At 35.9% G+C, this 72,089-nt stretch overlaps 2 protein-coding genes across 2 annotated transcripts; one reads left to right on the forward strand and one right to left on the reverse strand.

Annotated features, from left to right (window-relative positions):
- Positions 1-4,497: 4,497 nt before the first annotated feature.
- On the reverse strand, positions 4,498-14,713 carry LOC118344228. The gene is made up of 7 exons (XM_035684357.1): positions 11,843-14,713; positions 10,723-10,993; positions 10,541-10,637; positions 10,303-10,427; positions 10,139-10,217; positions 9,407-9,527; positions 4,498-4,563 (listed from the first exon to the last, which is right to left on the reverse strand). The coding sequence occupies exons 1-7, from the start codon at positions 14,711-14,713 to the stop codon at positions 4,498-4,500; spliced, it is 3,630 nt and encodes a 1,209-aa protein (XP_035540250.1).
- Positions 14,714-27,223: 12,510 nt separating this feature from the next.
- Positions 27,224-54,080, forward strand: LOC108988514 (myosin-1). Its single transcript, XM_018961788.2, has 24 exons — positions 27,224-27,602; positions 28,457-28,841; positions 31,755-31,856; positions 31,936-32,079; positions 32,185-32,335; positions 32,457-32,484; positions 35,724-35,889; positions 36,105-36,168; positions 36,295-36,308; positions 36,389-36,473; positions 36,867-36,970; positions 37,148-37,286; positions 39,571-39,689; positions 40,368-40,520; positions 40,627-40,716; positions 41,210-41,287; positions 47,489-47,647; positions 48,004-48,210; positions 49,725-49,930; positions 50,046-50,181; positions 50,599-50,728; positions 50,835-50,981; positions 52,610-52,677; positions 53,121-54,080. Exons 2-24 carry the CDS (start codon positions 28,461-28,463, stop codon positions 53,772-53,774), a joined length of 3,525 nt encoding a protein of 1,174 aa, XP_018817333.2. The 5' UTR covers positions 27,224-27,602; positions 28,457-28,460; the 3' UTR covers positions 53,775-54,080.
- Positions 54,081-72,089: the final 18,009 nt, after the last annotated feature.

Genomic DNA, 72,089 nt, shown 5'->3' on the forward strand with positions numbered 1-72,089 from the left:
TATAGTAATTAATTACTCTCAAACTATGTCCTATAGCACTAGTATTGGATTATTCAAATGTCAGTAAAATGTTAAATTTACCTCATTTTAGATAAAAATGTCTATATTGGATTAGGCAAATGGAAAATTATATGACTTTGAGCTACAGGAGCAATCACCCGGCAATCATGTTTGGATGTTTACTATACAAAGATCAAATGAATATTTTACTCGATAAAACATCCTGTCCAAACTGCCATTCAGTCTTTCGCTCGAAAATTTCTCTCTTTCCCAACCAAGCTTCTATCCCTCTTCTCTCCCTCCACCAAATCCCTCTATCTTGTTGAAATTTGTCTGATCTTCTCTCTTTTTCTCACCGTTCATTCCAACCACCAAATCCCTCTTCTTCCCATTTTCACTCTAATTTTAAACCAGAAATTTGTGTGATTATCCCTCTCACACATTCTCACTACAATCTATGTGATTTGCGTGATAATTTTACAAGCTGAACCATTTTAGGCTAACTCTCTCTCAGTTTGGTGGTCTGCCGCACGCCATAGTGTTCTCATCTTCATATTCACAAATCCGACATCAACAGAATTTGTCTACACAACGACCTTTATTTTCTGGTTTTTCCCCTAGAGTCCCTCCCCATCACAAGATTGTTGAAACTCGAAAACCCTTGGGTAAAATTTCGTGCTCCTTCTTTTTTATACTCACTATGTGCTGGTTTTGGGAAGTTTGGATTTGGATATTTTGATAGACTAGTGGTTGCCCAATGATTTCTAGTTTGTGCTTTGTGGTTTGTGGTTCATGCGTTGTGGTTGGGTCATGATTGGTGATTTTTCATACTCACAGTGTGCTTTTGGTTTGTGCTTCTTTGTTCTTCTGGTTGTGGTTTGTGCTTTAAAACTACCCACTTGACAATATTGGTTGTGGTTTAGTACTAGTTTGTGCCCACTATAGCTTCATGACCTTGTGGTTTAGACATGGTTTGCGCCCACTACTGTTTAAAACGATTACATATGCAGGTGGATTCACTTAAAAAAAGGAATCGTTCTAATTTCTAAGAGTCATGTGATGTGAAGCATGGTTGATATTATTTTGGAGATAGACATTCTAATTTTTAGTGTTATAGTTGCATTACCTTGCATGTGCTTGATATGGTATGGGTACATGTTGTGAACCCATGTTATTTTTAGGTGAATGTATTCAAAACTGGACAGAGGATAATTCTTTTGGGTGCTTTTGAGTAGTTAGACCCACTTATTTTGTTATTTAGGATTTACTGTATGGGTTAAGGCGGATCTATTTTATAAAAAGGCTGGCTACACCCATTACTTTTATTTATTAAAAAAAAAAAAGGGTTGGCTACACCTAATGAGTTCACTGTTTCCTTAATAATAGCACCCATCCATAGTATTGTTCTTTTGGTTCTCTTGGCATGTTCCATTTTTAATTGGTCTCACCCCTCATTCCCTACCTTTTATTCTTATATCTTAAGAATGTTGTGCTGAGTAAATGATCTACAATAGTGGCTGCTTCTTTTATGACATAGAACCTCATCAAAGCAGGACTTTTTGTTAGATACGCAATCCCCCCCCACCCAAAAGAAAAAAAAAAATTAGAACCATGAATCAAATTATGTAAGGGAATTCCTATTGTGAAATCAAACTCAAAATGTTTGAGTCTACAACCCATTTCAAGCTCCTTTTTTAATCACTAGGCTACACCCTGATGTGTCTAGTTGTGCCACAGTTAGTAATATATAATTTATCATTAGTGCCCTTGTTTCGCTTTGTATTTTTAAGTTTATATTATTGCTTGTTTGTCATAACTGACCAAGATTATTAATATTGATTGGATCCTACAAATTCAAGTTTTATGATGAACTTTAAATTATTGAAGGATGAAGTCTTCATTTGATGCGGATTCCTTCTCCACTACTCGCCTGCAAAGTGGTGGATAAGGAGAATGCAGCACCCCGTTCAATAGCATATATGATAATGTGGTGGTCCAACCATCACAAGCTAAAGGTGAACAAAGGTCACACACTAAAAAAATTTAATAAGTTGTCTTTCACCATAGAAGAGGATAATCTCCTTATTTCAGCTTGGCTAAACATTTGCATTGATGCTATATGGGGGATTGACAAAAAATCTACACAAATTTGGGAAGAATTTATGAATACTATAATGAGTATAAAAAACCAAACACTCCTAAACGTTCGATTGCTTCATTGACCAATCGATTGCAAACCATCCAAAAATGCACAAACAAGTTTTGTGTTGTTGTAGCACAAGTAGAGTCTTTGCATCCAAGTGGTATCACAGAGATGGAAAAGGTATTAAATTTGTTTCTCCTTTAGTTTTTTTTATATGTTTGGGCTTATTTACATACTAACTTTATCACTTTGTTCATTTAACATTGAGAATATAAAAATTATGTACAAAGAGGTTGATAAGACAAGTTTTACCATGGAGCACTATTGGTGTCTATTGATACACCAACCAAAATGGCCACAACATCAATCAACATTATCAATGAGAAGGAAACCACCTAGAAAATGTCCGGCCAGTACTAGATTAACTCCAGACGGAGACGATATGTTGGATGACAACGTCGAGATCACCCATGAGAGACATCCAGGCAAAAAGGCTGAGAAAGAAAAAGAAAGAAAGAGGAAGTCTAGAGAAGTATCAGATGCTGAATTTAACCATGCTTTAACTCGCATGACAAATGATAGAAATATATACATGGTGGAGAAAGAGAAACAGTAAGCAAGGCAAAGCGGGATAGAAGTGAACACATTGTACTTGAGAAGAAGAAGTTCGAAACTAAAATAATGCAATTAGATCTAGTTGGCATGAATGCAAAGCAGCAAGTTTATTTCCAACGTCTTTAGGATGAAATTTACAAAGCTTTAATGAATTAAGTTTGCAATCACATCACCATCTGAGAACCCATCCACACCTTTTGAATGTGTGTAAGTATTTGTTTAGCCTATTTTGATGTTATAATTAACAGTAGTATATGTTTAACATATACTTTGTCTAATTTTAGTGGTCGTCCAGCCACATGTGATGGAAATACATGTGGCTAGTCGGCAACTATGTGACCAGATGTGGTTACCCCACTTTTAATTTTGTGATTGGACATTGTCTTTATTTTTTGTGATGGGCAAATTTTTGTGATGGGTTGATTTTTGTGATGGTTATATTTTTGTGATTAGTTGAATTGTGGAATGTTGGTTGTATCATGAATGTTTGTAGACAGTTTTCAATTACTCGAGTTATGATGTATACTCCAAGTTTATCAATTTCTTCTCTTTATCCAAATTTCCTATTATATAACATTAATATTTTCTTGTGACTCTTAATTTAAAAAAAAATATTAATTAAAAAATATTAAAAAAATATTATTAAATTAATAATATTTTATTATTATTTTAACTAATAAAGACGGAGCCCATGCATTTCATATCCATGTATCATTACTCAAATTAAGGCATATTCCGACTATTTCACAAGTAGCAAATACCACCGGCGGCCGGAATGATGTTTAGTGATTGCCTTAAAAATAATTAGCATTAGGGTAATTAAAAATTTAGGATTTATATTTTAAGGTTTTAGATCTTTCCTTTAAAAGAATTAATTCGCTGTAGTTGAGCTTATTGTAAGTTTTTAAGATATTGAGGTGGCGTGTTAGGACTGAATTTTACACCTAATCCTTACATCAGCACTTTCCAAAATAAAAATATAAAGACAAGAACAACAATCAATTAAAATATTAAAATTTTCAGAAAACAAAGTTGCATTCAATATAAATTGGCACAGTTTGAATTTAGAAAGTATTTCATTTTATCTTATCTTATCATTATAATTTTTTTAAATTCTCACATAAAATATAATAAATAATTTAATTTTTTCAAATCTTAAAATAATAATAATATTAAAAAATAATATTCTAATAATATTTTTTCATCTTTAATCTAAAACCATCTCATCTCATTTTTTAATCCAAATCAGCTCAAAAAATTCTTCCATTGAAGAAAAAGAAATCTACAAGAGAAAATGAAGAAAATTATAAATGTTTAGTAGTTCAAATGGTGATTGTCAAAATTGATATATAGTTGGTAATAACTGCAGATGGTGGTGGACTTTGAGGGAGTTACCCTTTATTATTTTCTTCTTTCTTTCTTTCATTTTCTTTTGAGAGAGAGTGGTTCTCTCATTGGAAGTAATTGCAATCAAACCTTATAAATTTTACTTTAGAATATAATACTTAATCACAAACCCAATAAAAAAAATGGCCTTTTTATTATAAGTTCTGAAATAGAAAATAAAAAATGAAGTTGTGTGACTGAGGAATCAGGTAGTATTATGTGTAGAATTCAAGCCCGTCTTGGGCCTTGGCTGTATTATGTTTGCAACAACTACATGAGTAGATAGAAATAAAATTAGAGGCACACACATTCGGACCTTTCGTTTTCATGTCTAAAGAAGCTTTGGGCCCCTTTCAAGTCCATGTCTGTGCTGAATACAAGCCTACCCCAGCAAGACTTTCTTTCAATAATATTCCCATCTGCAAATATTTAAGAAGACCCTAAAAAAGGCGTTTCGAAACTCGCCTAAAGCTGAGGATCGAAGATAAAGAGATTGAACGCACAGGAGCTGTCCCCCCCCTCCTTTATATGTTGGATTGATGGTGGGTGGGTGGGGGGGGGATCGCAATCCAATAACCAAACAGCTTTACACTTAAACCAACTTTAGCAAGCTGGTCAGAATGAATGTATGTGCATGTTTCCGACATAGCTTTTCTCATTTCTCTTCTAAATATTAGCTACGTACATAGCCCACAATCCATGTAGTTTGTTCTAGATGATGCTTTTCTTCCAAAAAAAAAGGCATTGGAAAGATGTAGACTTCTCTCTGCAGCATTCCAGCCTTGAGTTGAGCCAATTTCTGATAAAAACGAAAGGGAGGGGATGAGAGTCTAAGCTGGACCTTTAATAATTGAAAGTGGTTACCGTATATGCCACCTTTTTTCCTTCATTCATCACTAAACTTTTATCTGTCATGGGTACACACATGGGTCAATACGTCATGCATGTTGGGCATTGTCTTTTCATTCTTCTTGAACATATCTTCTTCGATCGGCCAGAGATTCTGTGATCAAATTCAAGTGTAATTCAGCCTAAGTTGCTTTGTTGGGTTGTCAAAATCTAAGCATTGCCGTGCCATGCATGCACCTAATTCATTTATTGACAAGTTGGTTAATTATTATATAGAGAAAATTTGATCCTAAGGTCCTTGATTTTGTTCCTGTTGTCGGATCAAGACTTGAATTTTTCATTTTCATCAGATGATCATGATCAGGAGTACTTGATCACTTGTCAATTAATGCATGGGTCTGTTTATCGATTTTAGGAAATAATCTATCTATACTGTCTTTAACTTTACACTTCACTAGAATAACATGACTTTCACATATCTAAGAAAAGTTAAATAATAATAATAATAATAAAATTAAAATGAAAAAGAATCTTGAAAACTTAGTTCATGAAAGGAATTCATGGGTATCCTATCCCTCCCAGTACCTCTCACACGGTACTCCCTCCTTGAGGCTACCAAGTTTTAGATTTGTTTAGTAAGACCTAGTTTGATTACACAGATAAGATGAGATGAAAGTTAAAAATTAAATAAAATATTGTTAGAATATAATTTTTTAATATTATTTTTATTTTAATATTTAAAAAAATTGAATTATTTATTATATTTTATATAAGAATTTAAAAAAATTGTGATGATGAGATGATCATCTCATATACCAAACCAAACAAGGCCTAATATGGCTCGATATCTTAAATTTCTCGTCTCTAATTACACTGACGAATGTGGCATATTTTACATGATTTCTTACATCAATGATCAGTACTCAAGTGAAAATCAATTTAAATTAATTCGTCACTTCAAGGGAAATTAATCATGATTTTCTTTAATAAATGGTATGAGTTGGTTACTTTAATATATAGCACTGCTTATAAATCTATCAAAAACATCTTATGATCGTTTAGGTCAAGAAAAATTATATATACCACACCACCATCTCACTTTCATCTTATTATATAAGATGTGTCATATTTATTACTATTGGATGATCATTACTATTGAATGATTCTTTATTATCTAATGATGATAAATATCATGACACATCTTATATAATAGGATAAAAGTGAGATGATAGTTTAGTGCATAGCATTACTCGTAGGTCAAATATGAGTTAACCATAACCCGACTCATAGTTAATTAAGCGGATCAGATCTTCCAACCCTAACCTATTAATTAATTTTGTGTTGAGTTCTTATATATCGAGTTTATAGGGTATGAGAAAATTGGTCAGCTAGCTTTAATTATCAAGTACGAAAATTGCCTCAATTTATTGTTGTTATTAAGGTTGCCTTAATTTTGCAGTTGACCTTAATGTCATGGTGGAGCATGCAATTGTGTGAGAATTGAAAAAAATTGTAATAATAAGATGAGATGAAACCGTTTTTTTATCTAAACGGGTCTAGTCAACGTTGTTTAATGGCAATTAATCATTTTTTACAACCTTTAACAAAATTATTTTTTTTTTCTTCGATCCAATCATTTTTTTGCAAACATGATCAATAAAAAGTCATTTTCATCTAAATAAAATATAAAAATTGGAAAAAAAAATGTTAATGATAGTAATTGCCAAAAAGGGTTGTCAAATGGGGATATTGATGCCATCATGTATATATTATTTTGTTTAAAAGTTTAGATGCAGTATTGCCACCATATATATATATAATGGTCGCAACAACCAGTACTACTAGCTAATTAACATCTTTACCGCGCGCTACCGCCATAAACAGATCAGTCGAAACCACTCGTAGTACGTACTGCCATTCATGCGTGCCATAAACTTCATGCATGGGATGAAAAGGAACATGATGTCGTTACAACTATTATTTTATAGCGCATGGAAAATGATACACATAATACATCTATTTTCACAAGAACAATATTAGATACAGTCTCCATTTGAGGACTGCAATGCAAGCTTAAGTTATTTTTAGCTTTAAAACTTTTTAAAATTGATGTTTTCTCTCACAATTCTTTACATGACAATCGTGTTTTAAATCATGAAGATTATTTTTGTAAAATATCTTATAAAAGTAACGTCACTTTATAAAAATATTCTAATTTTAGAACATGATCATTATGTAGGTATCATTACTCATATATTCAAAAATGGTTGTGCAAATTAAGATTAAATGATTGTGAAAAAAAAATATATATATATATATATATATAATTGTGTAAAGGGTCGTGAAAATGATTGTATGGATATCATTTTAAAACTTGATTAGCCTTTTTGACGAAGTTTGGAAGATAATTAATTTAGTCCATGATCTAGGCTAAGAATGTTATGATTCTCACTTATAGCTAATAATAAATAATTATTAAACTAATTAAATATTAAGACTTGTATATGAAACTTAATTGGGTCCTGTGTTATATATGTCTCTTGAGGAAGATTTTTGTCTCTTAAAATTAACATATATAATAATGAAACCTGGGACCCGACTTATCTTAGACAGCAAGCTTGACTTAAAGCTGTCTGTTCCAATATATATCTTTGAGATATCCATCCAAGTTAATTTGGTGTACATGGTGTAGCTAGTTGATTCAATATGCCACCTCGGAAAATTTTAATTTAATTTTACTGTCATTACAAGAAAAATGCTTATATGTGATCAGTTATTTATAAAGAAAATTATCATTTTTTATTAAAATAAGTCTATTCTCATCGTAAATAATCGTTTTTCTTGTAATATGCATGGTAGAGGTATACATGATGTGCATGAGTATCATTTATATATGAAACCGATCGACCGATATATGATATTCTTGATGATCAATAAGGGTTATATTAGCAATTCAATTAGAAAAGTTCAAACATATAAAGTCATACGTACAGAAATGCCATTAATAGACACTCATGTGCTTCACATGATCGGTTCGATCAAATTGGCACATAATAGGGACCTACACATCATTCATCATGTGGTGGCATATATGCATAAATTAATATAAAGCTCATGCATGTGGGGTTTTTTTCTCTAAAAAAATAGGTTAATTTTCTAAGGAGGGCCCTCTCTCTCTCTCTTTCTCTCTCTCTCTCTCTCTCTCTCTCTATATATATATATATATATATATAGCTAGAGGTGTGGATGAGAAAAACAATAAGCATATTTTGGTGTACCATTAATGGTATTAATTCGGAGCTAGCTAGCTAGCTGTTGCTACATCAAATCCTCCTTTTAATTCATTTGATGCTTCGCAATAGTGCAATATCATGCATTAATATATATATATATATATATATATATATATATATATAAATGTTAGGTGATCACCGCATGCATCTAACCCAATCCATCCAAAGCTATATATTTCTAAATCCCCAACGGTACTTGGATCAAAGTTAATAGTTTTGACCCCAATTATCACTTTTCTTTTAAAAGTGCTTCCTTGCACGAGTAATTTCAAGGAGTTATAGTAATTTATTTGCTTAATCTTTTTAATAGGTTCGGTTAGGAATTCATAACTTTGTTAGCTAGGTAGGTAGATGCATGGGCTTCCTCCTTCCATTGAGAAATAAGCATTAATTACCATATCATGATCATATTTATCCTCACTCGTGTACTTTTGGTGGATAGCTGCATTTATAATATTGTCATGTTTTCATTTTAATAAAAACAAGGAACTATATACATATATATATATACTAGCAGTGTATTTACGTGCGATGCACGTTTGCCCTGTATTAGGTTATTCTAAAATATAAACATCTAATGTAGAATAAGAGAATTTAATGATAAGGTCTATGAAGATAACATAATTAATTGTTTAAGTAAAATATAATTGTTTAAAATCTCTAATAATAGATTTAGACAGACTATATGTTTAAGCAAGTCAGGAAAGTGAATATTACATAATTGTTTTTTTGGTTACTGAAAGTAGAGTTTAAAACGACTTAATATTACATAATTGTTTCTTTTGCTACTGAAAGTAAAGTATGAAACAACTAAATATTACATAATGGATTCAAAGTGGTGTGTTTTCTTCATTCACAGCATTGTTCTCCTCATTCACAGCATTTATGGAGAGAACGTTGAAGTTTTTGTGACGTTGTTTTTGGAGTTGATCTAAATCTGCACCCAATTGTATGATCCATTTTTTTGTGGAACATAATTTTGCAATATTTTGGATATACGGTAAATGTTCCTGTATGGTGAATAAATATAATGTAAAAGATATTTTTAATAATTTCCTATTTGAATATCTAAAATTAAATGTTTTTAAAATATAAATTGGAATATGAATAAGTTGGTTACCTCTCCTGTATGTTCCATTAGTTCGATTGCTGTGCAACCTAGAGCTTCTTCTGCGATTTTACCGAACATGACAGCTCCTAGTCGTGCATTACCATCGTCAACGTCGATGTAAGCTCGACAGCTATATAAACAAACTATATTTTTTAGTCTGAATGATTAAGCAATAATTTGAATATAATATAAAATTGATTAAAGAAACATTTACGACGTAAAATATGAATATAAGATGTATACCGTGGTTGTGCATTACTCATGTATTTGTAATGATAACATTGAAATTTTTCATTTTGTTCATATCCAGTCCCCTTTTTACACCCGATGCAGGACATGTAGAAGAATATTTGATGGAGATCGACCACACAAATAGTTGCTTTAATCCAAAATTTTGCTTTCTGCATTAATTTTGCAACAGATATATATTTTTAGTGGTTGTAAATAATATGTAACCTTAAGATAAGGTTAGAAATGTACCGTCATTGGTTGTAATGATTTAAGAAAACCAGCAAGATCATCAAGCTTAATTATGTCTTTCATGTCAACATTTGATGCCGACGCTGATGCTGATGCCGTTGTGTGATGTAGATTTTTTTCGACGATTTCTTCAAGCAGTGCATGGTTTAGTATCGTCCTAAATATTTTTAGAATAATTTAAAATGAATGAGAGAAATCATGGAGGAAAAGATATAGTAGGTACAAATTGTACATATATATAATAAAGTAAGAAAGAATTACCATTGACATAATGGAATTGCAGCAGGGATGACAGGATTTAAGGTAAATACACTCGTTGGTTGAGACGAAAGAGAGAGACCTATATTATAAAGAAAAGAAATTTGTTAGTAGATAATAACATTCTATTTTTAATAAATACTGATATTATAAGTTGTGTAATATACCATTGTATGAACCAACTTTTATACGTGTTGCGAGTAGAGTTGGCTTAACTTCAATAATATCAGAGATTGTTCGGCATTCACCATCCACAAATCGACTCCACATAGTCAACCATATGGGCATTAGGCTGTAAAATTTAGGAGAAAGTATTTAAAAGTGTAGCATGATGAAATAGTATTGAAAAAAAGTTAATTAAAGAATTTATTAATATCACATATAAAGTTGAGAAATCTTTTTTACCTCTGGTCGATAACATATATTTTTTGAATTTTTGTTGGCCCATGTATTGAGGTAATTTCTCTAGGAGGTTTCATGTATATTGCGATTGCCAGAATAGCTGTCCAATTATGTTAAATAAAATTTTTGTGAAAACTGAATAAGAGTATCAAGATGTATGTTAAATATATCGATGTGATGTTTACCTATTTCGGTTCCAGTGTCTTTGTAGTCATGCAGATTGGTGAATGGGATAATATCATATTCTGGTGATTGTAATTCCACTTCGTCATCTGGAATGTTTTCGATGATTGTTCTTGAATTTAAGATCCACTGGTATTCATGCGCTTCAATTCTATGCCTGGGATCTAAAGGCTTAACATAAGCATTACTGATGTAGTAAGACCGGAAGATGTGTAACATGTCATTACGTAGGTCTATATATTTGCCGAAAATTGTTGCTTGTAGTCGGTTGCCCTGCATAATATTGTATAAATGAATAGTTATTTGTATTCTATTGATTGTGAAATAGTATTTATTAAATATATATAAGATTTAATCTGAGAATATAGTTAGAATGAATCTATGTTGTAAGGGGAAAATATATTTATTTTGGATATATCATGTGAAAGAATATAATATAAATATTAAGTATATTTTTGCAAGAATGATGATGATGTCAATGTGTTACCTCAGGGTCTATCAATGTCAGATTTTGATTTTTTGTCGGCGAATGTTGTGCAGTACGTTTGGGAGATTTGTCTGACACAATCATCTTGATGCTCCAATTTCTTGTACTTGGAGTAATGTCTTTGATTGATGTATAGATAGTCCTCATGTTGAAGCCTACTTATGAATGAAGAGAAAGAAAATATTAGTTTAAACAATTGAATTTAAATAAAACAATTTCAATAAAAGAAAAATAGGAAGTTCTGAAAATTACATAATGGAAAAACAAATTGTATTCAATTGAGAGGTATATATTGAAATTTGATTACTTACAGAAGTTTATGATGGATATTCTAGTGTTAGTAATTCTTTATAAACAATATTATTTGTTTCAGCTTCTTCACAATCTTGAGTTGATATTGGTCTTATAAGAACTTTTACTGAAGCAGAAGTCTTGGCTCTTGATAGTGCTACATAGAGTTGGCCATGACAAAATACAGGTTGAGGCAAGTATACACCAACAAAATCTAATGTCTGTCCTTGTGCTTTATTTATTGTCATCGCAAAACTTAATCTGATAGGAAATTGTGTTCTTTTGAATGGAAAACTACTATTATCGTCTGCATTTGGTAAGAAATGAATCATTGGTATGAAAACTCTTTTTCCGGTGTGGTGATCAACTGCAATTTCAGCATCAATGATATTTCGTTCAAAGTTGCGACAAATAAGACGTGTTCCATTGCATAAACCTTCTGAAGGATTGACATTTCTGAGTAACATGATAGGACAATTTTTTTTTAGTAACAGCTCATGAGGTGGAAGTCCATTTGGTGTCAATGTATTTAAAAAATCCTCCATGATTCCTTGTTCTGATGTATCAATCGTTTCATCGAAGCTATAGTATTGTGTAACTGTACTAGGAAATCTTTGAATAAGTATTGTATTTATCTCATCGACAGAGTTGTTCTTTGGTGTCAAGATAGCTCGATTTGTCATTTCGGATAAATTCTCTGAATAGCTGCCAATATCTTGGAAGACTGCATCGATCAGATCATCTAAAGACTCCACATCATTTTTGTAAGGAATGAGCATTTCATTAGGAATTTTGATCTTATTCTCAATTGTGATTGGTGTTGTTCCATTTCCGACCTGAAGCAAATAATTTGAGAAGTTTGGATCGAATCTTGCTCGCATATTTTTACTCAACCTAATCTTAGTTAAAGTAGACCACAAATATGACGATGCTAAACTGGCATTAACTTCTTCTTGTCTTGTGCCTTTCCGAATCACAGGTAAGACTTGACGAAAATCTCCACCGAATACGATAATTTTTCCACCAAATGGTAATCTTGAATCAGTTATGTCTCGTAACATTTTATCCAATGCTTGCATACATTCTTTTCTAGACATAGGTGCTTCATCCCATATGATTAGCTTTGCAAGACGTAACAATTTGGCAAGAGCACCTTGTTTGCTTACACAACAGGTACTATTTTTGTCAAGATCTAATGGAATTTTGAAGCGTGAATGGGCTGTTCGACCTCCAGGTAAAATAGATGCAGCAACACCAGACGATGCAGTTGCAAGAGCAATTAAGTTTCTTGATCTTACTGTAGCGAGAAGTGCTTTATATAAGAATGTTTTCCCTGTTCCGCCCGGACCATCAATGAAAAATGCAGCAGATTCATTTAGAAGGACTTTCTGCAAAATTGATTCATATGCGTGTTGTTGTTCAAAATTAAGACTCATCGAAGCCATAAGATCTTCTTCTGGTATCAGAACTGCAAATTCATCATTTATTTCTCTAGCTTCAGTTTCGTTCTGATCGAAAGAGACATCATGTTCTATTAAATGAAACATGTTTATGTCTTTTCCCATCGATTCAAGTGTAGAAGAGATGCTTCGTAAGACTTTTGTCCTAATATCTGCTGATGTTGCAACACTTGTTTGGAAATCACTTGACATATCTTGTTCAAAATATTCCCAAAGTTCTCTAGGATTTGTTGGATTACAGTATACTAAAATTGTTACAAATAACCGTCTTAAACTGTGTGGTATTTGGTATAAGGAAGCCTCTTGCATACAATCTTGTAAACTGGTATCTCTTTGTAACAAACCATGTAATGTAGCTGCTTCACGAAAGGTTGGTGCAGTGACATTGCCAACTGTTTTGATGTGGTCAAATGATAAAGGGCCTCTTATATGATTTAATAATATCCGTAAGTAATACCTTTCACCTTCGAATGGACTTGCTGTAACAATGCGGCCTATAACAGTTTTCTTCTTTCTTGGAGTCCATATTTTGTGTTGTTGGTTCCAAACAAAAGCTTCAGGAAATTCTTTGTACAGTAGTTTTCGTGCATTTTCATTAACTTGATTTGTTGAAAAGAATTCAGTCAACATTGATTTTGCCGTAAAATCAGATCTCAGAACATTGTTAAGGTTGTCATGTGCATGAAAAGCTACCAGATGTTGATCTTCAAGATGTAGATGTAAACTGTAAACTGATGGATGCATTTCATTAAGAATAAAACCGTATATTCTCCACATAGCTTCTGGTGGAGCAATCCATCTGGCTGATTGAAATTGTTGAATTTCATCTATATCTTGGATGTTTTGTCCAGGAATCAAGTTGAAAGCAACACGATCATGACCTTTATAAATGTACTTATAAAGGTATTTGACTGCTTTGATTGTTGAGCAAATTTCTACATTCAAGTGACAATCAAATTTTGCGAGGAGATATGGATTATGTGGAACAACCCAATGGTTATCTAAATCTTTGCCTCTGACTTTGACAGTCATTCCATTATCACAACGTTTGTACTGTGGGAAACAATCGATTCCAACGGTTGTGTTAGGTACAAAACCTTTTGGAAAGTGATTTTTACAACTGCCATTTGCTTTCATACACACATTGTTCGGATTCAGTACTCCACAGGGGCCATGCATCATATGTCTTTTTACTGTTTTGTATAAATGTAGATTTCTTTCTCTGTCAGGTATTTCTGCTGATACAATTTCATCAAAAGATTCTGGAGCATAGATTTTCCAATCTCTTTGTAGTATGATCAAGAAATGTGCATGTGGTAGTCCTCTTTTTTTATGTTCAATGACGTATACATATGCTGAAACTTTCCCAAATATCTCCCGTTTGAATAATTCATCCTTCAGTTCTTCCAATTTTGCTCTAAAGATACGTGCAATCAAATCAGGACGATTTTGTGCTTCTTCTTGTGGACCCAATTCATCTAAGATTTCTTTCCAACTTGGGTTGCATGTCATGGTTAAAAAGCTGTCCGGTTTTCCAAAACGTTGGACTAAAGCCATTGCTTCCATATATCTTTTGCGCATATCTCTTGGACCTCCAATAAAAGAAGAAGGCAGAATGATGCGTTTACCAACTTTAGAAGCATTGTTTTGTCCAATTGATAGACTGTCAACTATTCCTTGATATACTTCAGATCGAATCTCTTGTTGCTTATTACGAAAATAATCCAATCTTGACGTCTCAATTTTTACGTACATATCAACAACAAACTACTGCAGTAAACAGCCCGAGAATAGTAAAATAGATTTTGTATTTTTCCTAATTTGAAGTTTGTAGCAATAGTACTCGCGACATGAGACAACCTGTTGTTTTCTATTTTTTTCAGTTCTGTAAGATAATAAATTTAATAAATTAGAAATATAACATTGTTATATTGGAACAATTAAAAGTTAAAAGAAGAATAATTATTTTAACCTTCTTGTTCCTTTATAAGCAGTTGTTCTGCTGATACTGATTGTTGAGGGTCGACTGATACTCTTGTTACTTGTTGTGGTAGTCTATCACCTTTCTTTATTCTTAATATTCCTTGGTGCCAACCAGTATCACCAAAAGGAAATAACAATGGATATTGCAGTGGATCATAACAGCCAAAATAGTATTGGACTATATGACTTCCACCTGCATGATTGAATACCACAATATTTCGTCCTCTCAAATGTTCTGAATCATCATCTTCAATCCAAATGACTACTACTTGAGAAGCTGACGGAGTGTTAAAAACACGCTGGTCCAAACCCACATCTGATCTAATATGAATTTTGTAATTTTTCAAATTGGGCAGATCTCCAAGAGTTCGAAAGAATGTTGAGTATGGATTAACATGAAGAATATCCATAAGTTGAGCAACAGTTGATGAATCCAATCTTCCAATGTCATAAACACGATTGTCTAATTCATGTTCGGTATCATAAAAATATAGTTGTAGATATGAAGGATGCCCATCCAAAGGAACTAAGTCATTAATGTAATGATAAATTTGACCTTGAGCTCGAAATGTGTAAATACCTCTGTTCCTTCTACACAAATCTCTATCAAATTTAACTCCAAATGATGTGAAAGCAAATTTGTTGTTGTATGTGCGAACATACGTAAGAAAGTTGGTTGATTCAACTGTGTTGGAAGTAAACAAATGGTAAAGTTGTTCTGGAACATCATTTGTAGTTAAAGAGATTGTTCCATCGGCACAATAAAAACCTTTTGTTTCATGTTGAAATCTTTTTGCTTCACAAAATCTACAGAATGGTACTGATGGTAAGAGAGTTGCCTCAAATGGCACTGTTGTAATATTTTCCTATGATCAGCTGATTGTTGATGTTGATTTCCTATGGAGGAAAAATGAATCATAAAAATGAGGTAAATGTTTAAAGTTGCTATAGTTTCCAATGGTGGTATCATTGAATGAAGTTGTATATAAGAAAGGAAAAGAAGGAAAAGAAATACGATTTAATTTTATACATCTTTCTTACCCCGAAATAGAGATTTTGTTGATGTAATTTCAACTGTGTTTATTTCCTGATAGAGTGCTCCATAACTACCAATATTAGAACTATATTCGAATTGTTCAACGGAGGATATATCACTGGTTCCAGCTTCGGCACGAAAAGTGCGTTGTCTTTTTGTACAATATGGCCTGACTTCTTCATTATTGTGTATGGATTCTATATGATCTCCCAACACATTTGTTTCATCGTCAACGATTGGTTGGGAGAAAAATTGTTCTTCATGATGAGTAGTATCATTCGTAGAATTCCTTTGTTGTAGATATTTTTCTTTCTTTTTTTGTCGTATATGTTCTCTTTCTTCTAAAGAAAGAGCCTCATATAAATTGTTTATCTTAGGATGTTTTGTAGTACCTTGAGAATCATTTTAAACAAGAATTAAAGTTATAAGAATATCAAAGAATTAATTAATCATATAATGATAAATTTGTACTAATTTATTAATATAAGCTTACCACTTTTCATTTATACATGGAAGGAAATAATTCTTGTCGATAACTGGATAAAAGAGAAACTCATAATGATGCAAATTGAAAAACTTTTTTAATCTAAGTATGTATTCCAACAGAATAAAACAACCTATTGAAAAAGATATATTTATAACATCGTTGGTTACCTTGGTAGTCTTGTAAAAAGACTAAAAAAACTCAGTCAACTCAGCAAATTTAACGAAGCTGTAAAAAAGAGATAATGAAAATTAGAAATAAACCAACAATAGATATAGAAATTATATAATTGTTATAGCATGAATTGCAGATGAAGAAAGTAGAAATAAAAAAACTTACAATTAAATTAAATATTTAAACAAATAAAAGGAAACAACAAATTTTGAAATTCATGAAAATGTTATATTTTGTTTGCAAGTTTTTATATATATTTCTTGTCTCAAGTTAAGTATGTATTCCAACAGAATAAAACAACCTAGTTTTTGAAGAAATACAAGTTTGTGCACAATATTATTTTTATTGAATGTGTACTCTATTTTATCAAATTATTTAATTAAATTTTGGATTTTTTAAAATTTCAATATTTTACTAATTGATTATGTATAATTATATGGGTAAAACTGTAAATATCAATGTAAGTATTTACATATAGAACTAAATTTGTCGGTAGGATTAGTAGTAAAATAATAGCAGAAGAGGTATGATTAAAAAATTATAATTTGAAAATATTTCAATTTTATAATAATTTTTATTCAACTGTTATGTTTCATTTTTTAAAATCTAATAATTATTTAATCGGAAAGTACATCTCTATTATTTACAAACTTTATTAGTAATATTCATAAAATTTTTATTTCATTTTGTTCTTGAAGCATATTTTAAAATACAAGTTTATGCACAATATTAATTTTATTGAATGTATACTCTATTTTATCAAATTATTTAATTAAATTTTCGATTTTTATGAGCAATTTTATAACAATTTTTAAATTTTTTTAAATTGATGTAAGTATTTACATATAAAACTAAATTTGTCAGTAGAATTTTATGAGCAATTTTATAACAATTTTTAAATTTTTTTTTTTTTTTCTATAAACATGCATATGTAACTAATAAGATATAACATTTAAATATGTTGGAATAACATTTAATTTGAAATTATAATTTAATACAGCTCAAAATTTAAACAGAATAAATATTGAATAAATGATATTAAATAATTGATTTAAAAGATTCTAAAATCAGAGAAGCAAAATAAACTATTTCAGTTATTAGTTCACAGTATGAAACTAAAAAGTTAAAAGATCCATACTTTTGATATTTTTATAAGCAGCTAGTTGTTGAGATATTTTGTTTCCACTTTCAATTTCATGGAGTTCAACCTATATAAAAAATTCAACAATATAAAATTCTAGTAAGAACAAAAGTAGAGTTGTAAAGAAAAAAAAAAATTTACTATTATTTAATATTTTCAGATGAAAAATTGTAGAATAATACAAATATAAATAGTTAATATTTCATTTTATTCCGAAAACATTTTATTTCAAACACTTTCTCACTCTCCTACGCGATTCCGGAGCTCGGCTCCTCTCCTCCAGCGCAGCCCGTTGCTGCCGAGCGCCGGCCATCATCACCGGCGTGTTCCCCTCACGCCGATGACCATCCCTGGCACCACCAATGTTCCCCACGCGCAACCATGGATCTCCTCTATGGAAAGAGAACGGAAATGGGTTTCTCCCATTTATGTGGTTTTCCGCCGCCGTACGCGGCCACCGAAGGGCACGACCACCACCGAGGAGTCCCCCTCAAGGTGGCGATTATCCCACCCACCTTCGAAGGCCGCCACGCGCAGCCCTCCGTCTCCCCCACGGAAACCGAGTAAAATAATAGTAAAAGAAGTATAATTACATAATTATAATTTAAAAATATTTTAACAAACTTTATTATTAATATTCATAAAATTTGTATTTCATTATGTTCTTGAAGCATATTTTAAAATACAAGTTTATGCACAATATTAATTTTATTGAATGTGTACTCTATTTTATCAAATTATTTAATTAAATTTTTTATTTTTAAAAATTTCAATATTTTACTAATTGATTATGTATAATTATATGGGTAAAACTGTAAATATTGATGTAAGTATTTACATATAGAACTAAATTTGTCGGTAGAATTTCTTGTCTCAAGTTTATATATATAAAAACTTTCATTAATACCACTACTAAACTTTTATTTTTTAAAATCTAATAATTATTTAATCGGAAAGTACATCTCTATTATTTACAAACTTTATTATTAATATTCATAAAATTTTTATTTCATTTTGTTCTTGAAGCATATTTTAAAATACAAGTTGTAAAATTCAACCATAATATTCAATGACCCAAGGAGCATTGAAAAAATCCAGAATATTTTATTTTTATATTATTCTCACATTTTTCATTATTAAAGTAAATCTCTTTTATTTTGAAAATTCTAAAGATATTATAATGATAGAAAATCATTTAGATAAAATGATTTTAGTTAATTAAAAATATTATGAGATTTAAATTATATTAAAAACTCTAATTATTTACATGATTTTAATTTGTTAAAATATTTAATAAAATTTTATCATTTATTTTACTGTTTAGAACTGTTTATTACTGTAATTATTTATTATTGTTCACGAGTAATGTTCGGTACTGTTTATTATTGTATCACATATTATAGCACTGTTAATTACTATTTGTATTGGTTAGTAGTATTTATTATAAAAAAATCTTCACTACCTTCTAACACTCTACACTCCATATAATTTTTAATTTTTATTATTTTTTTATCAAATATTTATTATATGTATAATAAATAGAAAATTTGAAATAATTTAAAAAGAATAAACTCACAAAAAAATTTTAAAAAAAATATTAAAAATTTAAAAAATTTAAAAAAATATAAAATGTAAAATGTGATAGAAGTTGTGTAGTAAAATTCATTTATTATTGTGGTACTGTTTATTATTGTTGTATATAGCCGAAATAATTTATCATTGAATATTCACAAAATTATTATTTTATTTTATTTTTCAAGCATCTTTTAGAGTATAAGTTTATATACAATATTATTTTTAATAAGTACGTACTCTATTTTATCAAAATCTTTAATTTAAATTTCAATTTTTAAAATTTTTAATATTTCAATAATTGATTCTGTATAATTATATAGGTAAAACTATAAATATTGATATAAGTATTTACATATAGAAATAGATTTGTTGATAAAGTTTTTCTATATAAAAATTCTATATGTAGCCACTTTTATGTTTTATTTGTACATTTTTTTAATGTAATTGACTGTGTTACAATTTTAAATATAATTTTTGCTGCTAGTTATATTATCTTGAATACATAAGATTTAAATTTTAAAAATTTATTTTTTAAATTAAATTATGTCATATAAATAATATATAATGTAAAAACCTTCAAATAATTTTTAAACTAATTCGAAATTATAATTTGAAACAGTTCAAAGTTCATGCAGAATAAATATTGAATAAATGACATTAAATAATTGACTTAAAAAATTCTAAAATCAATGAAGCAAAATAAATTATTTCAGTTATTAATTTACAGTATGAAATTAAGAAGTTAAAGGATCCATACTTTTGATACTTTTATGAGTAGCTTGTTGTTGGGATATCTTGTTTTCACTTTCAACTTCACGGAGTTCAACTTATGTAAAAAATTCAACAATGTAATATTATAGTAAAAACAAGAGTATAGTTGTAAAGAAAAGAAAAAAAAAATTTTATTATTGAACATTTTCAGATGGCCAATTGTAGGACATATAAATACTTATTCAATGTATTTGACACAATTATTTTTTCTTAAACTCTCTCTCTCTCGTAGGCGAGTCCGGAGCACGGCTGGTTCTCCTCCAGCGCTGCCCGGCGCCGTCGAGTCCCGGCTATCGTCACGGCCAACATCGGCGTGTTCTCCTCACGCCGGCGAGCATCCCTGGCAGTTTCAATCTTCCCCACGCGCAGCCATGGATCTCCTCCGTGGAAGGAGAACCGAAATGGGTTTCTTTGATTTTTTTGAGTTTCCGCCGCCGTACGCCGACACCGACGGTCAACGACCACGACGGAGGAGTCCCCCTCAAGGCGGCGACCATCCCAGCCGCCTTCGCAGTGGGCCACGCGCAGCCCTCGGTCTCCCCCACGGAGACCGAACGGAAATGGGTTTCACCCATTTGTTTCACGTTACGCCGCCGTACGTGGCCACCGAACCTCACGACCACCACCGACGAGTCCCCTTCAAGGCGGCGACCACCTTCGGAGTCCCCCACGCGCAGCTCTCCGTCTCCCCCACAGAAACGCACACGGAGAAAAAAGAAAAAAATATGCGAGAAACAGGAAAAAAAAAAACAAAATGGAGAAGTTAGAGGTGAGATTAGATGAGAAATGCATACCAACGGGTGGAAGAAATCTGAAGAGTACGGGAAAATTTTTTCTTCGTTGAGTTGAGTTTGAGAAATGTTCTGTAAATTTGAATTGTTCTGTAAATTTGAGATCTAAGTGTAGATCTGATATTTCATCTGTTATATATGTAAAGAAGATTAGATATTTTACATGTATAAGATATTTTGCATGCTAACTGAACGAGGAAGATGAGTAAAATCTGAACTGAATATCAGAATAGAATCGGAAGAAGCAACGAGAAAAAGAAAACGTTGTTTCTGTTACTATTCACTACTGTTCATCTTATACACGCTTTTAAGATGGATTCACAAGTCATCTCAGCTCATCTCAACTCATCTCAACTCATCTCAACTCATCTCACTACTATTCATTACTATTCAACAACTTTAACTCACAAATCTCACTATTATTCACAACTCATCTCATTACTATTCACAATCCATCTCAACTCATCTCAGCTCATCTCAGCTCATCTCAAGTCATCTCAAGTCATCTTCGAATCCAAACATCACCTTAGGAAGATATATATGAAAAAAAAAAAAACAAGAACAGTAGTTGGCATGCATATATTGTTCATGTGACAAATTTGCAGTGTGTGGTTTCGTATCATAATTGCCAAAATGTGTACGTGTGTATAATAATTTGACAACATAGTACGACTTCCCATAATTTAGGAACATGAAAGAAGGTGAATGTTTGGACGGCTCACCAATTTACCATACGAGTTATTTTATTCTATGAGAGTCAGGTGTGAACAGAAGTTGACCGAACCGACCGTCGCCGATACGATTTATTGCTAATTTGCTAGATTTTGGAACCAATTGAAATTGATGGAGAATCGGTCGGCCAATAGTTCAAATGTTTAGAAATCGACGTCAGTTTGATTTCGGTTTGAACCGTGTTAAAATTGGTGAATTATATTCAAATCGTAAACCGACGATGAAACTTCTAGTCATTGCTGTTAGCGCTCTACTGAAATCGATGGAAGCAGCCAAGTCCGGAATATGCCAAAACCAGCAGAGAACCGTTCGGGCCACGGTAGGAAATTGATGAAACAAACATTGGCTAGCAAACTGCGGCCAATATAATATATATTTTTATATATATTTTAGGTAAAACGACGTGGTTTTACAGATATTGTTTAGAAAAACAAATTAAAATGAAACGTTTGGATTTAGGATTTAATAACCCATCCCTTATTCTTCTCTCAATTCTCATCTCTCAGACTCTCTCTCTCTCCTCTCGCACGTAGCGGCGCAGCGCTCTTTCATCTCCCGCGCATCTCTCTCTCTCTCTCTCTCTCTCTCTCTCTCCTCTCTCTCTCTCTCTCTTTGAGTTTTCCTCTCATCATGATGCTGATGATCAACCAGAATTATGCCGAAACTGATGTCGCTAGTTTAGCTGGTTTCGGCCAGTTTTAAACATGTATAAAAGTAGTCGGTTCGTCCGAATCGCATCTATTGATTTTCATCTATAATTGGTGTTGATGTAACATTACTAATAGTGTGATAATGAAGGAGTGATTTTGATTAAAGTCAAAAGCACATGGTGTAAAAAGTTCAGATTTTAGGCAAACTATAAAGATTATTTTAATATTTAATCTATTAAAATTTTTTAATGTCTCTTCGAAGGTTCCAATTGTCCACCAAAAGAAAAAAAAAATCCTAGACGCCTCCTTCTCCCCATTTCTCTCTTCTAAAAAGTTAAGGGTTCTAGATCTAATTTTCACCTAAGGGGGAGGAAGCCTTGTCCTCCTCACTCATTCATTCATTCACCTACATTGTCTATTAAGATTTCTTTTGTTTAGTTTTATTTTTCTTTCTTCAATGTTGAAATAGACAAATCTATAGCTTTTCGGCAACTCTTGAGAGACACACGCGGCACAAGTAAATTCACAAGTGAAAATTCGTTTGGAAGAAAGTAGTGGTTTTGCGAAAATCATCGCGAGTGGTCCAAACTGTAATCCATTATTTTTTGTATCTATCTTATTGCTTAGTTTTATTTTTCTTGCTACAATGCTGAAATAGACAAATCTATAACTTTCTGGCAACTCCTGAGAGACACACGTGGCACAAGCAAACTCACAAGTGGAAAATCGTTTGGAAGAAAGTTGTAGTTTTGCGAAAATCATCACGCATGGTCCAAATTGTAATCCGTCTTTTTTTGCATCTATCTTACTACTTTCATTTTCGGTTTCCTTATTGTTAATTAATTTTTTTTTTAAAAAAATCGTCTCTAGGACATTTGTCTGTAGAGGTTGAGTCCTCTATTTCTATATAGGGTGAGGTTGAGTATTTTTTTAGGCAGATAGTGTTGTCTCTTGGACGTTTGTCTGTAGAGAGTATCAGTAATAATGAAGACCAAATCAGTCATAAAAAGAAATAGTGTACTGGTGGAGCTCTAAATGTATTATTTTGGTTTATGATGTCATATTTGATATGATGACATCTCAAAATATATCCGATCATGGATGTAAATTTTTTATGAATGAAAGATGACGGTTTCTTTCCAAAAACATTGTCCACCAAAAGAAGAAAATTAAATAAATACTATTCTATTTTGCGCTCTAATCAATTAATATTTAAAAAATCAACTTTGTCTATCCATTATTAGTTTCCAAAAAATTAGAAAGAGCTATTCTATTATGAAGTTGGTGCGTAGAGCACACTATCCATATCACTTAAATTATAACATTTAAATTTTAAAATTTATATTTTAAATCAAATTATATCATGCAAGCAATATGGAGTGTATAAACTTTAAAATAAGAGAAATTATATTTGCAATCCTCAAGTGGAGACTGGGGACTGCATGTGCAGGTATATTCTTAAATGAGAGAAAACATCATTTTAAGAGGGATAATTTTATAATTTTAAAAAATTTTAAAGTTAAAATAACCTAGGCTTGTATTACAGTTCCCATTTAGGGACTGTACCTAGTATTGCTCTTAAAATAACAGTACTCATAAAGTATAAAAATGAAATTACTCTTACTATAAATATGAAAGATTATAAGATATACCGCGAAAACCTCATGATACACGAGGCTTAATTATTTTCGGAATCAATAACTTGGGCAGGTTATCTGTCTCTACCTTTTGTTATTGGACCTGTCTCCCTTCTCTTTTTAACTTGATTTTGAGCCGTTGGAAAAAGATGCATCAACAAATTACGGCTTTCTGTCTACTTTCCCGAATTGGTGGATATATCACAATTTCAAAGCATCACAAATTTTAACGTTTAATGGCACTAGTCGAGTATTAAATTACCATCTTTTAATTTGTATTTGAATTTAATTCTAACTCGGACTTATCTATGAATTATATTTGGAGAAGTGTTAGATTTATAAAATATTTTATAAAAATAAATTTATAAATTGATGTGTCATGATGTCAGATATGACTGCGTTTGGATGTTGAGGTTTTCTTATACGATCTGAGTTGATATGTGAGTAGTAGTATTTTGCGGGTCCCATTGAGACGTGTTTGAATGTAAATAGGTTGAAATATGTGTTTAAATGTATGAAACAGGTTGAGATGAGTTTAATTTTTCAAAAATGCTACTTTGCCCACTCAACTTGCCCTCTCATTTTGACACCTCATATATTTTATTTTATTTTTATTTTTTTCTTTGCTTGATAGTTAAAGAAGTGACTATTAATGTATTGATATTTTTTTTTTATATTTTTTTAAAAATGATTTAAAATGATAAAAAAATATGAAAAAAAAAATGACCAATTTGGTCTAGCGGTCATTTGGAGCGGTGCTACTCAGGCGGTAGGGTAGCACCGCTCTTAATTTTTTTTATATGAAGTTGAAAAAGTAATAAGTCTCATTAATAATTAGTTTGAGATGGATTGAACTCACTTTAACAACCAAACACAACCTAAGATTATTTGTAGATCTAGTAGTTTTCTTGAATGAGTTTGAACTTGTTCAAAGGCTACTTAATCTAACAAAATATAATTATTAATATTATATCTTATGAATTCCTCTACAAATTTTAACTTTTTATAAATCTCCATATACAGTTTATATATACATATATGTATGTATGTATTTCATATCTTATGACTTATTCACAAATTAAATCATGAGATTGAATGGATATGATCAACAGATTCATTTTCACTTCAATTGATTAGTGATTACAAATTATTTACAAAGTTTATTTTGCTTTTAATAATATAAGTTTTCAGGTAATAAGTTGAGAAGTGCTAGATCTATACACAAATTTTTTATAAAAGAAAACTTACAAAATAATGTGATTTAGGCCGAATACAGAAACGGTTTCATCTATCTTATAATTACAAATTTTCTAAATTTTCACATAAAATATAATAAACAATTCAATTTTTTCAAATCTAATAATAATAATAATATTAAAAAATAATATTCTAATAATATTTTATTCAACTTTCATATAAAATAATCTCATCTTATCTCACTATCTAAATGGAGCCTTAATGTCATATGTCAAGCCATGTTAGTTTCTTTCATGAAATGTCAAACCATGTAGTTTAAGGTATTTTCAAATCTGATATACCACAACAAACCATATCAATTTACTCTATATATAAACCAAATATTTCTCAAATAAATATTGTAAAAACACTATCTATACAAGTTTTCAATTAAGGCCTCGTTTGTTTTCGGAGATGAGATGAAATTAAAGTTAAAAAGTTAGAATAAAATATTGTTAAAGTATATTTTTTAATATTATTTTTGTTTTGAGATTTGAAAAAGTTGAATTGTTTATTTTATTTTGTATTGGAAGTTGAGAAAGTTGTAATGATTAGATGAGATGAGATGAGATGTTTTCCTAAAACAAACTAAGAAGAATTATTCTCATTAGTAATTATTTACTACTTTACGTCCCACACTCCATGAAAAATACCTACATACCTTGTAAAAAATACTCATACATTTTTTGAAAAAAAAATTATAGATATAAAATGTGAAAATAAATAATAGCTTATGTATAGACTCTATAAACTAATGACACGTGGGCAATGCCATTTTACTTCCCTCTCTCGTACTTCAACCGAAATAAAAAAACATAAAGAAAAATTAAAGTAACTAATGTAATTTGATTGTAGAAGCTAAAATAAAATATAAATTTAATTAATTTAATTAATTAATATGAACTTATTGTCTGCTTTACAATCGTTTTGAAGTTAAACGTGGTGCTAAATTCTTTACCTACCACTGATGCAACATTAAATATGTTTTCTGATTTTATGGAGAGGAGGGGTACCGTAATTATTGCTTCAACCTATACAGCGCACTTCTGATTGGCAGGTGTAAGGTGGGGAATGATGAGACCCAAACATCTGATTGTAACCTCACTGATATGACAGGCGGAGAGAGACAGATGAGTGTGTTACACCTTATGCAGGCCGGGCTTTTTTTCCAATGGCGTGGCGTAATCGCATGCTCTCGCTCTCACGTGTTCCTTGTCTGCGGTGGGCCAATGACTATCCAGTGCTTTGATTTTTTTCAAACTTGGTACTCCCTCCAAAGCCTTTTTATATTTTGGCTACGTTGCCTCACTTACTTTTTCCAATTTCGTCAACCCCAATCGTTAACTTGATTATGTCATTCAAACTCAAGAATTATTTTCAATGGCAATGAAAAATTTAGATTTCTAAAAATGATATTTTTTTAATATCATTTTTATTTTAAAATTTAAAAAATTTAAATTATTTATTTTATTTTATGTAAAAATTTTAAAAATTTGTTATAATTAAATAAAATAAGATGAAATAAATTATAAAAACAAACAACACCTAAAACTTAAGGACAAAATATATATTTGAAACGTGACGAGTTGTTTAGCTTTTAAGCTAAAGCAAAATTAAAATATAAAAAAAAATATATATTTAGGTCATTAGACATTCAATCTCGATTATAATATAAAACATATGAAATAGAAGAAAATTTTTATTTATAAAAAGATATTATAAAAATAAAATTATAAATAAATATAATTTGATTTGATACGTCAAATCTATTTTTTAGTAAAATAATATTTTATAACATGACTGATTATATTAAATTATATCAATTTTTAAGTTTAAATTTATGAAATTTTTTTATACGTGTCAAATAATATGCCAACATAACAAGGGTAATATCGTCAACAAGCCCAAGTTCCCACGGGTATAGAATTTTAAAATATTTATGTTTTAATATAAATTCGGTTGGTCATGAGGACCTGAAAAATTTGAATGGCGCACAAATTAAAATGAGTTATATATATATATATATATATAAAGGGTTAAAAATCAGTAGTTTCTGTATGTATATGCATGTATGTTTAAAGCAGAGAGAAAAATAGAGCAAACCAGAGAGGAAAGCTGCTTCCTCTCCATACCCACACAACCACGCACCTGGGATTTTCTCTCTGTTTCCTTCCCGCATCTTTTCGAAATCCAACCGTCCCCACGACCCATCTTGATTGTTCTTCGTAATCCTCTGTACACTTTCAAGATTTCGCCTTGAGAACTTGTTTCGTTCCCACGTTCTTTGTCGAACTTCTTTCGAAGTTCACATTTTTTTTGTGAACTTGTTTCCTTGAGTTCTGAGAAGTTCTTTGTGGGTTTCTTTTTGGCTGTCGATCGGAGTTCTAGTCGGCTCTTGACTGAAAATCTGAAGTGGCTTCACTTCTTTTCTGAGGTAAGTAAAAGATCTGTGTAAGTTTTAGCAGAATTTCTGTTTCTTTTAGGCTCTGTTCTGCTGTAGAGAAATGAAGAAAAAGAAATGAACCTCATTATCGGAGCTCTATGGCTGGAGTCTTTGTTTGTTGTGCTAGTTCTAATTATGACTCCCAGTTTGGCTGCAAGGAAAAGATGAGTAATTAAGAGCCCGGACATTGCGGGTTTTTTCTTTGGTTTGACGAACTTGTTTTCTTCGAGAGGCTTTTCTTTTGGTTCCTCGATAATGAAAACTTTTTAACTCGAATTCTCTAGTTTTTCTTTAACTCTAAAGTTATTTTCTTTGATTTACCCACTTGTTTACAGGCAAAAAAAAAAAAAAAAAAAAGCCAAAATGAAAAGATCTGTTTGTATAAAAGGGCATTGCCAAATAAATTAAAGTTTGATTATCAGTTCAATTGGCTAAGGAGTTCCTAGATAAGGGTCAGAATCCGATCGAGGATTCTGGGTTTTGTTCTTTTTCATTTTCTTTATCTTTTCTTATTGCATAGCCATTTCAAATTGTATGGTATCCAGTATTTGACCGAATCCTATCGCCGGCAATTGGTATCCGTTTGAGGCAACTGATATTTTAGCATCTTTTGGGATTTAGAAAATGTCAATGGTGACTGATAAGGAAGGAGCACTAGAGATAGAGTCTGTAACTTAAATGATGGTCCCCGCCATTATGTTCATCACATAAGTCACTTAGTGGGACCTTATTAAAGTTTAATTGACCTTTCTGGTTTAAAAGTAAGCTTTATGATCTCTTTTTTTATCCCGCTTCTGCCAATACTCTACAAAATCTGAGTTCCTTTGGGTTGGAAAACATTTCAGGAAGATGTCACAGCATTCTCGGGTCCCTCCTTCTTTCCTGTCAATCAAATCATTGCCTGGGGAGTTTCGGTTCTCAGGTTCTCCATCTTCTGAACGCCTTGAAAAACCTGATGATGGGAATTTGGGAAACATTCATGTAATCTCATCTATTATTTCTGAGAATGGTGATCCAGGGGATGGGGCTGTTCAGGGAGTTGAGGGTTCTATCGGTGAGATGGATCAGGTTATTGAGGATTCACCATATGGTGGGAATGCAGTATCAGTTGAATACAGGCCCTTGATGGGTGATGAAGATTTGGATTCAGTGGCTTCGCATTTGCCTTCAATATCTGCATCTCATAGTGATCGTAGGTGGGGTGACACCACCTCCTATGCTGCAAAGAAGGTACTTTCTGGCTATATACATGCATAATTATGTCTTGCTTGCTTGATCATTTGAACTGAACTTTTGATTTCTCTAAACAGATGTCAGAGAAATCCTTGTCATTTTTCGTCTGTCTTCATGGCAAACTGTTTAGTATTGTATTTACTTTAGCTTGCCTATAATGCTATACAATACATTTTTCATCACTATGTATTTCTAGATTAAATGCGTGCCTAACAATAAGGAGCTTTTCCATGCTAAAATAGCTCACTACTGAAATATAAAAGGAAACAATATGCATTTGTGGCTCAAGATTGTAACGTTTTTACTGCATTATTTTTCATTGGTTTGAGAATAGAAGCTTTAGGGGAAATAAGTCTTCTGCATTTGAAGGTAAGATTTCTAGATTTTTTCCTTGAGCATAGAAGGCAGAACGTGAATAGTCTCACCTCTTGAATGAAGAACAATGGTTACTTACCCATTAGTGCTTATGGAACTAAGCAGCAGTTGGGTTGTTGGAAAATTTGAAGAAACCTTACACACACACACACACACACACACACAAGTTCCTATATTTGTATAAACCACGGTAGAAATTGTAGTTGGCACATCTTGGTTATGTATACTATTGCATTTGATCAAATATATTATGATGTACTGCAAGGACATTATGTCTGTATACAAATGTTCATTTTGCTTCTGTCATCCTACCTTAGATTTGTCTTGAGAGTCTCATTGATTTTGTTAGGGAGATAAAGATCTCTGGGACTTTTCCATTGAGACTATAACATATTGGGCGCTACTGAATCTAAAAGCTTAAGTAACCCTTTACACTTGTGACACCTTTTCAATGTGGGACTTAACCTTTTTACGGCCATACCTGCTTGCTCCACAGGTTTCTTTGTTTCCTGTTTTCATTTTTATCATTGAAACATGATTGAATTTGGGCAAAACACTTATGTCAAGTGTTAGATACATAACTTTTAGATACAATGAAACTTTCTTTGTCTATAGAACAAGATGGGAACAACACTCGTTTATATATATTTTTTCTGCAGGAACAGTGGACTGTTAGGCAAACAGTTCTGTATTGCATTTTTAAGATAAACAAACAATGCTCTGCCTGGTTGCTACTGCTAATTAATTGGCTGCTCTTTTTTTATTTTATTTTATTTTTGTTTTTAATTTTATGTATTCTTTGATTTTGCAATTTTGCGACTGTGCTTTTTTGGGTCACCTGGTTGAATTGGTATCATGTTGTGTGTTATTTGGTTCCCATGAGTTACTATCGAGTCAGAAAAAAATGCTAGCTGTTACATAATTTGTGAAAAATACAACTTCTGTATGTGTATGCCTCTCTAATATAAAAGTTCCATGGTCTACACAAGTTCTTGTAGTTGCTTCATTGGCTCTTGTTTCTCTTGTATATCGCTTGGGGTTGTGCAAAGAATTGTTATTTTTTTTATTAATAGGAATCAAATTTTACTAAATCATAGAAAGAGGTGTTGTCCCAGCACACATGAAGTATACAAGAGAACATCTAATTAGGAGAAGTGATGAATACAAGGAACTCATGAAAACTAACTCCATTAAAATCAATAGCTAAAGCCCAAAGAAACAATGTTTTAGAAAAGAAATTTCTGACTTCGTCTAATGAGCGTTCCCAACCTTTGAAGCTCCGATAATTCCTTTTTTTTTTTGGATTTAGGAAAGAGGTGTTGTCCCAGCACACGGGAAGTATACAAGAGAACATCTAATTAGGAGAAGTGATGAATACAAGGATGAAAACCAACTCCATTCAAATCAATAGCTAAAGCCCAAAGAAACAATGTTTTAGAAAAGAAATTTCTGACTTCGTCTAATGAGCATTCCCAACCTTTGAAGCTCCTGTAATTCCTTTGGAATAAAGTCCCGACTAATCCTAGGGGTGCATAGGTTCTTGCCATTTCTCTCCCACCAAATGCACCACATATAAAGCATATAGGCACCATCTTCCACAATGCCGCAATTTGGGGACTTCCATAAATACCTCTCCAGCTAGCTGGTAGATCAACCACCCTCTGGGCATTTCCCAAGCATGACCAACTCTATTGAAGAAGTAACCCCATTAAAACCCTAGCAACCTTGCAATTACGTGGCAAATGATCCACCGATTCACCTAGACCAATCAACTACAATAATCCGACTTTTTCTCAAGTTTTCAGTGGTCAAGATCTTTTCGAGGGATGCTGTCCAAAGTTCAAACAAAGAAAGCAGCTTTCAGAGGTTCCTTACACTTCCAAATACACCTCGACGGAAAAGAGTTATTGTCCCTATTAGTAATGTTGGACAGATTTATGGAAACTGTCTGTATTTGCTTGTGGTGGGAATCACATTATGGCTCAATGCATAGAAAACTCTAAGTTGTCAAAACTGAAAATCACTCTAAAGGCAGCAACTTGACCTTTAGTCCATGGCTTTGTAGTTCTTCCTCGGTTAGAGAAAATCTTGCCCTCAAGTTTTGAGATGTTGGATTATAATGCTTCTTGAACTTGAAACTTAGAGCAAAAAGTGGTGATTTATTTATACTTTTTTATATGTTGAAGAATTTTATAGATCCTTATTTTTATTCTGACTTGAATAGAGGTTAGGCTCGTATATCTCACATGCAACAGTGTTTCAAAACAGAGAATTCTATATAAGTAGGTTCTTCACTGATGCCTATTCCTTATGCATTTCTCAGTGTCGCTTGAATGCATATGTAGTTTTGTTCTGTCGGTAAGTTATCTTGCAGTTTTTATAATTATTTAAAAATACTGCATCTGTAGAAATTAAATTGAAAAAATCTGCAACAGGAGATGCATAATGGTTCCAAATTATGCTCATTTTGTGTTGACATTTTTTTTACGTCCTATTTGCTATATATCACCTGATTTTTGAAGTTTTCCATTTCAGAAGCTTCAATCTTGGATTCAACTTCCAAATGGGAATTGGGAGCTTGGGAAGATTTTATCAACTTCTGCACTCGAGTCTGTTGTATCAATGTCTGATGGGAGAGTAAGAGCACTGTTGGGAATTTTGAGTTATAGCATTTATGCATTGCAATCAGATGTTGAATTCATATTTTATTTTGTAGGTTTTAAATGTAAAAACTGAAAGCTTGGTACAAGCAAATCCTGATATACTTGATGGTGTAGATGATCTCATGCAGCTAAGTTATTTAAATGAACCGTCAGTGTTATACAATCTTCAGTATAGATACAATCGAGATATTATATATGTAAGTATCTAGATATTTATGTTTTGAATGTGTTTATATTTGCTTTTGTGTGTCTAATTTTCTACTTATACCGGATGGAATCTGGTTATATTTCTGTGCTTTCAGACGAAAGCAGGTCCTGTTTTGGTTGCTATAAATCCCTTCAAGAAAGTTCCTCTATATGGAAATGATTACATTGAAGCATATAAGTGCAAATCTATTGAGAGCCCACATGTGTATGCCATTACGGACACAGCTATGCGGGAAATGATAAGGGGTAATTTCTCTTATGAATTTACAAAATTTTGTTTTCAGCAGTTAGAGATGTCTGCAAGTTGTCATTAGTGTTTGGTATTCTTACTCTTTTTGTTTTTTTTTGTTCTTTCTATTTCTTCCAGATGAAGTAAATCAATCTATCATTATAAGGTCAGTAAATTTTGACGAACTTTTTCATTTTCTCTCAGTCATTCCTTTGTGTAGATGAACTGGTCTTGCAGTTACTGCTTTAAACAGGAAATCGCTACTTTGATTGCAATGCATATGTTTGCTCAATGCTGAAAATCTTATAGGTGTAGGCTCTTGTATGCGACCTGTATACTTGGGCCATGCCTAATGTAACTATCAATAAAACTTACTATGACTTATCGGAAAAAGGGTATACGTATCACTATTTACTTTATACTATTGTGTGTGTTCTAATTTGCTACTGTATGGAACCTACCTCTTATGCTTATCTCCCATTAAGTTGTTGTCGCCAATTACTTAGAAGAAGTTGAAGGAAGTAGCTCTAAATAAGAATTTCATGGATTTGTTGTATCAAGGAATATTACAAGTTTAAACATCGGTTCTACTTTTGGTAAACCGTTTTTCCTTTATTTTATTATTGGGTTTAGGTAAGGGGTGGTGATTCCCTAAGGAGGGCTGTCCAGGCAAAACAAACTGTTCTCAGAGGTGCCTTAGTCCATCAAATTCTCTTCTGAGGGAAGGAGTTACTTGTCTTGAGGTATAAGGAACTTATAGAAGGATCAAACAGTAAACTTTATTTCCTTGGAAGAGGCCCAAAGAATCTTATCCGCACCTCCAAAGACATAATCTAATAGAGTACAAGAGATTGAAGAACTCTGTGAAGGCATCAACCTCCCAATCATGATCTACACAGACATTAATAACATTCCACTGAGGGGAAGGACTGGATAACTCCAAAAATTAGCCATTGAAGCCTCCTCTGCACGTGTAAAAATAGTTTGGTATGAATAGAGAAAAGCTACCCTGAGCGCCTTGTCAACTGACCGTAATTTATGCCATAATCTATTCATAGAGCCATTATCCATCACAAGTTTGGTATGAATAGAGAAAAACTCCATCATCTCTTGATACTCTTGCACAACTTTACCTCATGTGGCCCACCTCAAGGACAACCAAATTTAGAATCCATTATGGCTTTCCATAATTCCTATGTCATGTTGGTAGTGCCATAGCCACTTTCCTAGAAGGCCACAATTGAGCAAGAGCAAATTTTGAACTCCCAAACCTCCCTCAGAAATCAGAGACCACACCCTGAACCAGTTTACTTGGTGAAATTTGAGTTATTCACCTATTTGGTTTCCCACCCCATAAAAATTCTCATTGTAAGTAATCTATTCGATTGGCCTCGCTGGTGGGAAGGGAAAACATGGACAAGAAATATGTGGGCAAAATTAGAGAGGGTGATCTTACCACCTTTAGGCAAATATATCATCCTCTAACTAGCGAATGAACACTTAGTCTTCTTAACCATACCATCTCAAATTGACTTGGCTTTGAAATAGGCTCCTAAAGGGAGAGCAAGATACTTTATAGGGTTAAGAGAATACCTTTCCCCACTATATTTTAGCTAGACTATCCATGTTAGAAACATTACCCTCAAGAACAAACATTGACTCTAACCAATCTTACTTTTAAACGAGAAACAGCAGGGTTCTCAAAGAGTGGAGGTGGTCTAGGCTTGTCCCCCAAAAAGTTAAGAAATCATTTGCAAACAAAAGATAGAAATGTTAATCACACTAAGGGCAGGTTTGGGACATAAAACAAAACACAAAATTCTATTCTCATCTCATCTCATCTCATATCATCTCATCATTACACATTTTTCAAATTCCCATACAAAATATAATAAACAATTTAACTTTTTCAAATCCCAATACACCTTTTTCAAATCCCAAAACAACAATAATATTAAAACTTAATATTTTAAACTTAAAAAAAAAACACAAAATTCTCATCTCACCCCCCAAACCTACCCTAAGATTACTAGCTCCCATAGAAAAGCCAGAGAGAACCTCTATCAAATAGTTACTGATAACACTTTACTGAGAGTCTCTAAGTCAATAATGGAAAATAATAGAGATAATGGAAGCCCCTGTCTTAAATCACATGAACTGTTTAGGAAGCTCGTGGGAGTGCCATTCACAACATAGAAAAGCACACTGGAGATATAATGTTAATTTGGAGTTTCTTTATTATTTGCATGATGCAGTTTTGGGCAAAATGGCCATCTTGGATGGCACTTTCTTTCTAGTCTTTATAGAAAAATTATCATGTTCGGTTCCCTCGAGGGATGGATCCATAATAATTCACCCATCCCAATATTTAATTTGTGAAACACCCCTTGCTCACCTGAGCTGAGCCTACTATCCAGGCATGTTCATTAGCAATTGGCACAAAACCTAAAATTGTTTATATCTGACAAACATGTTTGGTGGCTTCAAAATAATTTTCTTGACAATCCTAGTCAATATATTAGCAATGGCATTTGCAATTACGTTGACTATCCATTCACTGCCTCAAACTTTTTAGAAATGAGGGTTATGAAGCCTTAAGATTTATTTTTCAAATTTACTATTTGTATGAAACTCTTGAAATACCCAAAATAATGTCTTCTTAAATTACATCCCAACAAGCTTGAAAGAAAGTCACAGTAAAACCATCCAAACCTGGTGCTTTATCACTGAACATACTTTTTACCACTTTGAGATTCAAATGGCCTCTCAAGCTATGTGACCATCTTTTCCTCTATGGACTGAGTACTGATCCCATTGGCTTGGGTCTCCAAGCAAACTGCTCAGAAAACATATGTTCATAATACCGAACAGTATGATTCCTAAGCTAAGTTTGATCAAAAGAGACTCAAGTCATCAATGAAAAGATTAAAAGAGACTAGGTTGTGTTTTGATGTTGAGGTGATCTTAGATGATCTGAGTTGATCTATGAATAGTAATATTTTGTGGGTCCCATTGAGATGTGTTTGAATGTAAATAAGTTGAGATATGTGTTTGAATGTATGTAGTGGGTTGAGATAGGTTTTAACTTTTTATGGGAAGTTGAAGAAGTAGTGAGTCCTATCAATGATTGGTTTGAGATGGCTTGAAGTGATTTCATTATCCAAACACAGAAGTCATCAATGAAAAGATCTCATTAGCTCGAAAGTGTTTTTGATCAGTGAATTTTGTTGTTATTGTTCTGAATCCCTGATGAAAAACTTAGCAATTTCGGTAGTGTTTCTATTTGTCATGATAAAAAATTAGAAATCGAATATACAATTGGCATACAATGAGTTTGTGCTGTTTTAATCAACTACCATATTTAGATAGTATTCTTTTGTTATAATTTCTTATTTCATTGTCCAGTGGTGAAAGTGGAGCTGGGAAAACTGAGACAGCAAAGATTGCGATGCAATATTTGGCTGCCCTTGGTGGTGGAAGTGGAATAGAACATGAAATACTTAAGACTAATCCGATTTTAGAAGCTTTTGGTAATGCGAAAACATCGAGAAATGACAACTCAAGTCGCTTTGTAAGTCCGTTGTTCTTCCCTTGAATTACTTTAAGGTGTACAATTAGGGTTCACTCTCTGTACTTGGGCCATACCCTTTTAAGTTTAATAAAATTTTCGATTACTTAAAAAAAGTGCAATTAGGGTTAGAGTAGTCATGAATAGCAGAAGTGAAATTGTTAAAATTGTGGCCTTTTATACTGCAACTGCTGATAACCTTGGTGACAATGTCACAGGGAAAGCTGATTGAAATTCACTTCAGTGAAACTGGAAAAATATCTGGTGCCAATATTCAAACTTGTAAGTTCACTTGTATTGCTGATGTCCCTCGATAAACTTTTAGCCAATTCATTGGTTTTTACCTCCCTAAAGTGTGAAACTGACCTTAATTTGAATCTATATTGTGCTTCTGTCTATTGTGCCCAGTTTTGCTGGAAAAGGTAATTCTTTATTCCACTGGTCTGTTGTTCCGGCCCACTTGATTTATTTAACTCACGTATTCACACTACCATATAAACAGTCTAGAGTGGTCCAATGCACTGAAGGAGAGAGATCGTACCATATCTTTTATCAGCTTTGTGCTGGGGCTCCTGCTGCGCTACGGGGTAATCGTCACCAATTATTTCATTATATCATTTTCAAGATACTTTCTCACATAGTATTTTATGAAAAATAATATATGTTCACTTTCTCCTGACCTCAAATCAATACAAATTTTTTTAAAAAGGCATATCACTAAATTCTTAATATTAGATAAGTCATGATCAATACTTATCTCCAAATTAAAAAAAAATCCAAAGTCCCAATTAAAATGACATACTGTCAAAAATCTCATAAAATTGGTTCACCCATTTTTCATATAAGGCCTTCAGAAGCTTTACAAATGTTAATTTTCCTTGACTGGCATTATGCTTGGATTAGTTTAAAGACCTATAGCTATACTTAATATATGTTCTCTTGCCTTATCTGTTTCTTTGTTCATTTTGATTTTGAAACAGAGAAAATAAACTTGAAGAGTGCAGACGAGTATAAATATCTGAGGCAAAGTGATTGTTATTCAATTACCGGGGTTAATGATACCGAACAATTTCACATTGTTGTGGTACTTTTTCTCTTATCATTAAATAACAGCACATTTCATATTTATATAGTTTCATCATATGAAAAAAATTTCATACTCAGCTCTTTTACTTATAAAAAAAATTGGAAAAACTTATAGTCCTTTGAAGTCTACGATTGGTGAGCAACTGAAATTTATATGGTTGTTACCATTTTCCAGGAAGCTCTGGATGTTGTCCATGTTAAAAAAGAAGATCAACAGAGTGTATTTGCAATGCTTGCTGCTGTCTTGTGGCTAGGAAACATCTCATTTACCGTGATTGATAATGAAAACCATGTTGAAGCTGTGGCAGATGAAGGTAAGATCTTCTAGAATTTCAAGCAAAAAAATATTTTCAGATTGTGATCTATTGCAATGAGGATGTTACATGACACAGATATTGGAAAGAGATACGTTTTTTTTTATGATAAAATTTATTAACACAAAAAAGGTGTTATTCTTATGCACAAGTATACAAGAGATCCTCCTAACTAGGAAAAGGTAATAGTGCTAACAAATCCTGAAAAGAAGAAACAGAAAAGCTATATGGTTTTTTTCCACTATCCAATAAAAGGTGTTAAGAAAAGATGACTTAAGCTCCGACACCAACTCTTTATACTCTTCAAAACTACACTCACACATTGATGTTTATCAAATTGGCGTTTCCAACATGCTAGAAGATCCACCACTCGAGCAGGCATAACCCAATCATTCCTAAACAGGATGAAAACCTTATTCCATAGGTGCGAGCAACCTCGAAATGCAATAGAAGAGGATCTACAATTCTTCGTTTTTCTTACACATAATTGCTTCATCATAATGACTCCCTGCATTCTAATGTTCTCTAGGGTAAGAATCTTCCCTAAAGCAGTAAAGCCGCTGTCCAAGTGAAAAAATTTTCTCTAAGAGGGGCCTTGTTTCTCCAAATGAACTTCCATGGAAAGGGTCCTTAGGCTGGGCATGCAACACACTGTAAAATTACTATATTTTGAACATTCTGTTCATGAGTGGCCTCCAAACCATTTTATCATCATAGTTACATTCTACCTGCCTAGAATACAACAGGTCAAGGAATGATAAGAAGAGATCCACCTTCTGTATTAGCCTCCCTGACAAATCGATGCACCATTGAAAGGAGTTGCAAGTGAATAATTCAGGCAAAGCATCTTTCAGAGTTTGGTCATCACACCACACATCCTGCCAAAAGTGGATCTTCGATGCATTTTTAGTTTTTACTAGACCAAAATAGCTTGGTTATAGAAATTAATTTTTTAACGGATCTTGGTTTCTTGTGGTTCTAATTTTCTGAAAAGAATTTTAGAATTGGGCTTGGAAGGCAGGAAAACTCCTACTCATTTTGGGTAGATCTAAACCTCATTCATGTCAGAGATGCACCTTTCCGATAAGTGAGATAAGTTTTGTTGATGATCAATAAAGTAAACAAAGGTAATATTGAAGTACATGGGGAGTATACATCAAATACATCCAATAGAGATAGAAAAGAGATCAGAACAATTTTGGAATCTAAAGTTGGAGAGATTATGCTTGCGGCCTTCCAAGGGTAAGGAGAACTGAAAAGAAAGCCTTGAGGTCTGCGGTCCTTGTGCTTTATTCAAAACTGTGTGGTCATGCATTTTGCTCCACATGCATCACATTAAAGAAATTAGGAATGGACATCATTCTCCACATGATGTCACAGTAGTAATTATCAAATGGTTCTTTCCAATGTGCTATAAAATCAAATACCGGTCTAGGCATGCCACATCATCCATATTTGCCCAAAAAGACTAAAACTAGCTTTCCATAATGTGCTAGCTATCTCACAATGTAGTAAAGATGACCCTCGAATTTCTCACAGCAGCAAGCTTCCTTTATATGAGTTAGCAGAAGGAAAGATATGGCGTTTCCCTCTTGCATATATGGCAACGCTATATCATCATACAGCACCACTATATCACATTGCATCCCTAGTGCAGCCACTTAAATGAAGAAAGCTCCTCTCAAGGGAGCCCTGATCCTCCAAGTGGTCCTCTGTGGAGAAGAATTGCTGTCGTGGGGGCTAATGAAGATGGTTCTTTATGCAGTCATCATCTTAGCAAGCAATCAAGCATAGTGATTTGACTTGGCACTTCCTTGCTTCTATTTTGTAGCTATCGCATACTAGCTGAGTTATTGCATCAACATTCCTAGGAGTTTGTGTTGGTTGTCTGAGGCACATGACTTGTGTTGGCATTTTTCAATTTTTTTGGGCATATGATAGGACAATAAAGGACTTTCAAAGCTTCATTTAATTGCATTTTTTCAAAGTTTCTTGTTGATTCTGCTACATTTCGGCATCCTATAGTGCTTGGAACTAGTTTTCTAAGTCAGACAAGTATTTAATGATCTTTTTGTGTCCTTTCTTTCTTGTTCTATAATACCAGTAATTGCATCTTCTTCAAACATTAAATTCTAGGGAAATTACACTTTGCAGTCTGAAGTTTTCCAAGTAAACCCTGAACCACGAGAAGTTGCAATGTGCACCTTAAACCCCCCCTTTTTTTTTTTTTCTATTGCTTGTACTTATATGTTGTCATTGCGAGGTTCACTTGTTTTACTTTCAGGTCTATATAATGCTGCTAAATTAATTGGATGTGACATTGGGGAGCTTAAGTTAGCTTTGTCAACTCGCAAGATGAGGGTTGGGAGTGATAGTATTGTCCAAAAGCTAACATTATCACAGGTAAGAAGATTTTCATTGTGAATATAAATTTAAATCTTAGATTGTTAAATCTTTCACGCTGTGTATTTGGTATAAAATATTGGAAGAGATGAGTGCGAGTCTTTGGATCGTTAAACATACTTCACATCTATTTAATGCTATTAAGTAGCTGTATCTTCATTACATATTATTCCTCTTTCAATGGATTTTGGAAATTACTTCGCAGTTCTCTCTCATTATGAAAAGACTGATCGAGCTGAATATTGAATCGAAAGATTAGTTGTCAAGTTAAATTCTTGCCTGTTTATAGATGAGAATAATGCTTGGGTGGGAGCATGGTTCGAAATGTGTATGAAGTGTGAATCTCTCTCTCTCTCACACACACACACACACACACACTTATTTTGAAGACAAATTCCCGTTGTGAAAATATCATATGCTGGGGGAGATTGGTGTTCTGGAGTTATGCCCTTCCGGTGGGTTGTTCTCTTATGTGCCTTTTCCCATCAATAAAGCGAGGGCTTTCCAGACCTTTCCCAAAGACAAGGGTTCAGGCCAATATGCATTTCCGTTTCTTAAGTTGGGCCACACTCGTCAATCTAGAAGTTTTATTTATATGTTACACTGTTTTTCGAGTCTAGCTGATCCTAGTGAATTCTCTCCTTCCTGATGATTAAAAAATTATGTTTTATTTTTCAGGCCATTGACACAAGAGATGCATTAGCAAAGTCAATTTATGCTTGTTTGTTTGAGTGGCTGGTTGAACAAATCAACAAATCTCTTGCAGTTGGCAAAAGGCGTACTGGCAGATCCATTGGCATTCTTGATATCTATGGCTTTGAATCATTTGATGTATGTTCTAATTATGTTTCTCTCCCTCTCTCTCTCTCTCTCTTTCTCTCTCTCTCTCTCTCCCGGTTTGTAGTAATTATTTATGCTATTTAAATTGTTTCTGCAGAGGAATAGCTTTGAACAGTTCTGCATAAATTATGCAAACGAGAGATTGCAGCAACACTTTAATCGTCATCTGTTCAAGTTGGAACAAGAGGTATTGTCTTGCATATTCTTTGTAAAACTACAGAAAGGATGGAGCATAAAACCAAACAGATTTGTTCTATCCTTGATTCTACTTGTTTTCATGGAACACGGATAAGCTCTTTCACTTTTCACAACACACGCGCACACACATATATGGTATGAGCTCTTTCAAATATTTTCACGAGCAAACTTGAGTATGTAGTTTTAGACCCTAGTCTAAAACCAAATAGCCATCACGATTTTTATATTTTTTCACTACAAGAGGAAAAACTTTTTTTGTTTCACAATCTTTTGTACTGACATGTAAAAATAACCATTCAGAAAGGCAGGAGGAAAGGAAAAAAAGAATAAGAAGTATCTGAGTTCTATAATCTGAAACATGCAACCATACAAGCTTTGTTAATATATCAAGAAAATGAAATATCACTAAAAAAATCAAACATCAAGCTATTTGTGAACAGAAAACTCGTTTGCTTCTAGTGACCTTCCATGTTCTTTTTCAGGAATATATCCAAGATGGCATTGACTGGACAAAAGTTGATTTTGAAGACAATCAAGATTGTCTTAGTCTTTTTGAAAAGGTACAGAACTTGATGCTTTAGGTCTAGCATACTTCAAGATTTTTAGTACTGAAGATAATTAATACATATGTCTAATTATCTTCTACTACTGTTCTCTAGATGTTATTTTCTTTATGAAAGTCAAGGTGTATGCTTAAAAAAATCCTATGCAACGTTTAGGTGGATAGTGAGTTGGTCCTCATATCATACATTGTCATGCGAACAGAGAAAAAGAAAATTAAGTTTATTATATTTTTGCTTCATACAACACATGAAGTTGACAGATCTGCATATTGTCTTCTGCTCAAAAGAGTTTTTAATTGGTTACTATGAGGTATGAAGTGAAGATATTTTCCCTAATGGAGATTGAATAATTTTTTTGATAAGTAAAATATTATATATATATTTTGATTGGTAATCAAAGTATTTTATTCATAAAAGTAGGCAAAACCTAAGTATTCGGGGAGTATACATGAGAACAACTTAACTAGAGTTTACAACTGATAGTAAAAAGTCATGGACACTTAGTCCGTTGCAAACAATGGCCCCCACCTATGAGAGCAATGTTTTAAAGAAAAAGGCTTTCAGCTCCTCCATTGTCTTCTTGCAGTTTTTGAAGTTTCTATCATTTCGTTCCCGCCATATACACCGACACATACAAATAGGGACCATTTTCCAGATCGCTACGACTTGTGATTTCCCTCAGAGACCTCTCCAGCTAGCTAAAAATCCACCAATCGAAAAGGCATGACCCACGATACCCCAAGTCCTGTAAAGAGATAGTCCCACAAGGTCTTCGCCACCTTGCAGTGTAGAAACAGATGGTCTACTGATTCACCCTCTTTCTTACACATGTAACACCAGTTCAACACCATTATCCGATGTTTCCTTAAGTTATCTATGGTGATAATTTTGCCTAATGTTGCTGTCGAAACGAAAAATGCTGCTTTGGAAGGAGCTTTCATCTGCCAAATGCTCTTCCATGGAAATGTGTGCATGCCTGGACTCGTTAAAACTCGGTGGAGTGATCTGACCGTGAATTTACCTTCCGTGGAAGGGCTCCAAATCATTCGATCCTTGGTACCCTCAGTCATACGTACAAAATATAATGCCGCATAGAACTCTGTGATCTCCTCCAATTCCCAGTCTTGAGCTGCTCTAATGAAATCAATATTCCATTGAGGGGAGCCACTAGAAAAAAGCAAGTGGTCCGCTATTGCTGCATCCTTCACTCGTGCAAGCCCAAATATGGCAGGGAAAGTGTCTTGAAGACTTCGTTCGCCACCACCAGTTGTTATACCAAAATCTGAAACGAGAGCCGTCATCCACTACAATGTGTATGTCTCTGGAAGAACTTTAAACTTTTCCTTATGTATTTCTATAGACCCACCCCATATAGGCCACATACCTCATTCGAACACCAACCACCCCATGCCTCCCCAACCTATGCATCTATAACAATCTTCCACAAGGCCTTGCTTTCGTGTTGATACCGCCACAACCATTTACCCTACAGGTTGAACTTCATCAAGTTGCGAATCCCCAATCAACCCCCAGAAATTGGAGTACAAATCATTGACCAGTTAACCAAATGGAACTTAAAACTCATCCCCAAACCACTCCACAAAAAATCGCGTTGTAGCTTCTTAAGATGATTGGCAACCTTTGCTAGTAGCGGGAGCAAGGACAAAAAAATAGGGGGGGTAAGTTGGAAAGAGTACTTTTAATTAAGGTGAGCCTACCATCTTTAGACAAATACAACCTCTCCCAAGATGCCCTGCTTTTGTGTTGATACCGCCACAACCATGTACCCAATAGGTTGAACTTCATCAAGTTGCGAATCCCCAATCCACCCTCAGAAATTGGAGCACAAATCATTGACTAGTTAACCAAATGAAACTTAAACTCATCTCCCAAACCACTTCACAAAAAATATCGTTGTACCTTCTCAATATGATTGGCAACCTTTGCTAGTAGCGGGAGCAAGGACAAAAAATAGGTAGGTAAGTTGGAAATAGTACTTTTAATTAAGGTGAGCCTACTACCTTTAGACAAATACAACCTCTTCCAAGATGCCAGTCTGCATTCCACTTTCTCAATCACTACATTCCATATCTGCTCTGATTTAAAGGAAGCACCCAAAGGTGAGCCAAGATACTTCAGGGGTAGAAAAGATACCTTACATCCCAGGAGGGAGGTTAGAGCTGCTGCTTTGGGAATAGTCCCCATTGGTACCAGTTCAGACTTTGAGAGGTTAACTTTCAAACCTGAGACAACTTCGAAGCAAAGAAGTAGAGTCCTCACAGATTGGAATATGTCCGAGATTTGCTCTGCAGAAGATGAGAGTATCATTTGCAAACAATAGATGAAAAACATCAATAGAGCCATAATTACCATTCCTCACCGAAAAACCATAAAGAAACCCACCTTCCATGAGGCCCACAATCATTTGACTGAGTGCTTCCATGACAAATAAAAAGAGTAAGGAAGAGAGCGGATCCCCCTGTTTCAAGCCATGTGAAGAGTAAAAAAAACCCACTGGTGAACCATTCACTAATATAGAAAAGTGAACTGTTGAGATGCAAAATTCTACTCAATTCAGCCATGTTTCACCAAAACCACATCTTGTAAGTAGATAAAGTAAGAACTTCCATACTAGAAGTAAACAAGTAGACTGGGCGTATAAAATAAACACCTAGCCTATACTAGAGAGCCCCTAATGACTAATAAGTCTGTGAAAATTTGAAATCTATCCAAAATACAGCAAGCCCAAATGGGAACAAAACACACCTCCCCAACCCCAACCCGAAACTCCCTCTACGAGGACGGCTTCATAATGCCATCCCTTTAGTCTTCTCTTGACTCTAACTACTTCCCTTAGCGTCGTAGTTGATTGCCCAAGAAAGACACTTTTAACTCATTGCTTTTCTTAAATTTTGATTTGGTTTCAAGTGAGTGGCCTGCCTCAATCTCAGTGAGTAGTGCTGCGAATTGGTCGTCGCATCCCTCATATGAAAGCCCCACACACTGTTGAATCTTGTTAACCTCATGCAGAATCCCGCTATATTTTTTATCAGAGGAAGAGATACCAGGGGAACAATATTTTCCCTAGACACAACTCTCAACTGCACTCCCGACCCTAAACATTCCTCCTCATAAGGCACCAATGACAAACCCATAATTTCCTCCCCACCATCTCCTGCATTCAAATCCCGAATCTCCTCAACATCGATATTGTTGATGTCCATTGTTGTTGTCACCATTGAAAGTTACTTCACCTCCAGCGTAGGTGTCGTAGTTCCATTGACGAGAACATTGCTTGTAGGTGGCCACTCCCCGATGACCCTATCTGTGCCAATTCATTAGACCCTACTGCTCTTTCAAGAGGCATAGAACAAATAGGACTAGGCTCATCCCCGCCTCCTGAAACAAGTGGTGAAGCACTGCTTTCTGTTACATCCTTTTCATCTTCTGAGAGAGACTCGTCCGCTTCTTCCAAAGTACTCAAAACCCTAGAAGGACTCCTATCTTCAACTGAAAGTGAACCCTGGAAAAAAGCACCAACCCCATTTGCATCTGGTGTCTGAGGGCAGTCAGACAACAATGTGTTGATGACTTGAGTGACATCTACATAAACAGTGATGTCGGCGTCTGACAACCCTATATGTGACGGGGTCAAGGTGCTCTACGCCTGCGAACTTGAGGCCTTCAAACCCCCCTCGCCCGTTTTTAGCCCACCACTCAAACCCATGACCAGCTCTAGCTCCTTATCCACTTTAATCATCAGATCTCTCACATATTTCATAACTCTCGTCAATTGAGCTCTGATAGCCCACAAGACCCTTTCCACTTCTGCCACCCTAAGACATCTAGTAGAGGTATCCATTTCACCATGCAACACATGAGGAGCGTGCTTACCCTCCATTTCTCTCAATGTCACTTGACAGCCTTTGTCTCCTACAAGTGTCTTACCCTTTCCTTCCGCCGCGGGGCTACTCTCGGCCTGAATACATGCTAGTGACCTCAACATCGAGGCCTACAAGACACCTTTGACCGAGAAAGGCCTTCCCACTGTCTTTGCATCAACGAACACCCCTCTATTTGCATCAGGGACTTTGGACCCAGTGACGCTTTGAATGGAATGCGCAAAACCTTTCCCATTCGATGCCATTTGCGCCTTCAGGGATCGCCAACAAACCTTTCCTCACATTCCTGAATTTTGAGAGTTGCAGAAACCTGCCCCGTGCATTAATATGGTGTTGAATGATGAGAACGGCATTGCCCTTCCTTAGCTCCATGAAGAATCCATGCAATCCTCTATCCCCTTAGCAACCCATGAAGTTGACGACCCACATAGATACATGAGCTTAGCCATCCTTTTGCTACATTCAGAGATGCGAAAGCTATTTCTTCCCTCTTTCGTAAAAAACGAAAGTTTTTGATTCCACCTTCAACCACAACCACCTTTCACCTTCCATTTGAGACGATTGTGCGTCTTGCGTTGTCATCCTCTGATCCCAAATCACAAGATCATCTCCCAGGATCATCTCGTGTCGTTATATGGGAATAAATTGTAGAGCTGCTGTTTTTTAGGCTTACACCAGAGTAGTTGCCAGAGCCTATCAGTCTTGTCTGTGGCGGTGGCAGGGGTCCCAATGTAAGGGAGATACCAGATCTATGCCGACGAAACCAAACAAAGGTTTCCTGAGAAAATCCCGGTCGCCGGAGGGAGGACCGACGCTAGAGTGCCCTCATAGGAGTTGCCGGAACCCGTCAGTCTTGTCTGTGACGGTGTTAGGGGTCCCAGTGTAAGGAAAGTACCAGATCTGTGCTGATGAAAACAAAAGAAGGTTTCCTGAAAGAATCCCATTTGTTGGCGGGAGGACCGACGTGGGAGTGCCCGCAGAGGAGTCGCCGGAGCCCGTTGGCCTTGTCTGTGGCGTTGGTGGGAGGTCTCCTCAAAACCCTAAAGTTTCCTTCTGGCGTAAACCTTTGAGGGAAATATATTCTATGAAGGTCAAAGTTTTCCTCTAATCCATTTATAAATATGACAAGCGTCCACTAAGCATGTGACAAGCCCATGCTTTTTTAAAAGAATTTCGAAAACTCTATCCTTCTCTGAAACAGTAATGATGTTGTTTATTATACTAGTAAGTCCCATTGATCTCTGTGGTCTGTTTTGTTTTGACACATGATTGCTTAATTTTGGTTACGTATGAGGGTTTTACTAAATTTAAAATTGGCAAAGGCTTAACTCCTAGGGGTTGGCTCAAGTGGTAAGGTCATGATGGTATGCTCCCTCTAGGTCTAAGGTTCAAACGTGCAAACAATTTCTAGGGACCACGTCTCATCGGTGAAAAGTTGATGATTTACCTGATGTGTGATGGAGACATGTTAAATGGGTCCGGGGTTTAACCGGATTAGCAACATGTTGCATTTGCTCAATTTGCAAGATTCCTCGTCATAAAAAAATTGTTAAAGACTTATAGCAATAAGTCGAACTTGAAGGACCTGCACAGTAATTTTCCCTGTAATTTAGTTCTTGCTAGAATGTTCTTTGCTAGAATAAGGTTTTGGCAATAAAATGGGAAAAAAGACTTCTACATCTTTTATCAGTTATGCCGAAGTAAATACTCTGTTAATCACATTCATTAATAACAAGCCTTGATCAAGCATAATCCAAGTGCTTTTGTCAAACCCTGTTGAAAGTCTTGCTCACAGAGATCTTCTCGAACTGTCATATTGAAACAACTATATTTTCCTTTGCTGATTCGCAATACATCTGTTAGATTTAGAAAACATTATGAACAGTGCTGGTTGGATTTTTTATTCTGAGATGCTAAAAGAAAAAATATAAAAACCTATGTAAATTTAGAGATCAGGATCATTGTTGTCTTATTTTTTCTGTAAGGAAAAGAATTTATGAACTGAGAAAAAAGGCCATTTCCCTAGTGCATTGGGAATCTTGAAGAGAGTGCAATTGAAAATTTGAACTGAGCCAACAGAACTTGATTAACCTTGGCTTGACGAAACATCTAAGGAGCTTGAGTTTTTCCTTCTTTCCCTGTCTGTTGTTTGAGATAATGTTATGGTGAGAAGATAATCCAATCCAATAATGATAACAGATATGCTAATTTTGCTTTCGTTACTAATGCCTTTAATTATTGGCAAATTGGATTTACAAATAGCAATTTCATGAACCTTGTTCTAACTTATATGCAGAAACCATTGGGGTTATTATCCCTGTTAGATGAGGAGTCAACTTTCCCAAATGGCACTGATCTGACCTTTGCCAATAAGCTTAAGCAGCATCTGAATTCTAATTCTTGTTTCAGAGGAGAACGAGGAAAAGCCTTTTCTGTCTGTCACTATGCGGGGGAGGTATTATCTTATCTTTGATTGGTACTTCATTTTTTTGATAAGTAGATTGGTACTTCATTTTACTCAAGTCATGTCCCAAGTGCTTGGTACCTGCTTATCCTTGGATGATCCCGCAATCGAGATTTATACATTTAATGAGCTGTAGATCACTTGCCTAGTGTGTTACATTCAACCCAACTTCCATTGCATAGGTGCTTTCTTGAGATTGCCATTATAAAAATGTCAAGTACCAAATATTTTCTATGTGGACAGGAAGGCCAATTATAAATTGGATAAAAAAACCTTTGGTTCTTTTGGTTCATTTTTTCTCTTGCTATTGGACACTATTAGATGACTAAACTTGCTTCCCCCCTCAGGTAATGTATGACACAACCGGATTTCTGGAGAAGAACAGGGATTTATTGCATCTAGATTCAATCCAACTCTTGTCATCATGCTCTTGCCAACTTGCTCAGACATTTGCTTCCAGTATGCTTACACAATCTGAGAAACCTGCAGCTGGTCCTTCATATAAATCCGGTGGAGCAGATTCCCAAAAGCTAAGTGTTGCGACAAAATTTAAGGTACACTACTTTCCAGAAGTGTATATAGCTAATCTTATTTTGAATTGGAAATTTCAACAAACTCAGGTGAAATTGTTTAGATATTTATTTTTTTTGGCGGAGGTTAAACTCAATTATATCGACATTGATGTTTTCGTAAAATTAAGAACCATGAATTCTTGAGTTTGTAAAATTTTAGTTCACAATGTTCAGTTACAATCCAGTTTGTACAATGATACTGAAAACAGTTTTTTGGTGACTTTTAGATGAGCTCATAGTGAAATAACTACTAACCATCAACAAAGTAAGCGGTGAACAAAACAAAATTTTCTACTGTCATGGTCCATTATTTCCCAGCGAAGGCCATCATAGATGTTAAGATTTCATGTATGATTGTGTACTCACTTTTGAAATATCCTCCCTTTATAAAAATCTGGTGGAAAGATTGGGAATTTTAGGCTTTGAAAATGCAATTTCCAATGCCTCATGGATGAAGCTTTTGTCCATTAATTTTAATCCCACACGTTTTCCTGTATATTAGCAAATGGCTCATTGTCAAATTTAGAGCCTTCAACTGTGTCCAAATTACCCTAAAAGTGGCATGGCCATGTTGATGTTTATGGAAGTATATGAATTATAAAAGCCCGAACAGGAAGAATTGGCATAAGGATGTAAACTTCTTGTATTTGACCTTCACCTCTCCCAGAGGTTGTCACACAGAAATAAAATACAAGAAGTTTTATGATGCTTTAGTTCCCACAGTTGAACCATAATGCCTATTCTCAAGGTCTTTGTATTTTAGATGATTACTTTTGGCAGTATTTGTCTTTCCTTTTTTCTTAAGGATATTTAACTTTAGTTTGTCTTTAGGAGATACTTTTGTGCACACCCTATTTGCAAGTATGATTTTCCTTTTTCTAGTAAAGTTTTCTATGACATGTTAAGAAAAAAACCTTGTCACCTTGATGTGGAATTATTCTTTAGGAGTTGACACTGCTGTTTTTAGGGGTTTTTCCGGAGTCATTCTATTTGTATGTCGACGTGTCTGACTCAATTGACCAGAATAGCAGTTCTGGGACTTGGCTAGGGTGGTAAGGGGTGCAGTAGTCTTAGGTTTGGAAGCATTTGATAAGAATACCACATGAGAAAAGTTTGGTGCCGTTTGGATAGTGAGTTGAGATGAAAGTTTGAAGTTGAATAAAATATTGTTAGAATATTATTTTTTAATATTATTATTGTTTTGAGATTTGAAAAAATTGAATTGTTTATTATATTTTGTGTGGGAATTTAGAAAAGTTGTAATGATGAGATGAAATGAGATGAGATGAGATGAAACACTTTTACTAGCCAAACATGACCTATATTTGCAAGCTGGTGTAAAAGATACACCATCCACGCTGCTGATATGGTAGGATATGATTTGCAATATCCTCCACACTGGCTTGCAAGAAGAAATCTTATGAGATTTTGAAGCTTACAATTTGTGGTGAAAGATCACTGTGTTCCCTTTATTTACTTGTTTTTTTCGTATTTAGGGTCAATTATTCAAACTGATGCAACGCCTAGAGAGCACCACACCTCATTTCATACGTTGTATCAAGCCCAATAACCTCCAGTCTCCTGGCTTGTATGAACAAGGTCTTGTTCTGCAGCAGTTAAGATGTTGTGGAGTCCTAGAAGTAGTTCGAATATCAAGATCTGGCTTTCCCACAAGAATGTCCCACCAGAAGTTTGCCAGAAGGTAAAGAACAATCTTTTTATGTTCAGTTGCAGATTAGCAATTTTTATATATTTCATGATTGGTTCCTTAATTTATTCTATGGTTGGGGGGTGGGGGTGTTTGAATCTTGCATCAGATATGGTTTTCTTCTGCTGGAGAATGCTGCATTCCAGGATCCGCTAAGTGTTTCAGTTGCAATTCTTCATCAGTTCAATATCTTGCCTGAAATGTATCAAGTGGGCTACACAAAGTTGTTTTTTCGAACTGGACAGGTACCTTGAATGTTTTATTTGGGTTTTCAACTAAATTATTTTCATCTTTTTTGAGTGTTTTTTGTTTTATTTTTGGGGGGGGGGGGGGGGATGGTTTAGATGTTGGTGCATGGCATTGTCAATGTGGTAATTCATGGATGATTCAGTTATATAGGTTGTTAATGCTATTGAAATCCTGTTTTCCATTGGTAAGAAGTTATACATGTACAATAAGTGCATATAAGCTATCAATTTGTTCCATTCTGCATTCAATTGATATTAAAACTCAAAATGATTCATGTAGCCAACCGCAATCAATTGAAAATCATTATCTTGTAATGAAGGTTGATTTCAAAGTTGGCTTGGTTGGCATGATGTGAAAATGCAACCAATTATCTATTTCTTACTAGTACTATAATGTTGAGAATAATGCTGCAGATTGGGGTCCTGGAGGATACAAGAAACCGTACCCTCCATGGCATTTTACGGGTTCAAAGCTGCTTCAGAGGGTATCAAGCACGCCGTTACCTCAAGGAACTCAGGAGAGGAATTGCCACTCTTCAGTCATGTATTGCCCTTTCCATAGTCTTACATCACCGAAATATGTCATATTCCATTAAGCAGAAGCTTAAAAGCGCGTTTGAGAATTAATATTGCAACATCTATTCATGCAGTTGTTCGAGGAGACAAAACCAGAAGCGAATATGCAGTATTGCTACAGAAACACAGAGCTGCTATTATAATACAAAAGCAGATTAAAGGCAGGATTGCAATGAGAAAACTGAAGAGCATACATGATGCATCACTTCGGATACAATCGGGTAAGAATCTTTAAATTTTAACTCTGTCAAAACAAATTCTTAGATGTATGGTATTGAGATTTAGGGTTTACCAAATGAGAGGAACAGTTACCTTTCTAACTCTTGTGGTTGAATTGTATAGATTGCGAAAATAAAGTAAATAATACACTAGAGTAGTATCCTTTAAACCCGCCCGTGGGTAGCCCAAGTGGTAAAAGGGCAAACTTGTGTGCATGAGCCCCATGTCACAAGTTTGATTCCCCCATGATCAAACTGCGATTTAAGTGGGAGGCCATGGCGGTGGGTTGTTGTGTTAAGTCTTCCTGGGGGTTTAGGTTCCATGGGTGAGTCCTAAGGAGTATAAGGGCTCTGCTGTGGGATGGTTCCCCCGTCATTAAAAAAATATCCCTTAAGGTGTACTTTATTACAAGAAGGTCATCCATCTTACATTCTTCACACTCACAAGTTGGAGAACACGCACGCGCGCGCGCGTGTGTATCATGCAAGTACAACTTGAAACAAATAAAATCTAATCAACTATGACCCAAAAACTTGTGAACATATGTAAAAGTTAATATTTATACTTCACAAATAGTGTAGAAATATCTTTAGTAAATACTAAATATCCTATGTTTAATGAAGTGATAATCAACCTCGATATCCCTGGTCCTCTCATAAAATAATAGGATTGTAGGCAATATGAATAGTGGATTGATTAGCAAAAAATAGTCATATAGGAGTTGAAGCCAAGAATTACTTTACTACCCTAATTGCATGTTAGATTTCTGATCTGATGATAAGATCTTCCTAAATAGTTTGACAATATCTATTAGGATTCCCAAATTACTCTCCCTCATCTTCGGGGGTTTTTTATTTGGGTCCATAGGACATCAATGGGTCAAGCCTATCAGCAACCTTGATTCTTCTAACAATCTAATGCATAGTTCTCCAAGATAAACTAGTATAATTGTTTAGACCTAATGACTTCAATACCAAGAAAGTATCAAACTTTTATTCAAGTCCTTGTTTTGAAACTGATGTTAACGTTTTCAATCTGGTGATACCCCCAGAATTGTTGCCAATAATAACAATATTATCCATGTATACTAGGAGAAGAATGTAGTCTGCATTGTCATAAGTGGAATACTAAATGGATTGTTTGGCATGCTTGGAGACGAAACTTAAACAGACTAGAATGATGAGACGATACGGTGAAAAAAGAAAACCCTAAGGGCTAATGTGTTGTACGGGGTAAAGTAGTGAATTTGAAACATATTGATGTAAGGGGTGTTTTGGTTCTGTCTTGGTGAACTGGGCCTCTCAAATAGAGGACCTTAACAATCCACTTGGTTTTGAGTAGAAACAGACCGATGCCCAACCAGTTTCATGGAGAACGGGTTGGTCCATCTGTGAGACTCTACACCCCTAGTGGGATCCAAGCTACTTAATTATATATCAAGTTACTAACTGGAGCTAGCAGTACTGGTTTTGTTGACTCTAGTAAAACCTGTTAAATCTGAGCTGGCTCAAGTTTGATGTATGTAGCTCTAAATTCAACTGTCAATCATCTACAATATTACTTAACCAAAAAAAGAATAATCTACAATATTATCATACATTCTTCATGATTTTGTTTGGCTATGTGGCAGTTGTTCGTGGCTTTCTTGTCAGAAAATTCTCAGGAGATATAGGACTGCTAAAATCTGTGGGCACGAAGGTACTCCATACTCCGTAACTCTATTATTTTTCTGAATTATACTACTTTAGCGGACTGGTTTGCTTCTAATCACTATGGCAGTATCAAACTATTCACAGCTTCCATGCATTCTTAAATTAATGTACATTACCTTATCATTGCCAAACTATGTACTCTTTTTTTACCTGCAAAAAGCATGATTTCTGGACAACTTATTTACCACTATTTTTTCCCTTTTATGCTACAATGCTAATCCCCTAATGAAGTGCTTAATATTAAGATCCCATTACACGTGTCAATTGGCGACCAAAAAGAAAGAAAATCATATGGAATTACTAGTGTACACAAAGATCTTTGCTAATCTTGTATGGATAGTTTGTCTTTTGATGTTGTTCCAATTTAGTACCAGATATTTTGCTTTTTCTCTTAATTGGAGATAGTTCACAAGTGGGAGTTTCATGCAGGCTAACGAGTCAGATGAGGTGGTGGTGAAGTCTTCTTTCCTTGCTGAATTACAACGCCGAGTTCTTAAGGCTGAGGCTGCCCTAAGAGAAAAAGAAGAGGAGAATGACATCCTCCACCAACGTCTCCAGCAGTATGAGAGTCGTTGGTCTGAATATGAGCTGAAAATGAAATCCATGGAAGAAGTGTGGCAAAAACAAATGAGGTCCCTACAATCTAGCCTCTCCATTGCAAAGAAGAGCCTAGCCATTGATGATTCTGAAAGAAACTCTGATGCATCAGTAAATGCAAGCGATGACAGAGACTACAGCTCGGATATGGGAAGTAATAATAAGCAAGCTGAGAGCAATGGTTTGAGGCCAATGAGTACAGGTTTGAGTGTAATAAACCGGCTGGCAGAAGAATTTGAGCAGAGGAGTCAAGTATTTGGTGATGACGCCAAGTTCTTGGTGGAGGTAAAATCTGGTCAAGTCGATGCAAGTTTGAATCCAGACCGCGAGCTTAGGAGGTTGAGGCAGATGTTTGAGGCTTGGAAAAAGGATTATGGAGCAAGACTGCGAGAGACAAAGGTAATTTTACATAAGCTTGGCAATGAAGATGGTACTGTTGTGAAAAGAAAATGGTGGGGAAGGAGAAACAGCTCGAGGATGAGTTAGATGGATTACAGTCGTGTCAATATTTTTCCCTTTTGGTTTTCCATCTTTGGAAATCGCAACGGTAATGTCTACAATGCGAGGAAGCTGTCTGGGAGGAACGACTGCTCAACGATAATAACAGTTACTCTGTAGCGGTTTTATTGTCCCATAATTTGTTGGTAGCTCTTTTATGTTTATGATCACGAGTTGCAATTGTGAAGAGTATTGGTGTTACCAGCGATTTGGTACAATACAAAGCCTACTAATTCAATTATGTATATCAATTTGAATATACATAATGAAATCCAAGTTCCACATGTGTAAGCATTTCCATTTGTGCAAGCCATTTATATAAAAAAGTAGGTTTTATTAATAAAAAATATTTTTTTTTTTTACAATTTTAACGTAGGGTCTACTTTTTTTTATAAAGATTTGTACGAAATCTGTTTATTTGGTTCTCGTACAAATCATTTATTTGAATAGTGAGGGTAGAAGCAAACCGTAACCAAGTGAAGTGGAAGCATATGCTGCCATTTTCGCCAACTCTTTAAAAATAAAAAATAAAAAAATTGGCGTATTACACATACAGGCATCCCAAAAATCTATGCCAACACATTTTTTCAAGTGCACCAATATTGTTTGATTTTACTATATTCACAGTGTTACTAAAAAAATTGTAATATTTTGGTAGTTTTGGGTTCAATCTTTTAACTTTTCTACTTTTTTTTTTTTTTTTTCTAAGCAAGCATATTATAGATATATTTAATTGTTACATGATACGATAGTCAACAGGGTGGAATGTCCCAACATTCATCTCAAACCAACAAGTATAACAAAAGAAATAATAAAAAAAAAGGGGATCTAGAGCCAATGACTAAACCCCTGCCCATTTTTCACAAGGGGAAGCCGCTTGAAGCAATTTTGATATAGTCTGAAAAACAGATTGTATAACTACGACTGAAAGACGCAGTGAAGTGTTTTGTGCTGCATTTCACTGGTTTAGATTGACTGCAGGAGACTTCTACTACCTCTTTCTCACGATTCTTGATTAGGAGAAGTGAAAATATAGGAAGATAACAAATAAGAGATGTGCCGAATCTCTGGTAGATGACCGTCAGGGACTGTGGCAGCCTGTGGAGGCCAAATTCGGTATTAGTTTGAAGACAAAAGAATACTATTATATGGATTTTCAATCAACATATATTTTATCTCGATTTTATTATATGGATTGCCCAAGTAGATTTTACTCAGGTTTAACATTAGAATACTATTTCCTAACTGGCTAGATTACGATATTTCTCTATTTCAGGAAAACTATAGTTGTAATATTCAATTCTTTACATGCTAGCGTGTCTTTTTGATTTTGCTTTCATGAATTTAAGCAGGACAGTTTGTAATATCTTAAAAGTCACTAGTTAGGTAGATAAATTATGAAATGAACAATGAAAGTATTGCATGGATATCAAAACTCATGTGAAATGTTTATTAAGTTGAACTAGGGCTACTCCCATCCTATGCGGGTGGGCAGCTGCCCAAGTGGGAGCGGTGAGCGAATTGGGTTTCCCCGTCACCACCCCACCTTCGCCACGTGGTTCCCGTGCAACAACCATCTTCCCTGTTTGCCTTCACCCTGAATCTTGCCCAATCACCGTGCCTCCTCGTCTGGCACCTCGTGAAGCCTTGGCCATAGCAGCTGCTCGCCGTCGCTGCCCACCACTCATTGCATGCCACGCGTGCGACGCTCACACCTCCACCGTCCCACACCACCAATCATAGCCATGACTGCGTCCCCTGAGCCACACTCCACGGCCTATAAATAGGCTAGACCTCCCCCTTTCGAAAATCATCCCAAGCCTCCTCACTCTCTCTCAAATCTCGTCTCATCTTCTCCCTCTCCCTTTGTTTTGCTTTCCCGTAGGTTTAGGCAACTTTTTCCCCCGACAGCTTTGCAGTGGTCATACGATCCCTTCCCCTCTGCTAGGCCTTTTTTCCCCCCTCAGATCCGCACCAACCAGAGTCCAGAATTCCACTTTGGGATCTGCTCTGCTACCAATCGCAACACCCCGCCTAAAAAATCCCCTCCTCCACCCACTAGCATGTCAGATCTGCCATCCATTTTTAAAAGAACCCCATTTTAGCCCCTCTGTTCTACCCAATTTCGCCTCTGCCATCGTATGCTGACATTGCTACCGTCGTGCTCTACCCTTCTAGATGCCACGACAATAAGCCTTTCTGCCTCTTGCCTCGTGCTTTATTTTTGAGAGTGTTTAGATTAATCTAACCAACTATGTCCGTCTGCGCAGCGACACACGCACACGCTCGATCACGGGACACTTTAAGCCATCACGCTCGATCATCTAGAATTTTGCCTTCTGCGTAGTAAGTAAATCTCCAGATCAACCCTTGGTGGAATCATCGTTAACTTTGTTGTAGTTTGGTTGTGATTAAGAAGTGACCTGGGGCCCTGTGAAGTGTTGGGATATTAATGCTGTAGTTGTTGTTAGAAATGTGGGCCAATGGCAGGATGGAGAGTTGGGAAACGCAGTGGTTGGGATTTGTGAAATTGTTGTGATTGTGACTTTTGTGCTGTTGGTGGTTGACTGTTTTGTGCTATGCCATGCCATCAAATGGCTGCTTGTTACATAATTGCATTTTATTTAATGCATGTCATTAAATTGCATGAATTATTCAATTGTGCTATGTTCTATGGTATGCGGTGTAATCTGACACTGGGCTTTTGGTGTCATTGAAAATTAATTTTTGTGTGGGTGAGTGCATATCACGACCCCAAGCCGAGATGGGGCATTATCTCGGTGGAGCTTCTCTGATCACTCGGGAGCGTGTAAAACTGAGTAACTTCCTATGGGCTGTCGATGGGCGACAACAAGCTCGGCCAAGATGGTAATTCTCTTGGTACGACTCCGTGGCCCCTCTGCTAGCGAGGGTTAGAAGATGCTTGGTTAGGTACACGCCGGGCACCGAGCTGGACATTGCTCGTTACGAAATCACACGAGTGGTCGTTACCCGTGGTGTGACGAAGGGAGCCAGAGTGTGCAGATGGTCCTGAGGGGAGTTCATGGTGCACACTGTAATAAATGGTTGTAAATTGGGTATAAATGGGATTTTTGGAGTGAGTAGTTGTTATTGCATGATTTATTCTCGTATTTCTCTACATGGGTATTTTGGGAAAGTCACGTATGACTGCAACACATGTTTTGTTTGTATGCTTCCATGTTTGAAATTCTTGGTTGTTGATCTGTGGGTTTATTTGCTGAGATTGTGAAATCTCATTGTGGTATTCCCACCTATGGTTCTGTTTCATGGAAGTGTAGGTTTTGATGCAGAGGACGGGTTGAGCATGATGGATCGACCCCACCGGAGGAGTGATGACCTGGGTTCATTTCTGTTGTAGTGGATGGACTATTTCTTTTCTTATTTTGACCAGCTGGATGACTGTAATAGCCTTATGGAAGATTTCTTATTTGGGTTGTATTTTAAATTTTCTTGTACTAGTTTTAGACTGCTTTCTTATATTTCCCGCTGCGTTTATAAACTATACACAATTTGCATGTCCGCACACACTTGCACTTGGTGATGGAGTGTGTAACCCAAGTGGTCATCACCCTAGTGTCACGACTCCTACCAAATCACACTTGGGGGTCGAGGGCGCCACATAGGGCTGGCGGATGGCTTGTAATTCATCAAATGAAACCCAAACCTATTCTCAACTACCATATCGATAGATCCAACCTTCAAATCTACAGATCAAATTAGGGTTTTTCCTTTTATATGATAAATCGGGTCGGCGGGTGAAAATTTGGGCTAGTGGAGTATCTATCTAGTCCCCCAACCTTGCATATAAAATGAAATAGGTGGTTTGCCCGCTTGCTCACATGAAATATATGGATTGCTTGCTTGGCCCCATGTAGGGCGGGCAAATGGGTTGAGGGACCGGATACGGGGGCCACCTAGTAGGCCTAAGTTGAACTAGGTATATGTCTTCCAAGTAGTTCTACTTATGATTCAATTAATTCTTTTGTAGTATAATGTTTATAATGTTTGGTGGGAGAGATTATAATACTTTAAATGTGATAAGAGTGCTTATAAACAAAAATGAGTTATGTGTCTATCTCTTCAAGTAGTTCTCAGGTTAAGAAAATTTTTGGGAACACAAATTCTAATAGTAGATGGTGATATGGAGGAATAGTGAATGCATTGTATATGAATGGTGCAAATATGATTAATGCTTCCTTTAGTTGTGAATATATTCTATGTAGGGGTGGCAATATGTGTTTGTGAATTGTGTTCGTGTCGTGTCAAGTCATGGACATCCGATTATATAGGTCAACTCGAACACGACCCATTAAACTAAATGAGTCAGACATTCAAACCCTAATACGACCCATTTAAATAATGGGTTTTGTCGTGTCATCCATTTTGACTTGTTCAATAATGAATTAGAAGCGGGTCAACACGACACAACTTATTTAAACCTGTATCATTTAAACGGGTTGAACTAACTCTTATAATTCATTTGACCTGGTTAACATAATCTCACATAAAAGTTAAAATCTATATTTATTAGTAGTCACGATATCTTAAAAAATAATAAAATTACCTTCTAACAAAAAAATCAACATTTTTAAGATTTTAACCTATAATAAAATCAATATTACAAACCCAACAATAATAAATATGATGTATCGATCCAATCCAATATTATTAGAGATTGAATAATGATAATTTTATTGGTCCTAAATCACGTTTAATGGACCATATTGGATAAGCCTACGAGCTATTAATTTATTGAGGTTGGCTAGATATTTTTTATTAAGCCCGTAGGCCCAAACGTTTATTTTAAGGCCTGTTAAGGTTTAGTGAATGATTTTGGATAATATTTGCTAGGTCAAATATTCCCTCAAAGGAAATTGGCCAAATCCCATGTCACAAGTGCCCATGAACCCAGAACCAAAAGCTTGCTCAATAGAAACCAAGGCAATGATCGCCAAAACATGCTAATATGGAATTTGAATTGAAGCGTTATTAAATAGTGGCTTAACGACGTAATGGGAAAGAAGTAATATTAATGATCTACAGTGTGATACTTGCCCATGATATTTGCCAAGTATATCAATTCCTTTCAGCACGATAGCAGACTTGAAGCCCTAACAGTCTGCAATCTAGCAAGGATTAGGGAGGGTTAAGCCATAAGACAAACCATACTAATTGAACACTCAAACTATATGAATAGAGGTCAAAGCACATGCCATAGGTAACTTCTTAACGATATTAGAACCAAAATACTTTATATACTCTATTTTGATTTAGGCATTAGAGGTGTTTCTCACCACACCTAGCCTCTCTTATCTTCTTGGTGCAGGTTGCTGGAGGCATTAGCAGGAGTATGTCCATAATAGTTGGTGCCACCTATGGGATTCTGAGAATTCAATGTGCTTTTCTTATGCTTGCAACAACACGTTCTCAAGCAACCCAAGATCAAGAACCCACTTCAACAAGCAAATGAACGAATGATAGCATGGAGGGAAGATTTGCAAAAATGGAAGAATGGCTGAGGAAAATGGCTTTGGAGATGAATAGCCTCCAACAAGAGAATGAGGCTCTAAAACAAAAAACGTCGATTTCGGGGAAGACACCGTACCAAGCCATATTGAGCAGACTGAATTGGAGTCGCAAAGCGTAGGCATACCAACCTTCGATGATGAGGAAAAGAAGAAGATGCATAATGATTTACGCAATCTCATGGATAAATAAGAGGAGATGGCTAAAAGGTTACGTGCATCCTCATCCGTTGATCAATTGCTCAAAAGTACAGATTTGCCTTATAGTGTGAAAATATTAGCAGGGACACTCCCGCCAAAGTTCAAAGTTTCACAAGTCGAAATGTACAACAGATCTAAGGATCCAGTGGAGCATTTGGAGATATTCAAGGCTCACATGAAACTCCATGGTTTTCCAAGGAAAATTTTATGTCGAGCTTTCCCCTTAACCCTAAAGGGACTAGCAAGAGAGTGGTTTGAAGTTCTACAACCAAGCTCCATAGACAGCTTTGAGGAATTTGGAAGACAGTTCTTAACATAATTCATGGCCAATAGAAGAAAGAGGTAACCAACTGCATACCTCCTCACCGTCAAACAATGGGAGGATGAGAGTCTAAAGGCATACCTAACAAGATTCAATAAAGAGCAAATGACCGCAGATGATCAGGATGAAAAGATCACGTTAGCATTGCTCTTTGGAGGCATCAGGCCCAGAAATCCTTTCATGAAGGAATTGGCGAGGAAAACTCCTTCAACATTACATGAGTTTATAGATTGAGTAGTTGATTTCGTCAATGCTGAAGACACTCTCTAGACCTTAATCGCCCCAAGGAAATCAGAACTGGAGTAAGCAGAAAACTGGCCAACGGAAAAAGCCGTGAAAAAGAGTAGAAGGTGCGGAAAGGCCAATACGACAAAAGGAGGGATGGAGGTAGGCCCTCAGGAAATCAATGCACTAGGACTACGTATTGAGCATGAGCATGCAGAGTAAGGAATCAAATTTAAGTGATGGTGATCATGGCTAGAGAACTCACCGCTATTGCACATAATATAGAGGGGCAGCGAACTAAAGACTGGCACTTCCTAAAAAGAAGAATTGAGGCTATGTAGGGGAATGAGAAGCTGGAGCAATTAGTCGCTTAACATTCCTTACCCCTAAGGCTGAGAACAAAAAGAGGGCAAGAATAGGGTTAGAGATCCTGTAGGAGTGAAAGCCTAAAGAGAAGAATGACAATGCGAGGGAACCTTGAAACCTTGCCAAAGTCCAAATGGAACAACGCACCCCTTGGTGAAACCCAAACAATCGTAGGGTGATTAGCTGAAGGTGGTTTAGCATCTTCCGGCAGGAAAGCACATGCTTGAAAAGCGAGGTATGAAGAAGTCTTCAACGTTGGAAGATCGATGAAGCATGCAAAAACCCGGAAAATCGTTGCCATCTCCTTTAGCGATGATGATTGTGAAGGAGTAACATACTTGCATGATGATGCACTAGTGGTAACAAGGTTGGTTGCCAACTTCACCACTAGGAGAATACTGATAGATAATGGGAGCTCGGCCGAAATCCTTTTTTTTTTGTTATGCATTTTTTTTTGGGGAGGATAGACCAAAATTGGCTTCACCCATCGCCAATACCATTGGAGGGATTTTCAGGAGAAACAATGCAACATGTGGGCTCCATCACACTACTTGTGTTTGCCAGAGCAAACCTATGCATAACAACCACTATGACAAACTTCTTGGTGGTTAAGACCTATTCTTTATACAATAAAATAATCAAGCATCGAACTTTGAACAACCTGAAGGCTGTAACCTCCACATGCCACTTGAAGATAAAATTGCCAATGAAGGCAAGCGTTAGAGAAGTACGTGGTGAACATGTATTGACACGAGAGTGTTATGTACAAGAGCTCAAGAATGAGGAGAAAGACGTGCGGATAATAAAGTTATCCAAGAATGAATAGTCACCACCATTACTCCCAAAGCTCATCGAGGGTGAACTTGAGTCTCGGGATGAGCGAAATCTGAAGCAGGGCGAGGTCTACAAGCCTCTCGAACACCTCACCTTGGACAAAGATCACCTAGAAGTAATGGTGAGGATCAGGACCAAAATTAAGCCCGAAGTAAGACAACAATTGAAGAAAGTTCGACAAAAATGAAGGAGTTTTAGCATGAAAAAGTATGTAACGATAGCAGAGGAGGTGAAATGTCTCTTAGCTGTGGGTTTCATTAGGGAGGCCCATCACCTGTAGTGGCTCTCCAACGTGGTCCCGATCTAGAAATCGAACAAATGGATAATGTGCGTCGATTTCACTAAGTTGAATAAAGCGTGCTCGAAGGATAGTTTTCCTCCGCCTTGTATCGATATGATTGTAGATTCAATGACAGGCCATTAAATGTTGAGCTTCATGAATGCCTACTCCAAATATAACCAAGTTAGGTTGAGCCAAGCCGACCAAGAGAAGACTTCTTTCATAACAGGCCAAGGCCTATTGCTACCAGGTGATGCCCTTCGGACTATAGAATTTTAGTGCAACATATTAAAGGCTAGTAAATTGCATGTTAAAAGAACAAATTAGCCAGAATATGGAAGTCTATGTAGGTGACTTGCTTGTTAAGAGCAAAGAAACCTGAGCAACATGTAGCAGATATATGGGAAGTTCTCAGCATCATGTGGCAATATAAAATGAAGCTTAACCCAATAAAGTGTGCATTTGGCATGGATTCGAGCAAGTTCCTCGATTTCATGGTCTTAGAAAGAGGAACAGAGGTCAATCTAGAAAAGAGTAAGGCCATAATCGACATAGCTTCGCCTCGGAATATAAATGAAATACAAAAAATGATCCAGCAAATATCAGCACTTAATAGATTCATGTCGAAGTTAACCGATAGATGCTTTCCTTCCTTTAAGGTATTGTTGAAAATTCAATCCTGGAATGACAAGTGCGACCAAGCATTTAAAAAGCTGAAGGAGTACCTATCTAACCTACCACCTTAGTGGTTCACTCTAAAAATGTATAGAAAATCACTCCCAAATATAAGAGTTATGCCAAGTAATATTAGGGAAGTCCCTAAGTCATTTCCTCAAGGAACAGTTTGCTTTAATCCCAAATTTGATTACCATCGAAAATAAAGGAAGGTTATATCCTATAACTATTTATAATGACAATCACAATGAAAATTGGCTTTTTGAAATAATCCAAAAATGTTTTTTTTTTTATGGTTATATCCTATAACTATAATTGTTTTTTTGTTTGTTTGTATGAAATAGTGAAATGAACATTAAGTATGTTAAAGAAAATCTAAATGAGAATATGAAGTTGAACTTAGTTCAGAGATGGAAAACAACTAGTTAACAGACAAGAAATTATCACTCCAATGCACCTTGGCACTGACATCACTCTTTTCCATAAATTGAATGAATTCGTTGACGTGCATTGAATAAATTATGGTTATCCTTGCTTAAGAAGCTAAACCACAATCATCAATGTCATCTAATCCAACGATTCCGGACAATAAACCGAAACTTATAATGACTACGCTCAAAGAGGCATTTTATCAAACACCTTGTGTGTAACTTGTAAACCAATTAGTTTCCATTCCATGGAGATTCAAAACTGCCCAACAACATTACTCTAATAAGGAATTACAACCAATAATAAGTGTAGAAGGATGAAACCAATGAATCTTAAAACAAGTCTCAACATAATCACAATCATAAACACAACAGAAGTGAAACAAAACACAGAAATTCAAAGCTATTGAATTAGAAATGATAAATTGCTCAAGACACAAGAGTGGGTCTTGAATCCAGCCAATAGGTCTTTGGATTCTAGCCCAAACTATAAAGACGGGAATGGTGTAGAATTTTGGGAGTTTGAGAGTTCGGCTGGGAGCAATTTGCGAACCAAACAAAGTCGACCCAATTTTTCCCTTCTAAATTCCTTTTCTCCCACTTGCCAGGATTCCTTCCAACCGTTTGGGACACATGGCTTCTCTGTATTTGCTGCCCAGTCTGGATTCTTGACCTCTACTCATGCTTGAGCTCGAGCATCATGCGATTTGTTGGAGGAAACTGCTGAGTTTTAAGACCTAGAGTACTGAAGGATATACTGCATTTTGTTGAGGAGTGATAGGCTGCTACTTATTGGACTTGAATGGCTGCTTTTGGGCTTGGAGGAAATTTTTTGCCACTTAAATGTGAAGAAAAAAATAAACTGAGTTTCAATATCACAAAAGTGCTAAGCATTTTACAACCAGTTCAAACTCCAACAAAATAGAAAATCAAGAGAAAACATAGTAGTCTCGTGAGACGCAAATTTAAACATGCTTTTGCCACAAGGTGCAATTCAGTTCAAGTCGATTTTTCATGGCCTAATTTCATGAATTACTAGTGAGAAAAATGTAATTGGCGTGAATGAAAGTGCAAAACAATTACAATATTATGGCTCAATCACTTAGTCAAGGTAGACTAGGGGAAACATTAGACTTGTATCTATTGGTTTCCCCGGTTGCAATATCAGTAGCATTGGTAAAAGAAGAAGAAAATGTCCAAAAGTTAGTATATTATATGAGTAGAACTTTGAGGGGAGCTGAGACTTGCTATCGATGAATAGAGATGTTGGCCTTTGCTCTAGTAACAACCGCTCGCGTATTGAGGCCATACTTCAAGGCTTACTTAGTCAAAGTATTAACCGAGGCTCCATTATAGAAAGTCTTGCAAAAGTCTTCAGAACTTGGGCCTGCAGAAATAAAGAAGAAGGCAACTGGGAGATGGTGGGCTTGGTGTCGAGGAGTCTCCAATGCCAAAGTTGGTAAATTCTCTTGGAAGTTTGTAAATAAGTGAGAAAATCTAGCAATCAGAGAGAGTTTCTCGTACTTGAGACATGTTATTTATACCATGAGTCTAGGGGTACAGATCGTGTCTGGCCCTAGAGTATGTGCCCTTCATACTGTTCCTTTTGTCAAAGTTCTTTAATGCGGCGTGGCTCTACGATAGCGTCATTAATGTGGCGTTTAACTTGGGTAGTGGTGTCATTAATGTGGTGTGGTTCTCCTATTTGTCTCACCCTGCTGGTGCCCTTGGTGGGCCGTTGATGCCTCTCATGTTCGAGGATCGAGGGTTCTTCGTATTTTCCACCCATTAAGCAGACAAACACTCAAGAGCTGGACACTATTAGAAGGGTCTCCAGGTCGGCGAGTCTCATCCCCTTATAGCACGTTCCCTCATACAGGTAGCGTTTAGAGGAGCCTACCCATGGGCCGGGTCGAAGAGTCTTCCTATTTTGGGCTGGGCCTTTGCTTTTTGTCCCCTTAGTTGCCTTTCTTAGGCCCGCTATGATAGAATGGGGGAAAAACCCCTTACAGTTACCCCACTAATTCTCACCGGACTAGTATGGTGTGAATTATTATAAATCTTGAACCCGTCTTGTCATTGAGGCTGGGATTCCTCTGCTTAAGTGTACACGACTCCGAAGTTTGAGGAGGTTCCCATTGCTTGGCTACCCAAATATCGTTTCCTTTCCACTTATTCACGTCGCCTTGTGGTGAATATTTGGATTTAAAGTGTCTCATACTTCTCCCTTCTGCCACAAGGCATGAGATTAACCTTTGTCTTCCCCTTATATAAATGCGATTTGGATTAGAGTCTCCTTTCTTTTCACTGCACTGTAATCTTTCTGTCATCCTTGTTCTACAAACTTCTTCTCCTTTTTGCTTATTCACCTTCCACTACTGCATTCTACTTCTTTATGAGAAATCCACCCAACTCATGCCTTCTGGTGGACGAGATGCTTCAGAGGTTGGCGATGTCGGGCCGTCTTTCTGGGGTAGCGGTTGGCGTTCCAATGTTCAAACGACGACACTTGCCTCATTGGCCCTTACTTACCAAGTGTCAGAATTGGTACTCTTCGAGGTTCCTGGCCCACATAAGGATGCCATTGACGCTGAGGGCTACTCTCTCGAGTTGCACTCTATCCTTCCATATTTGTGTGTGGCTTGAGACATCCTTTCCCTTGTCCCGTTCCCGACTTGCTAGACCATCTTGGTCTAGCCCCGTCTCAGCTTCACCCGAACGCATGGAGGCTCCTGATTTGCTGGAGCATCATCTGGCGGCGTGCCTTGTTGGAGTCAGACTCGGAGCAAGCCGACCTCACCGGTCGTGAGTTCTGATAAATGTTATTTTTATGTGATTTTTATCACTCTTTTATTTATGAAAAGTGTCATTTTCCCTTCAATACTATTGATTTTATTTTATTTATGCATATTTTTATTTATTTTCTTATATTTGAAGGAATGTGAAGATTTAGTGCAAAATGATAGCATTTTGATACAAAAGAAGAGACTACAGATCCAGATTGATGAAAGGCAGCGATATCTGAATAGAGTCGATGAGATTTGTGCGAGGAGCCTTGTCTCGTGGGCAACAAAAAGACTTCTCTCACCCAAAGGCGAGAAGACTTACCTCTCGGTAGGCGCGGAGACTCGCGACCAGATGGTGCGAGGAGACTCGGAACAAGGCTCTCAGCAGTTAGATTGGGCGACTAGTCTAAACGACCAACTTAAAAGACCAACCTAAACGAAATCATGGGCAACAACTAGAAAATGCGAGATGAGTCTTTCATCCGGGTCGAGAGTCTTTCCACTCGGTAGGCAAGGAGAGGCCCAATCATTTGTGACCTCCACGCCCATTCATTTGTGACCTTACCGCCAGTTATATTCAGCGCACACGATATCTACTTAGTGGGATAATTCCTCTCAACCAGGATCAATCTGTTGTTGACCACAAATCCGAGTTCCGCAATCAATCTACTGGAGACCAAATCCTCTTGAACTCCGCAATCCAAGCCGCATATCACTGAATCTTCAATTTTAGATAATTCTGATATTCTTGGGATAATTCTCTTTTATGTTAACATCTATCTTTAATAACTATTTTCCAGATTTTTAGGCTAGATTGTAGCCGTATTTATTTTGTTTCCGGATTTGAGTTTTGACATCTATTTAATCTCGTGTTGTGGGATGAATAAGGGGTCTTGGTTCTTTAATCTTAGTTTTATTTTCGAGTTTTAGAGAGTCTGAGTTTAGGTTTCGATAGTTCAGAGTTTATTATTTGAGTTTCTTTCAAGGAGGCATATCTGGGAGAGCAGAGACGAGAACCACATGCTTCATCTACTAAATCCAACGAAGAACACCAGTTTTATTTGTTCTTTTTAATTTCATTATGAACTAATTTTATTTTCTAGAGCATTGATGTAGCCTAGCGTTGAACACACAGTTTACATTCCAAGTTATCTTATTTTCAATATTTCCATGATTGTGTGTTTTTTCCTTGTTCTTAATTCTTACAATTTTCTAGCTAACTATTGTTCGATCTTTTGGATTGCAATGAGAATGAGAGGTGATTTGTGATTAAAGCTCTAGGATTAGACACCATTAGTTGAGCGAAAGTAGAGATGCTTTACCGCGACTAGTGTGATTTTCAAGAAAAATCCAAAGAACTTAATGAGTCTCAAATTAGTTAAATTCACATAGAGATATGGTGTTATTAGTTGGAGATATATTTGATATTCTTTGAGAGAAAATATTGAATAGTTAAGGGATTTTTATTATCAACTTGGGATATTTGGGATTCTATAATAAGGAAGAATAAACTGTGTGTGATTTGCTAGGTGAAGTCAAATGCTCTAAATCTATTCTTATTATTTTTAAAATCTTAATTTTAATAATCTTTTCTTCTGTTTAATTTAGATAAACTATTCTTCAAATTTCAGTTCTCCAAACAATAATTAATTTAGTCAATTTTAATACTCAACAACATAATTATTCTCGGTGGGTTCGATAACCCTTTTCTTTAAAACACTTTACTAATTGTTACGATTATGTGCACTTGCAAATATATTTTTATGCGAACAAGTTCATTCTTATTCATAAGGTGCTTTGGCAGAAGTGGAACGTCTGCAGCTTTAGGGCGATGCATGCCCTTGTTAATTTGGAGTTGTGGTATCGTAAGGTGAATGATTGGTTTACAAAGTTTTTCTTTATGTCTGGCCGTGGTGGGAGTTCCCGATGGGTCCGGTGAATCATCTTGAGTTCCCTATTCGGGAGGATTGGGGAAGTGTTCCAAAAGACAAGGCGGTGCGTCTGACAGCTACCCTTGCCGAGTCGAGGCCAATTGCCATCGTCCGTGAGTGGGCGAGGAAGAACTCCAGTAGCGTCTTCTCGGAAGCCCTCCTTTCCAAGATCCTAAAGGTTTCTCTACCTCCCCTTAGCCATTTCCTTTTGACAACAGGGTGACTGGTTCCCAGCCTCGGGGTCACTCCTACTCGGAAGCGAGAATCGAACCCTTCTCCCTCGAGCAAGAGGAAGAAACCTCACTTGGAGGGGGCCAAGGCCGACAGTAAGCCCCCTTCTAGAGCCCTGATTCCTGAAGGGCAGGCGTTGGCTACACCTAAGGTCCATCGTCTTGCCTTTCATGTGACACCGATGGAGGCGTCCTGCTATTCTGCTGGCATGGAAGTGTCAGCAAGACCTTTTTCTTTGGAGTCCTTGGGCACATCGACAAGAGACCCTTCGGTTGATGCTCTAGCAATGCTGCCCCCACCGCCTGGTGCTAGTGATGTGCTCTTGGAAACGGGTGAAATTAAAGCGCTACTCTTGGGAGGCCATTGTGGACAGCCAAGAGGCCATTGAGCAGGAACATTATGACATTCCAGCGATGACCTAGACCACCCTTCAGTGTGCTCACTGCAAGAGGGAAGAGAGGGAGCAACTGGAGCAAGAGCTGGAGAGGGTATGGCTTGCCTTGGAGGAGGAGTGCGGGAAAAACAAGAAACTTAACCTCCGTCGGAAAAGGCACAAGAGGGAAGATAGGGAATAAGACTAGCGGATGGAGTGACTTGTTACAGATCTTCGGGGCGACTTGTCTCTGATTCTCACCTGGACATGCATCTGAAGTTGGTCTCGAGCGTTCGCGATCTTACGTGGGGGCGCGAGTGTGCTGAGGGTCATAGGTTGATTCCGGACCACCTCCTGGGGAGTCCGCAGCTACGCTCATGGACTTTCAAGAAATCTTTGCTGGGCCTCGACCTTGCCCAGATCACTGTTGACGAAGCAGCTTTTGTGTTTAGCAGCAAGTTGGGAAGGAAAGAGATCCCTGATGCTTTCATGAGTCTTGTTTTCTTGGTTGTGCCTGAGCTTGCTGCTTCTAAGTCTGGTGATCATGCTCCCAACGTTCCTAAGGTTTCACATTTTTGTTGTGCTGGGCTGCTTGTCTTTATGATGTTTCCCTTTCGCGCTTTTTTTTTCTTTTTCGTGGCCGGCCTAGGGAGTTTTGTCGCAAGAAATTATGGGATTCCTGACTACCCTGCTGGCGGTTCCACTTATCTATTTGTGCTGCATTCGTTCGCCCTTGTTAGGTAGTTGTCTTCTCTGGGCCTTCATCGATTTTGTTTGATGAGGCTTTGGTTCGCCTCGCCTTACAACTTTCTGTCGTACTTAGCTAGCTTTTGTTGTATGTCATTGTAATTTTTTCTTTGTAAGTCTGCAACTTCATGTTGTAGCTTGCTCTTTGTACATCTGCGGCTTCACATTGTAACTTGAGATGATCAATAATATTACCTTATATTTTGTTATGTTCGGCTATTTGTCTTTGCATATTTTTCTCTGTTGTTTCTTTCTTTCTCTTCTTTTTATGGCTGGCTTGGGGGGGTTTTGTCTCAGGAAACTACGGGCTTGGTGTTAGGGGGGTGTTGTTGTTATGTAGGGCCTCACGGTCTATCCCGCTTGCACCTAGCCTATTCCCGACGACCCCGCAGGTCGACAGCTCTCCTGCCCACATGTTTTCGTCTGCCTTTGTTAAAAAGTCATTCTCCTGAGACTTTTAGTAACTTTGTTTGACGAGGCCAATGTCTCTCTGCCTTTTCCTTACGCCGATTTCCTCTTTTCGCCGTCCATCTTCTGAATGTGCTTTACCTCGCTTAGTCCTTTTGTTTTTTCATTTTACGCTGTTGTGCTTACTTTGGCATGTAACTGAAAGAAAAGAACAACGGTGTTGTCAGTGTTCGTTGGCCTTTGCCTGCTGTCGTCTGCTTAGGGGGATGGAAATACTCCCCTAAGAGCACTCTCATTGGATTAACCAAACTTAAAGGACAATTTTGATGAATGTAAGAGAAATATGACTTTTGACTATTTCATTCACATAAATCTCCACATTGAAATAGCTATTTTTTCATTATAAAATAATAAAATAATATAAGATGAATTTTATTTTAGTTATTCACATTAAATCTCCACATTAGATTATACATTTATTCATTATATGGTAATGAATAACTATTAATTTTAAAAATATTTAATTTTTTTAATTATTAATTTTTTTAATTTTATCATATTTTACAATTCTACTTATTATATGTTAATTAATAATCATGTTCTTATTAAATTAATATATCACTAAGTCAAATTAATATATTAATTATGATAAAATATGTGATAGAAAGAAAGGGAGAGAGAAATAATTAATAAAATATGTATTTGATGTATGTACAGTAACCTTCAATTTTGGGAAAACTTTTGAAAGTCATTGTAGCTAAATTCCAAACATTTGGAATTTGACTAATCTAATTTTACTCTTTAATAGCTAAATACTCATTAGATTTTGCTTTTAGCTAGTCCAATGAGAGTGCTCTAAGAGTTAAGCCATGCCAGGGGAAGTCTGGCTGTCTCTATGCCCCTCCTGACTAGCGTCGTGCCGCGAAGTTGGATATGAGTAGGTTGGGCTGATTCCACTCTCCACCGCGGGGAGACAAGGCGGCCTTTGGCTCGGCCCGTCTCCTTGATTTACGGGGAGCTAAGTTGTCTGAGCAATTTGGAACTGGATTCGCTCTCATCCTTTAGCATTTTGTATTTAATCCCTGGTTGGAAAATAAAAATGCTATCATAACTTTATCCTTAAGGGCAAGAGTTAATTTTGCAAACTTGAGCCTTCTGGCTTATGTCGCAATGTGCTTGTTGCTTTTTTCCATGTTACTGATGTCCATGTTCTTTGGTGCAGTATTCGAATGGTTGAAGAACTTGGCCCGCTCTCTATCGGGGAGAGGTAAGGATGCCTTTGGCCGACCTGCCCCTTTAACCCCTGATGAGGTAATTTCTTTGGACGGCTGTGGGCTGGTTTGTTCTTTGTTATGATAGGAGTCGAGCTAAGTGTTTAGGTAGCCGTAAGACATGTCCCGCTCTCCATCGAGAGAGGGTCTGAGCTGCCTCTTGCTCAACTCACCTCTGCTATCCCGCGGGGAGGTAATTTGTTCGGGCAGTTTGAGATTGAACCTGCACCCGCTCGTTGACATCGTGTAGCCCCTTGCTTTGACTTTCCCTCTTTGGAGACTTTGTTCACATTGGTGGTAAGGGTACAACCATCACCTCCTCTGTGTAGGGTAGACCAGTGCTCGTGAGCAATTGGTCTATCGACAACGATGTGCCCACCTTCCTTGCAATCTCTTCTTACTTTCCTTTGAGATTGCGAAGCTCATCCTGCATATTCTTCCTCTCTTCCTCCCTATTCACCTTAGCTGCTGTGTTTCGAGACCCCATGTGTTTGCTATCACTGGGCTTTACTTCCTCGTCCTGCACTCGTTGAGGATTTCTGAGCTCCTCGTTCTCTTTGTGAAGCATTCGCACCTCGTCGGTTAGCTTTGTCACCCATTTTTCCATGGTTTTTTGCCTTGCCTCCATGACTTCCTCTGTGTCTATTATGAGTTTTCCGGAAAGGGTTGTTTTTTTTTTTTTTGAGAGAAAAGATACTTCATATTAAAATCTCAAGAGAGATAACTGTGAATACAATGAGGATAATCCTCTACATGAATCGAGTCCTCAGATAAATCTAGAGAACTTTTTGCCAAACAATGTGCCACTATGTTGGCTTGTCTAGGAACATGTCTAATTGACCACGGATTGTAAGTGCCTAAGAGTTTCTTAATATCTTGATAAATGAAGCCCACTGTGCTCTAGTCTTCAGCTCCACTAGTTATGCCATGCACCACTAGCTTTGAGTCCCTTTTGAAGATGACATTTTTCAGATCAAGATTAATACCAAATTGTACTGATCGCAAGGCTGCTAAGGCTTCTCCCAAGAGTGGATCAGGAAAGGAATTATAGGGGCTTCTTAGAGTTGCTGTCACAAGACCCCGCCAATCTCTAATTGACACCCCTATACCCACCCTGCAATTAATCTTGTCAATGGCTGCGTCCCAATTTAATTTGTAGAAATTGATTGGAGGCTTGCACCACCTAGCTGTCCCTCGGATTTGAGGAGAGGTCCTCTGCTGGTTCCTTTCAATCTGTTCCAAGTCAGTCATGCTAGAGGAAACCAGTTTTAAAACCTGTTGGGGGGAGGTGAATTTGGATTCAAAGATGAACTTGTTCCTTTTGAACCAGATTTCCTTAGCTGTGAAAGCTAAACTGGTATGATCCTCTGGTGGGAGTGTGGAAAGGAGGTTTGAGAGTAAATCATGAAAGGATGCCACCTCAGTTTTACTTTTCTGTATTCTCCTTGAGCTAATACTCCAAACATCTTGAGCAGCTTTACACATCCATAGAACATGAGATACGGTTTCTGGGTGAATTAAACATATGGGGCACATTGGTGAGTCAATGATCTTCCTTTTGTGCAAGTTAACTCTGGTGGGAAGGATTTCTCTAGCTGATCTCCAGAGAAATATTTTAATTTTGTTAGGCACTTTAAGCTTCCATAATCGATTCCAAAGGGCCTCATGATTGGAAGTGT

Source organism: Juglans regia, chromosome 13 (genome assembly GCF_001411555.2).
Source record: "Juglans regia cultivar Chandler chromosome 13, Walnut 2.0, whole genome shotgun sequence".
In the NCBI taxonomy this organism is placed as follows: domain Eukaryota; kingdom Viridiplantae; phylum Streptophyta; class Magnoliopsida; order Fagales; family Juglandaceae; genus Juglans; species Juglans regia.

Excerpts from the sequence above, each read along its gene's own strand:
- LOC118344228 (XM_035684357.1), bottom strand. The coding sequence starts at position 14,713 with ATGTACGTAAAAATTGAGACGTCAAGATTGGATTATTTTCGTAATAAG. Across the intron at positions 10,428-10,540 it reads ATATATGTTATCGACCAGAG|CCTAATGCCCATATGGTTGA; the intron begins GTAAAAAAGATT and ends TAAATTTTACAG. Across the intron at positions 9,528-10,138 it reads GCAATTCCATTATGTCAATG|CTGTCGAGCTTACATCGACG; the intron begins GTAATTCTTTCT and ends TTGTTTATATAG.
- LOC108988514 (XM_018961788.2), top strand. The coding sequence starts at position 28,461 with ATGTCACAGCATTCTCGGGTCCCTCCTTCTTTCCTGTCAATCAAATCA. Across the intron at positions 39,690-40,367 it reads AAAAGCTAACATTATCACAG|GCCATTGACACAAGAGATGC; the intron begins GTAAGAAGATTT and ends TTTATTTTTCAG. Across the intron at positions 41,288-47,488 it reads GTCTTAGTCTTTTTGAAAAG|AAACCATTGGGGTTATTATC; the intron begins GTACAGAACTTG and ends ACTTATATGCAG.